Below are 54,666 nucleotides of genomic sequence, written 5' to 3' on the forward strand. Positions count from 1 at the left end.
TGGCGCAGGTAGCTTTATCGGATGAATCAAGTATTGGAAGTAGTTGAGACCTTAGGTTGCTTAATGATCGAAGAAAAAATTTTATTTTAAGTTATTTATGTTTTGAATATTTAATTGTAACGGTTTATCATTTGAAACGATGTTTGTGCTTTTGAACTTGATATATGAATGAATAATTTAGATATTGACACGTGTTTTTCACTTAGTGTCTTCTGAGCTATGATACAATCAATGTCTCGCCCCGGCATGTTCCGCCGTAGGTTGGGGTGTGACAGATTTGTATCAGATCCGAAGGCTATAAGATAGGTGGTTAGACGTAACGACCTAGTAGCATGCTTAGGGTCCCTATACATGTTCCCATACGTGCACCCTACTTGTTTATATTTTTGTACATAGCTTAGCATATTTAAATTGTTTATCATACACAATTATACACAAAAGCACGCACTTAATCTGAGGCTATGCCTCACCCTCCAAAAATTATTTTTTTAAAACTCTAGGACGATTTTTTTTATCAGGAAATTCCTTAAGAAATCCCACCTTTTTGCTCCCCTCTCCTTGAGGATGATTCGTGGGACGGATATGTAGTAACTGGAAGGGGGACACACTTGTTTACCGAACCCATGACACCAAGGCTTGCGAGCCTAAGGAAGTGCAATGTGCATAAATCTCAATTAACCGCGAGACCTGGTTTCCTTCCTGGAGTGTTCGGTAATGGTGTGGAACCTATTAGGCCAAAGCATATCACACCAAACGTACCCGAATCTATTACCCTCATTGTATCAACGTGGTCATGTGACGATCACATCCTTAAATTTATAACCGAATTCACGGTGATTTCGTGGCTAAACTCGGTTTTTCCGTATTGTGTTTTGTTGATTGGATGGATGAAGTATGTTCAATGGGGTGGTTCCCGAACTACTTTAACCATCTACCTCAACACCCCCTCAAATTCGATTTTCGATTGTTTTTGGTTATTTGGTGTTCGATATTTTTCATTTGTTGGAAGGACCCATGGTGGCTCATGAAGCCCTAACCGACAAATGAACCCATGTATTTTAATTCAAGTTATGTTGTTATATATATTTATTTATATTTTTTTTAAAAGATGATAAAATGTTATATAATCAAGTCTCGTAAGTAATGAAATTCTAAACCTCAAACACAATCCCAACCTCAATGCACGATTACTATATTTCGTCAATTAATTATACTTGCAAAATTCACCCGAGTCTTACGAATTTTACACCTTTTACCCCTGCAGTATGTCTTCTCGCCTCATCAATCGTAGTCGTCGCACCGGCAAATCTGGCCGCCACATGTCGTCCCGCATTGCTAAGGGCATCGTGGAAGCCCTCCCAACCATCATCACTCAATTGCAAACAGTGAATGCTTCTTCATCATCCACAACTCCGAACCCAATTTCTTACCCCCTCAAACAATTCAAGAGTGCCAACCCGCCCGAATACCACGGTATCGACGGTGCTACCGTTCTCCTCCAATGGTTCGAAGAAATGGAGAGCATATTCCTCCAACGTGAATGCCCCGAAGATAAAAAAACCAATTACGCCTCGAGTAAGCTTAAGAAGAATGCCCTCAATTGGTGGAATGGTGAGAAGCGCACGCTTGGCGCTGAGGTTGCCATGGCCTTGCCATGGGATGACCTCAAGAAACTCATGCTCAAGAAGTTCTGCCCGAAACATGAGCTTCGGAGGTTGGAAGAAGAGTTCTGGAACTTGAAACAAGAAAGTGGAAATGATGCCATCTACAACAACCGCTTCCATGAACTGAGCCTTCTCATTCCCCACATGGTCACTCCCCTTGAACGTGCAATCGACAAGTACATCTTGGGTTTGCCTATGCAAATCCAAGACTCTGTTCTAAGTTGTGACCCTCAAACCCTCCATGATGCCATCACCCTAGCCGGTACTCTCACCGAGAACCACGTTAAGGCCGGGACCTTGACGCGGAAGAATTCTAAGAAGCCCAATGATAAGTCCACACCTGAGCCCACTAAAGAGTCTAAGCCCGAATCCTATAAGTCCGAGTCCTCCAAGAATAACAACCACAACAGCTCATCTCACTACCGCAACAACAAGAGAAAACCCAACTCCCAAAATTATGTCTTAGCCCAACCACAAGCCCAACAAGCCCCTGCTAACAAGAAACCCAATACTGGCCCACACCCGTTTTGCAACACTTGCCAGCGCCACCACCTGACCCAAGCCACTTGTCGGGTGTGCACCAATTGCCACCAATTCGGCCACCTCACCCAATATTGTCGAGAAGCACCTCGTGTGCAAGCCGCTACACTGCGGTTCGCACCATCAAACCAACCCAACCGAGCCATCCCTTGTGCTCCAACCATTAACACCGTTAGGGCTTGCTACAATTGTGGTGACTCAAATCACCTTCGCAACGCGTGTCCTCGACTCGCCCAAGTTCACCAAGCCTATGTTGCACCACAACCTTACTACACCTCCCAAGCCTATCAAGTGCAAGATTACCAGCCTCAAGTACCCCAACTCATGGCTCCTCCACCTCTTCAAGCTCAACCCATGGTCATGCAAGCCTATCAAGCTCCAACCCCTCAAGCTTCAACTTCTCAAACCCAAGCACCTCGAGGAACTCAAGGCCAAGCTTTCACCATCAATGCTCATCAAGCCAGAAACTCGAATGATGTGGTGAACGGTACGTTCCTAATTAATAAGAACCATGCTTCGGTACTATTTGATTCAGGAGCCGATAGAAGCTTTATTTCCTTTGATTTTGAATACATACTTGATGTGCCCGTAGTAAATTAACTAAGCCCTTCACGGTAGAGATAGCAAACGGTGATTCGATCACTATTGACTCCGTCATTCGAAATTGCACGATTAAACTTAATGGACAAAAGTTCTCTATCGACCTTATCCCTATGCAAATGGGTAGCTTCGACGTTATCATCGGTATGGATTGGCTCTCTCTTCACCGTGTCGAAATTTTGTGTTTCGAGAAACTCATTCGAATCCCTATCGATGGAGGTGTGATTCTAAACGTTCACGGTGAAGGACCCTTCTCAAAGCTAAACCTCATGTCATGCTTTGAAGCCCAACGTTACTTACGCAAGAAGTATGTCACCTTCCTAGCCCACGTCACCACAAAATCCGATGAAGAAAATAAACTTTCTGACATCCCGATTGTCCGCGACTTCCCCGAAGTCTTTCCTGATGACGTTTCCGGACTCCCTCCAATTCGTCAAGTGGAGTTCCGTATTGATCTTGTACCCGGAGCAAATCCCGTAGCCAAAGCACCGTACCGTCTTGCACCTTCCGAGATGAAAGAACTCTCTAACCAAATCCAAGAACTCACGGAAAAGGGTTTTATTTGCCCGAGTTCGTCTCCATGGGACGCACCCGTCTTGTTTGTTAAGAAGAAAGACGGTACTCTTCGTATGTGTACTGATTATCGTGAGCTCAACAAGCTTACTATCAATAATCGTTATCCCCTTCCGCGTATTGATGATCTTTTCGATCAACTCCAAGGAGCCGCATGTTTCTCTAAGATTGATCTTCGTTCGGGTTATCACCAACTCCGTGTCCACGAAGATGACATACCCAAGACCGCCTTCCGTACTCGTTATGGCCACTTTGAATTCCGAGTTATGCCTTTTGGTTTGACTAATGCTCCTGCAGTTTTCATGGATCTTATGAATCGTGTTTGTAAACCCTACCTCGACAAGTTTGTGATTTTTTTCATCGACGATATCTTGATATACTCTAAATCTGAGACCGAGCACAAAGACTATTTGCGCGCCATTCTCGACTTATTACGAAAAGAACAACTTTATGCTAAGTTCTCCAAATGCGAATTTTGGTTGAAGCAAGTTCAATTCTTGGGCCACATCGTTAACGATAAGGGTATTCACGTTGATCCCGCTAAAATTGAGGCCGTTAAAAATTGGGCGACCCCGTCCTCTCCAACGAAGGTTCGTTCATTTCTTGGTTTAGCGGGGTATTACCGTCGTTTTATCCGCAACTTTTCGAAGATTGCTTCACCCCTTACCGCACTAACCCACAAAGGGAAAGTTTACGAATGGGGTTCCGATCAAGAGGAAGCGTTTCAAACTCTTAAGGACATGCTTTGCAATGCTCCAATCCTTGATCTTCCCAAGGGCAACGACGATTTTGTTGTCTTTTGTGACGCTTCTATTCAAGGTCTTGGTTGTGTTCTTATGCAACGAGACAATCTCATTGCATACGCTTCACGTCAACTCAAGGTACACGAGAAAAATTACACGATGCACGACCTCGAAATTGGGGCGGTCGTGTTTGCCTTGAAAATTTGGAGACACTACCTTTACGGCACGAAATGTTTGGTCTTCACCGACCATAAAAGTTTACAACACATTTTTGACCAAAAGGACCTCAATATGAGACAAAGACGATGGGCCGAATTGTAAAGCGATTATGATTGCGAAATTCGCTACCACCCCGGGAAAGCGAATGTCGTGGCCGATGCTCCTAGTCGAAAGAGTCATGTTAAAGCCGTCTTGCTCCATTGTGTCACCATCCAATCTGACCTTCAATCCCGCATCTTCGACGCACAACACGTCTCCGTCACCGAGGGTAACTTACATGACGAGATGTCGTGTGGCGCCTAACTCCAACTTGAAACCAAACGTAATGGCTTACTCTATTATTTGGACCGTTTATGGGTCCCCGATCGGGATGGTCTTCGCATGTTCATCCTCGATGAAGCTCATAAGTCACAATACTCTATTCATCCCGGTGCGGATAAAATGTATGCCGATCTTCGTACCATGTTTTGGTGGCCGGGAATGAAGAAAGATATTGAGGTGTATGTATCTAAATGCCTCAATTGCTCAAAGGTTAAAGCCGAGCCTCAAAAACCATTTGGTTTGCTCGAGCAACCTCCGATCTCCGTTTGGAAATGGGAAGACATAGCCATGGATTTCGTTACCAAACTCCCCACTACTCAAAGTCGCAATGATAGTATTTGGGTGATTGTTGATCGTTTGACCAAGTCAGCTCATTTCATACCGTTCCGTGAAAAGTCCTCCGTAAGAGAATTAGCCCGACTCTATGTCAAGAATATCATTTGCCACCATGGAACGCCGTTGACCATTATCTCCGATCGTGATGGTCGGTTTACCTCTCATTTTTGGAGATCATTGCAAACCGCGTTGGGTACCCGTATTGATCTAAGCACCGCTTATCACCCGCAAACCGATGGTCAATCCGAGAGAACGATCCAAACTCTCGAAGATATGCTCCGCTCTTGCATACTAGACTTTGGTGGAAATTGGGATACTCACTTACCACTTGTAGAGTTTCCTACAATAATAGTTTTCACACTAGTATTGGCATGGCACCATTTGAAGCTCTCTATGGCCGAAAATGTCATTCCCTGATTTTTTGGAACAAGGTTGGTGAATCGCAAATCACCGGTCCTGAGCTTGTTCAAGAAACTTCCGATCGAACCGCTCTCATTCGTCAAAATCTTCTTGCCGCTCGTAGCCGTCAAAAGAGCTACGTTGATAAGCACTGTAAACCCCTCGAGTTCAATGTTGGATATCGTGTTCTCCTTAAAGTATCTCCTTGGAAAGGGGTAGTTCGTTTTGGCAAAAGAAACAAATTATCTCCTCGTTTTGTTGGCCCGTTTGAGATCGTTGAAAGGGTTGGTAAAGTTGCGTATCGTCTCAATCTCCCTGAAGAGCTCTCCAATGTTCATCCAACTTTTTATGTTTCCAATCTCAAGAAGTGCTTAGCCGAGGGGAATCTCCACATACCCCTCAATGAAGTACAAGTTGATGAATCTATGCGTTTTGTTGGCCCGTTTTGGCAAAAGAAACAAATTATCTCCTCGTTTTGTTGGCCCGTTTGAGATCGTTGAAAGGGTTGGTAAAGTTGCGTATCGTCTCAATCTCCCTGAAGAGCTCTCCAATGTTCATCCAACTTTTCATGTTTCCAATCTCAAGAAGTGCTTAGCCGAGGGGAATCTCCACATACCCCTCAATGAAGTACAAGTTGATGAATCTATGCGTGCTATCGAGAAACCCGTTGAAATCATGGATAATATGGACAAAGAGACCAAGCGTAGTCGTATTCCGCTTGTCAAAGTTTGTTGGGAATCTAAACGTGGTCCCGAGTTCACTAGGGAACGTAAAGACCAAATGGAGTCCAAGTAACCGCACCTCTTCGTTACGGCTTAATTCCTAATTTCGGGACGAAATTTCCTAAAGTAGTGAATGCTGTAACATTTTGGGTTTACGTTTTTATATTCTTGTATTTATACCTGACCCGTTTAAGGGTTCGGGTCACTCATTTAATAAAAATTGACGCATTTACTGAGTATTTTATTTGTTTTAGTTTTATTTTATAGTTTAAATATTTAAAGTTTCAAGAATTTGCAATTCTCACCCAAACTCTAACTTTAATTCATTCTCGTTTCCATCTACATACTTCAGGGACTGGTTATGTGAATTCTGATTTTATAATATAATATATTATACTTAAAAATCACCCTAACCCACCCTTGGATCCAACCAGACCCCACGGCACCCACAACCCTTCAAAATCTTCAATTCCCGCTCGTTTTGACCGATTATGTTAGGAAAATAGCATATTCCACCGAATAAACGTGTCTACCGACAATCTATACATGGTAATCGTTTACCTAAGACAGCTAATTGATTTCATAATCGCACTATAACGGACCGCGACCCATATGGTTTCTAAAACATTATATAAACACCATCAAAACGCAATTAAACGCACCCACATCACCTCTACACCATCGCGAACCCAAACCCTAACTCAATTATAACTTTCGAAGCCGTCAAGAACCTGTTTGATATCCAGTTTGAGCCGATAACCCTAATTAGTCATTCTCCCTCAATTCGTTAACAATCGAGGTAACATGATTATGCATAATGTTCGTTTGTGTGCGATTAAAAGAAACCCCAAATCAATTTCAACAATCAAACACCAAATGAACCAATTAAAGATCTAGGGTTTATTTGTTGAATAAGGGTTAATCTGGTTAACTGGTGATATATTAACAAACTGATCTTTATAACAAACCAACACACCAACCCAATGGCTGGTGCATAACTGTTAACATGCTGGAACCGGTCCAGACGCGGGTTCGAGCCCCCCTGCACCCGGTTTTTGTATTTTATTTTTATTACTTCTTTTCCTTTATTATACTTGACATAACTTACAAATATCAAGTAGTAAATGTTATTTTTTTTATAAAACCGAACCTCTAAGTCTCACGAAACCCAGTTTTTGTTATTTTTTTAAACAAGTTTCTTTTATATTAATATACGTTTATAACTTTTAATAAACATAAATTGGACAAACCGAACCCCTAGACTTGTCGTTTTTCTTCATAAATCCTTTATATATGTATTTATTTTAACGATTCATGTACGTATTAATTTTCCAACTTTGATGTCACCTTATAAACTTTTATTTTTATTAACGTAAAGAAAGCAAATAATATAATAATATTAATAATAATAATAATAATAATAGTTATAATAATTATAGTAATAACATTTATAAATATAACAATAACCTTTATATTTAACGTTAATGTAACTTACAATATTTCTAACCTCATCGAGACCCAAGATCCGTCATATTAAGTTGTCATTTATAGTTAACTCCCTTTTATTATTATTAACAACTAGGATTAATTGTCGACAAATCTCGAGGAGCTTGATCGTTTCCGTCCAAGCCTTTCTTTTTATTATCTCATTCTCGTTTATCCACTTGATAAGGTAAGTAAATTCGCATCCCCCTTTTTACCGCTTTACAATATTGGGGGCATTATGCGTTCACAATTAAATTATTGTTTTCACTACGATTCCACTATATGCGTAATTGAAATTGCTCGATTAGTTGATATGTGCAAATGTGACTATGTGTTTACTTTATGTTAGTTGGTATCCTCATCCTCATCCTCATCCTCATTAGTATGATCATACGCCGTCGAATTAGCTCGTTATCAAAATGATTCGAGTGAAAAGACAACTTTTATTTATTGTTATACTAGTTGTAGTGATTTACAATTATCGCACGGAATTGTCATTTTATTATTATATATACTCAAAAATCGTGGTTTACTTGCTCAGCTTTATGTTGACAAAATATATATTTTCACGCATGGCGCAGGTAGCTTTATTGGATGAATCAAGTATTTGAAGTAGTTGAGACCTAGGTTGCTTGATGATCGAAGAAAAAATTTTATTTTAATTTATTTATGTTTTGAATATTTAATTGTAACGGTTTATTATTTGAAACGATGTTGTGCTTTTGAACTTGATATATGAATGAATAATTTAGATATTGACACGTGTTTTTCACTTAGTGTCTTCTGAGCTATGATACAATCAATGTCTCGCCCCGGCATGTTCCGCCGTAGGTTGGGGTGTGACAATAAAATAGACCCTTGACAGAAAACCCGAACAGGACCCTTGAACTTCAAGAAGACGCCTATGGATTTCTAACAAGTTTAAGACTCACCAGTTTTATATTAAACTTCCTTACGGTTATTTAATCGCTTATGTCTAAATATCTTTTATGACGAAAACCTACCTTACAGCGCGGAATTCAAAGATAGCCAAGCAGACTTAATTAACTTAATAGACTAAGCTGACAATCAAACCTAGACGGACTCCTTACGAAGAACTAAATCTAGCAATCCCGACAAGCAAAGATCTATTAATAGCCTATCACCTTACAGCTTTTTAGACTAGCAGCTCACTTTTAGCTGTTTAATTGATTTTATTGTTTCTATGATCTTATTCGAATTCAATCACAAACTAGTCAAGAACACACAGTAAATGACCTAACAAACCCCTATCTTATGAAACAATCAACAAGGGCAGTGTGAAACAATAAATTTAAGTAAACAAAACCAAGCAATCAAACACATCAATTAAATAACTCAACCGTTTACTTAGAACATAAAATCCATAACGAAACGAAATCCAAATAAAATCAAACCGAGCTAAGGTTCATCACGACCTAGGTAGTTTATGGAATTTAGCCTAGCATCTTAAAGTCTAAATCAAACAAATCGAATAATAATAAAAACATGGTGAAATAATAAAAAACGGGGAATCGAAGATGATAAAACCCGTAAACTCGAACGTGAACGTGTAGCTCATCACCGGATGTTCTCTCGCCTTCAAAATCACCAACCAACACGAAAGATGCTCCAAGAACTCTCTAAAATCGGACAAGGGTTTTCAAGTTCTGTCAAGTTTAAGTTAAAGGTGTTTAAATACCCAAAACAAGGCCCGACAAGAAACAAAAACGAAATAACTCTAGCCCAGTATCCCGTAGGCGCCGCGCGGCCGGGTCTGGCCTCCCCCTCCGCGCGGCCCGGCGTGCTTTTCCATGGGGGCCGGTCGGTCTGACCGGTTCTCTGTTCTGACTCTTCCTGACGCGTTCCGGATCTCCGTTTCGGCTCGTTTTTGCTCGTTTTTCGCCTTTTTTAATCACGATCAACTCCCGAAACCTACGACACATAAAAATGATAGTAGTATACAAATCTTGGCTAAAAACGAACAAAAACAATTAAAATACTAATTAAAATATACACGGGAAACATAAATATTTAGCATTATATTATTATTATTATTATTATTATTATTATTATTATTATTATTATTATTATTATTATTATTATTATTATAACATGTGTAACAAGTTACTTTTGTTTAAGTCACCAACGACACTACCAACTCAAATGTATGCATACATGACACTACATGCATAAGAGTTCATTAACGTAGTTAACAGAACTAACTAGGTTTACTGACATAGTCAACAGGATTTAACCGAGTTTAGTTAACGGAGTTTACCTGAAAATGCCGGGTGTCACATCAGGGATTAGAAATGTTAATATATATTTTACTATGGAGTTGGATATTGTAATATGTTTTTATACATATACTTATAAATAAAAACCAATAATTTAAAACGGGTCGGATTTTCCGGGTTTGAAAAGTAACGAATGTTGCAGACTGCCAGAAGGTCCGCCGGCAATAACGGGACAACACCTCAGCTTCTCTCTCTACAAAATGACGAAGAACGGTGGGTGTGTCGTACCCGAGACGGAACGTCACCGGTGACTAAAGGTAGATTTGTGAGAAGCCACCGAGTTAGAATCACCATCCGCCGCCACCACAGACAGCTGAAAGGGCCGCCGGCAACAACGTGACAATATCTCAGTTCCTCTCTCTACAAAACGAACTATCAAACTCAGAGTGAGTTAAGGCCATGTTTGGGATTACTTATGTACACCTCCTTTTGACTTATACAAGGAGTTTTTGATAAGCTACTCTCTTCTAACTTATCAAAACTCATTTTTCCTTCTTTAAAACCTTAAAAAAGTCACATTACCCAAACACCCTTTTAACATACAAAAGTTAATAAGTTATAAGAAGGTAAAAATAAGGAATCTCAAACACCCTCTAAGGGCTGAAGGAAGAGAGAGAGAGTTTTCACCTACTTTTGAACTTGGTTATGGTGATCAAAAACAAATCGACGGTCACATAAGATCACCATTCCCATTGGTAACCCAACTCAACCCAATCTTTTAATTAAAACTAATTTCTCTCTCATCAACAAACACAATCCAATCTAATTTAAATTTTCACTCTCATTCACAACCCAACCTCAACCAAAATTTTTGTTATATAAATATAATTTATGATTATTTAAAATACATAAAAAATAAAACTTTGAATGATAAGTTTACGAAACTATAATATTATATTGGAACGCTAATAAGAAAAAAATACATTTTTTTGAATAACCTCGTTTTTAATAAAATTTATATTGAAGTGTTTAGGAAAAAAAATAAACATGGTTGTGTTTTTAGGTTTTTTTTAAGCCAACAATTTAAGTTATTAAACAAAAATAATTTGTATATTATATTAATTGTTAACAAAAAAAAGGATGAAAAAACATTAGCTAGTAAAATTGCATGAAATAGTTGTATATAATTATTTGCAAACTAGTTTGTTTTAGTGAACTAGTTTGTGATAAATCAAGTATAAAAAAATAATTTTTTATTTTATTTAATGCCATGTGGCAACCCAAACCACCATTGGGTTGCCAATGGGAGTGGTCTAACATGTGTTACCAAACAACTGCATAGATTGTTGAGTGATAAGTAACACGTGTACGGTTGTAATTCAAAAGTTTCATGAAAAGCAGTTTATGTGAGTGATCAAAATGTTACCTTTTAATATATATATATATATATAATAAGCATAAAAGAGGTCTCATCTTGAATGTTATCGTAAGTTGTAAAGAGTTGGGTCTGTCTATTAATGAATCTATTTCTAACACGTCTAGCACATTTATAATATATAATGTCTCTTTTAGTATGCATATGTATTCGAAACTAATTCAAGTATTTTGTTGTAATAAATTTAAAATTTGTACTAAGCTTGCATAATTGAACAAACCATATGTATAAAAATGACACTTAGCTCTATACAAAAAGCAAATAAGAAGGTAAAACAAGAACATGTTTTTTGAAGTGTTAGTGCACGGTTTTGCGTCTAGAGTCTTTGTATTTATCGTTAATGTTTTATTCATTAATTAATGTAATATTTTATGTTTATTATTGACTAGTTCGTTAAGGGTAAGTCTAGTTCGCTAGGGATGTTAGCGAACTAAGATATTATAATGTATTCCCTCCTGATTCATTAGGGGATGTTAACGAATCAGGGGGTGGTTCGCTATGATAATTTATGTAACGAAGGGGAAGCTGTTTCGCTAGGGGATGTTAGCGAACTAGGTCGCCTTCTATATATAGTGAACTACTGTTCATTTTGTAAAAGAGGTTTTTGAGAGAGAAAAGTTTTCAGTAATTGCTCTCTCTCAAGCTTCACCTTAACATTATTCGTTTAATCTATTGATAATATATACACATACATAACAATAAATCAAGGTAAACTATGAACTAGATCTTTAATAGTGGTAATCGGATAGTTTCAGATCTGAGATCTGTTTATTGTTATCGATTGACTGTTAATCCGGGATCCAACAAGTGGTATCAGAGCTGTTGGTGCTCTTTACACTTGATTTGATGTGTTAATTGTTATTGTTATCAAGTTTTTCGGTTTTTGTTTGATTTTGAATCAATTTGTGTTTAGTTTGGTTGAATTATGGACGAATTGAATGGAATTTATGTGGGTTAAGGTATTGGATAGGTGTGGATTAAGAGAGATTGAGATTTGATTTGGATTTGTGTGGTTTGGTTTTGGTTTTGGTTAAGTTCGAAACAGGGGTTTGTTTTTGATCAAATTGATTTGGTTTAAGGTGTTAATCGGTTACGAGGTTATGTGTATTGGATTCGGATTTGGTTTACGAGTAGATTGGTAGGTTATTTGTGCATTTTGGTTGAGTAACGAGGTTGTATTACGAATTTGGTATTGTTGAGTTTCTGGGTTTGATCTTCAAAATTTCTGGAAATTCGTTTGAAGTTTTGAAGTTTTGAAGATTTGAAGATGAATGTAATTCGTTATCAACAATGTTAATTCGCTACCCAGTTCGTTAATCAATTCGTGTGAGTTATTGGTTCGTGTTATCTAGTTCGTTAACTAGATTAACCGATTCGTGTGACACGTGTTCTTCTTGGGATTTGTGTCATAACAACCTTTGCCACGTGGCATAAGGTGTCAGAGTTTGTTACAAATGGTTGTAACAACCTGATTCGCTATAGTGTGATTCGTTAATCAACTATAGCAGATTCGTTATATTAATTCGCTAAGTATTTCTTAGTGATTCGTTACTGATTATCATTTGACTCTCTAAACTAATCCTTTGTGATTCGTTTAGTCAATTCGTTAAGTTGACTTGTGATTCGCTAAGTTGACTTGTGATTCGCTAAACCATCATCTTATTCGCCATTTGGATGATTCGTTAACCTTATTCATGATTCGTTAAGTTGACTCGTTAAGTTGACTTTTGATTCGTTAAAACACTCACCTCATTCATTAAGGTGCTTCGTTACTGATTAGTCTTAACTTCGTTAAGGATTGATTCGCTATAACTATTCACAGTTCGCTATAACTGTTCACTGATTCGTTAATCTATTTCACTCTTTGATTCGTTAAACACTTAAATTTTCAAAAATGGCTGGTATGTATGCATTAGCGTCTCAAGATATGTTAATGCAACAGATGTTGCAACTTGATACCGAGATAGGTTCACATTCTAAATGTCCACGTTTGATGAAGTTCAGTGACTTTGCCAAGTGGGAACCTCGGTTTCGTGCACATTTGGGATATGTTCATCCTGACTGCTCATATTGTCTTGATGAAGTTTATGTTGCACCAATGATTGGTGATAATACTATTGGGTATACTCCTAAATCCATTTCTCAATACTCACAAGAAGAGAAGAAAGCTTTAGAAATCGAGATAAAAGCATATTCTACTTTGACTATGGCATTACCAGAAAATATTTTTCATCTAGTTGGTAGTATCAAGAGATGTGCGTCTTTATTTCAACATCTGCGTATGAGAAGCATGGGAAACACAGCTGAGAGTAAGAAAGTGATGCTCAAGTTTCAGTTTCGAAACTTTAACTTATTGAAAGGAGAAACAGTTGAAGAGATGACTACAAATAGTCATTTAATTGCTGAAATGGACAAGATGAAAATTCTGAAAGAGATAAAATTGACACTATTAAAAGTGTGCTTCCAAGTTCCTACTCAACATTTCTAATGGTTTTGAAAGAAAATGATTATTTTCTGAATGAAGACTTGACGGCACTTGAATTTCTACAAAAGATCAAAGCCAGAGAATATGATCTTAAGTGTCAAAAATCCTCCAAAGAAAATCAAGATCCAGCTTTCTATGGTGCAAGTATGCCTCTTAGTTCAACGATCTCTCCAATCACTGCTTTTCTTACTCATGCTGCAAGTGAAAAAGAATCAGCTATGTTTAATGATCCAAAAGTTTATTTCTACTCTGCTGGTAATTCGGGTGGTTCTGGAAGTTCAACTAATACCAATCCATTTGCTACACCACCTAGTGTTAATATGAAGGAAGCTGAGCAAAACTTTGTTTTTTTGACGGCTTTTATGTCTTCATATGAAAACTTAGTGAGTAGTAAAATTGCTACAAGTGATTTAACAGATGAGGACTATGATCAGATAGATCCAGATGATCTACAAATCATGGATTTAAAATGGAACATGGCTATGATCGTTCGTAAAGTTAAAAGATTCATGCAGAGAACCGGAAAAGATCTTCTAGCTTTAAATAAGAAGTTGGGTTTTGACAAATTAAAAGTAAAGTGTTATAATTGTCAAGAATTTGGGCATTTTGCAAAGGAATGTGACAAACCAAGGAAAGAATACACTGGACCTCGTGGTCAAAGTCAAAATGCTTCTTCACCACGAGGAAGCGATGCTGAAAAGAAACCGTCTTCTTCTACAACACAAGCAATATTAGCAGATGGAACTGATTGGTCACAACGGTTATTATGCAATGATGTTCAAGCAAATTTGGCTATGTTTGGGTTACATAAATATTGTCAAGATGCTACTGGTAGTGAGATGTCTTCTGATAACGATTCTGGATATGATTCTGACGACTCTTGCAACAAGCCTTCTGAATCAATGTTTGCTTGTATGGCCAAGATCAATGAGGTTAGTAACTCTATTTCTGCTACTTCAGTTGTTAAAACATCATGTGTTAACTGTGAATCTAACAAAACTAAGTTAGAAGCATTGGAAAATCAAAATGATAATCTTATAAGAGAAATAGCTTCTCTTAAGGATACTTATCGACAATCTCTTGAATCTCAAAGGAGATCTCGAGAAAAGATTGAAGCATTATCGACAAGTAGCCACGATCTCAAAGCCGAGTTATCTGTGAAAATGACCATTAATGACCAAAAGTTTCAGGAAATTTTGAAACATCATTCTAAGATAACTGAGCTTGAGAATGAGGTTCTTGAGTTGAAGAACAAATTGGGGAAATTTAGAAATTCATCTTTTCTGTTGAATGAAATTATTGAGGTATATGGAAAACAAAAAGATTCCAAGAAAGGTATTGGTTTTGTTGAAATTCCACCACCTTTTCATAATGATTATAAAATTAATCCTTTTGCAAGAAAAGAAGAGGATTTGAGTCAAAAAGAATCTGTGATTTCTGAAAAACCTAAATTGGTTAAATCTGAAATTGTCAAACCCCAAGTTGCTCCTCAAAAACCTCATGTGGAAAGTAAAAAGGTCTTTGTTGAAAATTTTGACAAAGTGATTATTGAGGATGTGTTTGAACCTGAGATTATACACAAGAATAAGAACATTCCTAGTTCTAATCATATTCTTTGCGAACCTCAAGAGTTTGAGGAAGCTGTGTATGGTTCATTCAAATCTCAAATGAACAAGGAAGAAACTGTGAAAACCAAACCAGTGAGGGCAAAGAAGTCAGTTAAACCAAAGATTTCTGACGAGGACTTAATGCGTTTTATTAATCCTCCAGGTTCTAAGTCTTCATCGGCTAGAGTTTTTAAGTTAAAGGGAATGGATACGATGTTCACTGAAAATGATATTCCAATAAGTATTATCAAAACTGAACTTATTGAGAGTGTTTTTGTCAATGAAACTTCAAAAATTCAAGAACTTGAACGTGTGTATGCTCAAACAAAAACATCAGTTCAATCTGACCCATTGACTAAGGCAAAACAATTTGTAAAACAAGCTAAGAAAGTTAACTTTGTGAAGTCAACAGGAACAGATACACTCAAAAGTTTTTCGAACTGTTCAAATTTAGATTTTTATTTAAAGAAAAAAACTGAATTATCTGATGAGTTTGCTAAGAGCATGACTAAAAATGTGAGTCATCTTCAACCGTCTGCATCATTTATCCCAATTACTTCACAACATCATCATGTAGACATGCGAACTTGTTTCTTATGCGGTCAACAAGGTCATGTTGTAAGGAATTGTAGTCAGCGGAAATATCAGAATCTTCATCCTTTTATCAAGGACAAATCTAAGTCAATTCCATTGGTCAAGGAGATCCTGAGACGACCTGTGTCGTATGCTGATGATACTCATATTTTGTTCTCTAATGTGAATCCTCGGAAGGTTCTTCATGTCAATGAGACACACGGTCAAGTGAAACCAAAATTCATTCCAACTGAGCCCATATGTCAAAACAAGAATTTAAACATTGTTCAGGCAGCTTATTTAAGACGAAAGTCTAGGAAGCCGGTAACTTATTCACAAGTGGCTGAACAACAGTTGAAATCTGTTAAAGTTAATGATCAAAGAGAAAACCACAAGGAGCCCAAGACTGAGGCCTGGGCTGCCTTTTTAAACTAATCACTTTTGTTTGTGTGTAGGGTTCATCCAAGACCATTTCTGGTGAAAACTGGATCATGGATAGCGGATGTTCTCGTCATATCACTGGGAATCTCGACCTATTAACCAACGTAAGAAATATTCAAGGGTTATGTAGCATTTGCAGGGAATTCTGGAGGCATGATCACACAAGAGGGTGAAGTTTCAAATGGCCACATTACGTTCAATAAAGTAAATTATTGCGACAAAGTTGATCATAACTTATTGAGTGTATCGCAGATTTGTGATAAAAAGTACACTACGATATTTACTGACAAAGAATGTCTTATCTTGAAACCGGGTTATGTTATTCCCGAGGACATGGTTGTCATGCGATCACCACGATCAAATGATATTTTTGTCTTAAATATGAGTTCTAAAGTATCCGCATCGATCGAAACATGTTTTGTCTCGAAAGCAACCGAGAAAAACTCGATTCTATGGCATCGTAGAATGGGTCACATACATGTCAGAAAGATGAATTATTTAATGGCAAATGACTTAGTTGAGGGTGTCTCGTTAAAGAATTTTAAGTTATCCGATCAATGCGTTGCATGCAAAAAGGGCAAGCAGAAGAAGCAGACACATCCCTCTAAGTTATTGAATTCCATTGATACTCCTCTTGAACGACTTCATATGGATTTGTTTGGTCCAGTGAATCGTGCGAGTATTTCTGGAGACTGGTATTGTCTTGTAGTGACTGATGATTATTCAAGATACTCTTGGGTATTATTTATGAGTTTAAAATATCAAACACCGGTTTTGGTGCAAAATCTTATTACTAAGATCGAATCACTGTATAAACAAAAGGTGAGGAGAATCCGGAGTGATAACGGTACTGAATTCAAAAACACTATATTGGATTTCTTTTGTATTCAAAAGGGAATTCACAGAGAATATAGTGCACCTTATGTACCTCAACAAAACGGTGTTGCTGAATGGAAAAATAGAACTCTGATTGAAGCTGCACGTACTATGCTTGCTGATTCAAAGCTTCTTGTCCAATTCTGGAATGAGGCAGTGAATACAGCTTGTTATACGCTTAATCGAGTTCTAACTGTGAAACGACTCAAGAAGACAAGCTATGAGATCTTAAATAATAGAAAACCTAATTTAAAGTACCTGGAACCATTTGGGTGTCCGTGTACAATGTTGAAGAAGGATTCGGGTAAATTTGAAGAAAAAGCTATCGAAGGTTATTTCTTGGGATATGCATCTCCAAAGAAAAGGGTTTTTAATTTCACATCTGGTTGTGTTGAAGAATGGTACCATGTGGACTGTCAAAAGTACACAACTCCTCCTCCTCACGGGAGAGGTCCAGACTGGATGTTTGATTACGATAGTTTATTTAATTCATTCACTCCTTCGACTGAACACATCGATGAAGATCTGGTTCAAGCATACTTTGAAGATCATTTGACCATTCCAAGATCTTCAAGTTTTAATGATGTTGAAACTCAACCAGATGCTCCAACTGAAGAACCTCAATTAGTTTCTCCAGTTGCTATTGATAATGTTTCTACTTCTTCTGATGATGATCAAGCTGAAGTTCAAGTTATTGATCTTGACAGTAATAATGTTTCGTCTCCCAAGTTGGGTGAACATTACACTAACTTATTTGATAATGTTGTTGTTCCTGAGAATCCCACTCTTCGGATTCATGGATATCATCCACAGGAAAATATCATTGGAGAACTTGATGTGGGCGTTCGTACACGTCATCAAGTTGCTTCGTCAAGTGATAATAACGTATTGTGTGCTTATACTAAATTACATTCTTCGGGAATTGTGAATATTGCTAAATTATATTGCTTTCTATCTCAAGTTGAGCCACTGACAGCTCGTAAGGCACTTGAAGATCCTTCTTGGGTAGAAGCTACGCAAGAAGAATTACAGCAATTTGCACGTTTGGGTGTTTGGGATTTAATAGACAAACCTGCTAGAGTCAAGAAATCCATTCCAACTAAGTGGGCATTTATGTGTAAAAAGGACGATCGAGGGGTGATTGTCAGAAACAAAGCACGTCTAGTGGTGCAAGGTTTTCATCAGCAAGATGGTATTGATTACACAGAGTTATATGCTCCAGTTGCAAGATTGGAGTCGATTCGAATCTTCCTGGCTTATGCAGCTTATAAGAATATTAAGGTCTATCAAATGGATGTTAAAAGTGCTTTTCTCAATGGTGAAGTACAAGAGGAAGTGTTTGTCCAACAACCACCTGGTTTTGAAGATCCTGATTATCCAGACCGTGTTTACCGACTAAACAAGGCTCTGTATGGTCTCCATCAAGCCCCGAGAGCTTGGTATGGCACGCTCGCCGACCATCTGACAGATAATGGCTTCAAACGAGGAACTGTTGACTGCACTTTATTTCATAAAACTGTTGGTGATGATCTTCTTCTAGTCAAGATTTATGTTGACGATATTATTTTTGGGTCTACAAACGACACATTGTGTAAGGAGTTCGAGAAGTCCATGCAAACAAAGTTCGAGATGAGCTCGATGGGAGAGATGAATTTCTTTTTAGGGTTGCAGGTTCACCAGTCTGCTCACGGAATTTTTATTCACCAGACTAAGTATGTGAATGACGTCTTGAGTCGATTCAAGATTTCTGTCGGAAAAATCCCTTCTACTCCTCTTCCAGTTTCAAGCAAGTCCACGAGTGACTCACCTAGCTGCAGTCAAGAGAATTCTTCAGTATTTGAGGGGAAATCCAGACATCGGGTTGTGGTACCCCAAGGATGATACTTTCGACTTTACTGCCTACTCAGACTCAGATTAAGGAGGATGCAAGATCAATTTCAAATCAACGACTGAGGGATGTCAGTTTTTAGGAAACCGGCTTGTTTCCTGGCAGGGTAAGAAGCAGACAACGGTCTCCACTTCAACCGCCGAAGCTGAGTATGTTGCAGCCTCGAGTTGCTGTTCCCAGGTTTTGTGGATACAACAACATCTTCGCGACTATGGTTTGAAGTTTCTTACTACTCCTATTTTGATTGATAATTCTGCTGCTATTTGTATCACCAAGAATCCCGTACAACATTCTAAAACGAAACATATCGAAATTCGATATCATTTTATACGGGATTGCTATGAAAAGAAATTAATCGATCTTGAGAAAGTACATACTGATTTTCAGAAAGCCAATCTGTTTACTAAAGCTTTTGACAAAACACGTTTTAAATTTTTGCTTGATTTAAACGGATTGAAGACTCTCGCTGATATCCTTAAACAAGGATGATTATCTTTATTTTCTGTCATATTTTTTTTAAAGTTATTTTGGTTTTAGGGGGTGAAAATCTAGAAAATACAAAAAGAGTGTGTTTTTCGTTTGTATAGATAAAATCCAAAAACATTAAAAAAAATTCAAAATTCAAAAATATTATGATTTCTGTCTTTAATGTTTTTCTTTTAAATATTTAGAAAAACCAAAAACATTTTAAAATTTTTTGAAAAATCAAAAAGAATGTGATTTATGTTTTGTACAGAAAAATCCGAAAATCAAAAAAGATTGTGAAAGTTATTTTGTTTATAAGAAATTTGAAAAAGACAAAAATATTGTGTTTTTAAAGTTTGTATAGAGAAAAACCAAAAAGATTTTTAGATTATTTTCTCGCTGAAAATTATGTCGGTTATTTAAGTTTGTGAAGCATGCTTGCATGTCTTGGTCCTATTATTCACTTGTGAATTGATGGTTAGCCATTTATTTATAAATTTAAGTTAACTGGGGCGATTAAATTTATCTTTTCTTTATTTTATGCTCCTCAAAATTTTGAGTTTTTGAAGCAAAAAGAGAACATGATAGTACATTGATTATCTTGACCCCAAATTCAGCAAAAAGTAAGCTTAAAAGACTGTGTGCTTAATAGCATTGGTGCATTGGTAGATCTTAAAACAACCCAGTAGAGTAAAGTATGTGATATAAACATAAAGAAACGCCAAATTGAAAGGGGTGTTAGTCTCTATAAAAAGTCTTGGTGAAGATGGCAGAAATGTAATAACCAGTCATACTCAAGCCTTATATTTGTTGATCACCCAAAAATAAAATAAAGCAAATAACAAGCGTTAAGATTCTGGACATTGTGAGTCTTTATGCGGCTTAACCGTCTGGGTATTCATAAGCATGAATATTTCACTCGCTTTCTAGAGCAAACCCAAAGTCATTAAACTTGATCACCGCTGTACTTCGTACAATTTAAATTACTGACTTGATCAAAATCCGCTGTTAATCATACAATTGTTCTTCCCTTGCGTGCGTCTTAATACCAATAAGAAACGGACCCCAGGGGATACAATGTATGTAAGCCGACAGATGGACTCGTGCATACTCACTCACAGTAAAGGAAACTTGATGCATTGCTTAAAATTTCGAAATCGGTATCAAAATTTTGATCAACAATATAATGGTTTAAGTCAAGTTGGGGTGATTTGGCAAAAATCAAATTAAGCTTGAACCGAGATTAGAGGTTGATAGTTTCTGATATTCTGTGCTTTAATTGAACAAATTAATCATATCACAAAAATACTTGAATGTGTATTATTAGATTTATGTGGATAACAATACCAATGACCGACTTATCGCTAGTCATAATATCGCTGAAATATAAAACTGTGATGGAAGGGCAATTTAGTCAATATGATTCTCTGCTCAAACTCAACAAAAATACAAAAATATGTACTGCTTTTGATAAAATCATTGAAAAACACAAAAAGATTGTCTATTTTTTTTGACCGGATATTCTTTTGTAAATACATTCTTTAAATATTTTTACAAAAATTCCAAAAAAATATTTTCGTCTTCTTTGTACAAAATACTTAAATATTTTTAAGTTATGTTTCGGAAAACTGAAACTTTTTTTTTAAGTATTTGGTTGTCAGGATAAAAGGTCTCTTGATAACCTAACTTATTTAATTAATTCATTTAATTAATTCATTTAATTATTTCTTTAAAATTAAATAACAGTTTTTGTTTCGTTAAAAACCAATTCGTTATTTATGGATAACGAACTAGGTGATTCTTTAGCGAACTAGCTTCTGGTTCGCTAACCTAATTCGCTTCCGCACTCTGTAACGAATCGTCCCTTCGTTATACATATTTAACGAACCGTGTAACGAATCGTGTCACGAATCATGTCTTGATTTACTACTTTAATTTAACGAATCAATTAGCGATTCGACAACATAAGGTAACGAATTGAGTTAGCGAATGGGCTAATTCATTAACTTTAATATAAACGAATCGTCTGATTCGTACAAGCTGTACCTCGGGTTGCGTGCAATGTTATATAAGACAAGAAAACGAACAGTCTTCCACTGTTCACCTTCTTCCTTCATCTTTAAGAAACCCTGTTCAAATTTTCTCTGAAATCTCGACTTTCTTGTTTGGATATTTCAAGGATATATTTGAGTGTCTAAGGTATAGCCGATCATGGCGATATAATTTTCGTCAAAAATGGCTCCGAGTTGTTAGTTAAATTATGAAATTTTAGGAGTTTAAGGGTTTCTGATGTTTTGAAATCCATTTGTGTATAATTTATGTTCAGAACTATATGAATTTGATGTAATTATGATCGGAATCATATTCCGATACCCTTGGTGAGCTTCATTCATGATTTGATTGTTGTTTGCCGGGTTAATTATTGTTTTGTGTTATTGGGTTTACAGTAGGTTCGTCTAACCTATGTACTTAGAGATTTTGAGTCTTAATCTCATTCATCTTCGATTACGAATGTAATTCCGAGTACACCAAGCTCATTATTACGATGATTCGACGATAGTTATGGCCTAATCGTTCCCGGGTTCATCTGGTTGACTATCTGTGTTCATCCTAATTTTGACCTTGACTTTGTGAAGTCAAAGAACAAGTCTTAATTATGACCATTCGTTAGTCTTAGTGAATTAGAACTGTTTCGTGTCCAATTCGTTAAGATTTTACACGAACTAGCTAAACGAATAAGATGTTACACGAATCATATTTGGATTCGCTTAAAATATAACGAACTAGAGTTTAGTTCGTTAAAATTAAATAGTAATTCGCTATTTCAGTTCGTTAAGATATTTACTTGATAGCAAATTGCCTGATTCGTTATCTTATTGTAACGAATCAGAGTGATTCCTAACGAATGACATTAATTAAAATTTAAAAAAAAATATTTAATAAAGGATTTAAATAATTAAAGGATTTAATTAAAGAATTTAAATCGTCTAATATGTAAATAGATTAATTACACTTATCTTTTCTCACATTCGATTTTATTTATACAGTAAACCATGTCTGATCAAGAACAACAAAATCAACCACCACAAGAACAACCTCCACAAGGACAACCACAACAACAAGATCAACAAGCTGAAGTGATCTTACTGTCATTCGATAAGAAGCACAACATCTGTGCTTATGTTGATCACGAGGTAACTGATTTGAGAACGTTTGGAGCTATGTTAACTTTCTTGCGATGTTCAAAGATATACTATGCAATCACTGCTAAACCTAAAGTGTATCTTAGTATAATCAGACAATTTTGGAACACGGCGGAATATGTTGAGGCAGATAACTGGGTTCGAGCTACAATTAATCAGACTCCAATTACGATTGATGTTGAGGTCATTCATCGAGTACTTCAATTTGACGATAATGATGATAACCCGAGTGAATTTGACAGGACATTGGTTAGGGGTTTATTCACACGCTTGAATTATGGAGGTGATATTCGTAAATCTATGTTGAACAAGAATGGATTGTGTCCACCATACAAGTATTTGTTGCATGTTTTACTTCATTGTATGAGTGGACGTCGCGGTGGTTTTGATGAATGTAGACTAAGTTTGCAGTCGGCATTTGTTGCTCTAATCCTGAACAATCCCTTCAACTACTCAGAACTCATCTTTGATCATCTGAAAGAGCAAGTTCAGCAAACTCTACCGTCAAAGAAGTTCTTGATGTACCCTCGCTTTTTACAGCTAATTATTCAGGATTTGATTCCGAATTTGGTGATTGATCGATCGTTGGTGAACGATGTTCTTGATATGGAAAATCTGAAAGCTGAAACGGTGCATCATATGTTAATTTATAGAAAAGACAAGCCACAGGATAAACGGATGATTGGTCATATAATCAATCCGGATTACGTATGTCCTCCTAACGAGCGCTGGATCCACGATGATTCGGATTCCGAGCATGAAGGGGGAGAAGGTGGGAACAATGATGGTGGAGATGATGATGGTGATGGTGATGGTGAAGCTGGTGAACGTGCTCTTAAAGAACAACAGGATGTAGTCGATGTTGCTCTAGCTGCCACCATGAAAGCTCAGCTGGAAAGAAAAAAGAAAGGGTAAAGCTGTAGCTACTGGTGAACCATCAAAGAAGTCCCGCATGTCTGCTGGGGCTGGGGTAATTATTGGAACTCCACCACCACGTCAATCAACTCCTCAAAGCTCGGCGGTGCTGCTAACTACTAGCACTCCGATGCTCACCTTGACGACGACGATGGTGTCACATGAGAGGCTCGGTCTTATTCCTCAAATGGCGTTAACCGAAATACCGAGGCCTCCTGCTGTGTTGTCTACAGTATCTTCTACCACATCAATGAGACCTCCTCCTCCGCCAACAACTACTCTTCCTCCACCTCCGCCTAGTGATGTCTCTTTCATGAGAATTACTCAGCCTCAAGGACCTGTTCAACCTGTTCATCCATCCGTATACAACTTACCACCAGGTCGTCAAACTGAAATGCTATTAAATCTGCTACATCTATATGAAAATCAAATGGCAGCTGCTCGTCAAACTCAAGAACGACTCATGGAAAATCAACGACGAATGATGAGTTATATTTCTTTTTGTCAAAAAGAGACTAAGTCGTTACGTACGATTGTTGAGTCTCAGGGGGTGAAATTAAAAGAACAAGAAGAGTTGATTTTACAATTAACTTGTAAAGAAGATGCCCTCAAGAAACTTAAGAATAACGATGATGATCCTGACGAGTCTGATGCAGGAGGTGAGCCTAAACAATCGCATGGTTCATCCTCTGGTGCAGATGTTAGTGGCGGTGATGATTCGAGCAAGCAGATAATTATTTATCAAGATCCAACAGCTGCCAAGCCAATTGAAATGATTGCAGCTAACACAGTGGTATTTGTTGATGGATCACGGGTAGTTTGTAGTGTGGTAAACAGAGATGAGATAGAGGCTGGTGAGTTTGTTATTAGATCCTTGACACGGGAGCAGATTTCGATTTTGGTTGGGCTGAATGATGATCAGTTGACTGCTTTAGAGACTGAGCCCGATGTCGAAGTGATAACTGAGGAAGAATTGAAAGTTGATCCGTTATTTATGAACACGAACTTTATTTATGAGGATGAAGAGATTGAGATGGAGGATGTTACAGCTGAAGAGTACCCGGACTTGTACCAACATGCAAACGTTGATCAAGGTGCTCTGGTATTTCATGAAGAAGTAATTAAAGAGACTGAGGATGACCTGGAAAAGGTTGTGCAGCGAACAGTTCCTTCACTCAAAGAAGTGACTGATGAGGACATAGAAAGATGGTTCAAACGTCAGAAAGTGGGTAAAATTATCAGTGCTTATCGTTATGTAGATCAAGAAAGAAAAGATACTGCTGCTGCTTGGATTGAGGCTAATCAGGTGACTACCTTCAAGACTGTTTCAAAGGTACACGGTGATATTGTTTCATGGGCTTATGATTCTGACCTTAAGGTATGCATAGTAAAGTGGGAAAAGGGTGTCCAGTATTACGAGAGGATAATGGATGTTTTAACTCTACTGCGTTGGGATGTACGTACCCTCGCGAGACGTCCATTTATCAATCGTGGGGATCATCGAATGGCTGAGTGGTTTCATCAACACTTACTGTTCGAGGTCAATCATGTCTTCAAATTCTTCAAACCCCAGGTCCCAAGACGTAAGCGCATTGATAAGATTGATCCAAGGACCGGCTGGAAGAAACTTGTCTTGAAAGTGAAGCCGCCAAAGACGATGAAAAAGGTTCCTGTGAAGAAAATGCCTCAAGATATTTATCTGTCTTTCAACCGTTGGTACTATGACAATCGTACTGGCGAGGCCATTATTGTTCGTGGTCGAGGACTGCAGACTAAGCTCCTCAAGATAATCGACCCAATGTGGTTGGTTAATTTATCAGAGACAGACAACGACGTGCTACACAGGAAGCAGATTTTGTTTGAACGCCAAGAAGATTACGACCTGGCTATGCAATTCCAACGATTCGTTCGTGTGTGTCATGAACATGGAATTCATAGTTGCAGAGATTGGCAGTCCAAGCGCTTCAAATAAGTTAAAGAAAAAGAGCTCAAGACGAGGGAGTGTCTGTTAGTGCACGGTTTTGCGTCTAGAGTCTTTGTATTTATCGTTAATGTTTTATTCATTAATTAATGTAATATTTTATGTTTATTATTGACTAGTTCGTTAAGGGTAAGTCTAGTTCGCTAGGGATGTTAGCGAACTAAGATATTATAATGTATTCCCTCCTTATTCGTTAGGGGATGTTAACGAATCAGGGGGTGGTTCGCTATGATAATTTATGTAACGATGGGGAAGCTGGTTCGCTAGGGGATGTTAGCGAACCAGGTCGCCTTCTATATATAGTGAACTACTGTTCATTTTGTAAAAGAGGTTTTTGAGAGAGAAAAGTTTTCAGTAATTGATCTCTCTCAAGCTTCACCTTAACATTATTCGTTTAATCTATTGATAATATATACACATACATAACATTAAATCAAGGTAAACTATGAACTAGATCTTTAATAGTGGTAATCGGATAGTTACATATCTGAGATCTGTTTATTGTTATCGATTGACTATTAATCCGGGATCCAACATGAAGTAAGAAAGAATGTAAATATCAAGAACACGTTTTCTTGAGAGAATGTAGAAAGTAATCAAGAATTGGTTTATTGAAAGGTGGAAGGTAATTAATAACTCGTTTATTGAAATACGAACGTAAGAAGGTCAAAGGAAAATAAGATAGATGGAAAAGAAAGAAATAATGCAGTCAAAAGTCTAGAGAAAGAAATTTTGATCACAAATTTTGAAGATGGAAGATGAAATAATATGATATTTTGATCAAAAGCAAAAGTAAGAAATCATAAGCCGTTTTGGTTATGTTTAGCAAGAGAAAGAGTAAGAAACCTAGTTCGGGTTATAATGAGAGTAACAAAGAATTTGCTAGAATTCAAGAAAGAGTCGGAAACTCTTAGGTCGCGTTCATTTCACGGAATGAAATAGAATTAGAATCGGAATTTGCATAGAAATTGGAATTTAAACATTCCCATAGGATTTGAATTTGCTGGAATTGGAATCCCAATTCCATCTAACGTGTTTGGTTGGCCAATGAGTTGGGGCAATCACTTTGACCCACTCTACCGACGACCCACAACATTTTTGGACAATCCAGCCCGCTGATGATCCGAACCGCTTCCACCCGACCCGGCCCGGCCCGCTTTCGTTTTTTTTGTTTCGTTTTTTTTGTTTCGTTATTTCCAGTTTCATTTCGGTTCGTTTTTTTTTTTTTTTGCTTTAGTTGGTTAGTTTATTAGGTTTTGTTCCGGCTCGATTTTGATTTTTTTGGTTCATTTAGGTTGGTTTTTCATTTTCTGTTTTCTTCAAGTTCGTTTTTTTCTGTTTTTTGGATTTCAGCCCGTTTCGGTTTTTTTGGTTCACTTAAGTCGTTTTTTCTATTTCTGTTTGGTTCAAGTTCTTTTATTAGGCTTATTTTGTTCAGTTTTTTTGTTTTGTGTTTGGTTCAAGTTCGTTTTTTGCTTATCTTGTTCAGTTTCTTGGGTTTTGGCTCGTTTCGGTTTTTTTGGTTCGTTTATGTTGTTTTTTTCGGTTTTTGTTTGTTTCAAGTTCTTTTTTTGCTTATTTGTTCGATTTTTGGGTTTCGGCCCGTTTAATTTTTTGGTTTGTTTTTTTCAGTTTCTGTTTGGTTCAAGTTCGTTTTTTGCTTATTTTGTTCATTTTTATAGGTTTCGGCCCGTTTTGGTTTTTTTGATTCGTTTATGTTGTCTTTTCGGTTTCTATTTGGTTGAAATTCGTTTTTTGCTTATTTTGTTCAGTTATTTGGTTTTCGGCCAGTGTAGGTTTTTTTGTTCGTTTTTATCGGTTTCTGTTTGGTTTAAGTTCGTTTTTTTGCTTATTTTGTTCATTTTCTTGGGTTTCGGCCCGTTTTGGTTTTTTTTTGGTTCTTTTATGATGTTTTTTTGTTTATGTTTGGTTCAAGTTCATTTTTTGCTTGTTTTATTAAGTTTTTTTGGTTTCGGCCCGTTTAGGTTTTTTTGGTTCGTTTATGCTGTTTTTTTTGTTTCGTTTCCGTTCGGGTTTAATTTTTTGTTTGTTTCCTTTTTTTTGTTTCACTTTAGTCGGTTTACTCGGCTCGATTTAACTTCTATTTGGTTAGTTTTTTGTGTTCGGTTTAGGTTTTTTTTATATTTCATTTTGGTTAGTTCGGTTTCGTTTCATTTCGGTTTCTATTATTTGTTTCGTTTTGGTCCATGAAATGGCCTAGCCGTCGGCGGACCGGGTCGGGTTGAGCCGAACTGACCCTGATGTCAAACCGAACACAAACTGACGCGGGCGCAGAACTGAATGCGAGCTGACCCGGGGCATTGACCCAAACGCGACCCGACCCGGAGCACTGAAAGCGCTAAGACTCAGAGCGTCTATATGAATGTGAACACACCCGAAATGTCGACCCGAGCGCGACCATGTTAGTCGACCAGTTTTAGATTCCGTAAAATTTACTTGAATTCCTTCACATGATGGAAGGATTTAGAATCCCGTTGTTTAAAGGAATTTGAAGAAATTGAATTCCAATTCCAATTCCAATTCATTGTCAACCGAACACACCAAAATGGAATTAAGATTTCAATTCCAACGAAACGAACACGCCATGTCATGAGATTTTAATTCCAATTCCTTTGAATTTCCACGAATTCTGTAAAACGAACGCGCCCTTAGTTTTAAAGCAAGAACAATTCAAAAGAAGGAAAGAAAGAATAAAGAAATCAAGAAGAAGTATGAAAAAATGTAGAGTGAGCAAAAAGAATGAAGAACGGGCAAGAAGAAAGAACGATAAAACCCGTGTGGTTTAATAAAACGATAAAACCCGTGTGGTTTAATCAGAGAATTAGGAAGGGAACAAGTTGGTTTCAAGATTAAGAGAAATATTGAAAGTCAATCCCGAAATGCATTTAAAAGAAAATTTGAGGGCCAAAGTGGAAAGTTTAATTAAGTTGTTGATAGAATTACAAATTTTGTCCTTTAAAAAAGCCAAATTACGGTTCGTGTCCTTTTTTTAGTTTCTTTGCAGGAGGTGTAATTTAAACATTTTTTTTCCTACACGTTATGTCCTTTACGCTAACTGGGTTAGAAAAACTCAGTTAAGTATGACATGTGCCAGACATGTGATGGGCATAATTGTAATTCTAATGTATCCTTAATTTAAAAAAAGAAAAGAAAATATATATATAATAACTAACTTAAAACAAAAAAAAAACAAAAAAAAAAAACATTTTCAATTTCTCTTTCTGTCTGCAACTTCACCCTCCCTTTCTTCTTTTTAGTTCTAAACCACCACCACAACAACCACCACACCATTACCATCGCACCACCAACGCAGCACCACACCACCACAAAAAAAAACCCTTTAATTACTAACCCCTTAACCCGAGGATGGTTGGAGGAGCTCTGTGGCGAGGATGGTGGTGTTGGCGGAGTGTGGTGGCGACGGCTGTGGGTTACGGTAGTGGTGGTGGATTTGGGTGGATTTAATGTTGGTGGGTGGCTGGAGGGGGTTATGATGCAGCGACTAGGGTTACGAATTTGGGTGGGCGATGGTTACAGCCAGTTACGCTAGGGTTTTGATGGAGGTTTTAAACGGTAGGATTACGGCCAGATGGTTTAGGTGGTCGGAAACGGAAGTGGTGGTTCACGTGGCCGAAAAAGGAGGTGGTAGTTCAGGTGGCCAGAATTTCGGAGGTGATGGTTCAGGTAGCCGGAAACGGAGGTGGTGGTTCACGTGGCCAAAAAGGAGGTGGTGGTTCACGTGGCCAGAATTTCGGAGGTTATTGTAGCATCCTAAATTTTCATATTTAATAAAGAAAGTTACATTTAGTGATTTCGCGTTAATAATTAAAAGATCATGGGCTTAGATTAATCAAGATGGGATTATGGATATGATGGGCTTAGGGTCCATGGGTCTTAGGAGTATAAATACTCCCTTAAACCACCCTTAAACCCTAAACCCTCATTTCTTTCCATCTTATTCTCTACACACTAAAAAACACACACATCCAACACCATTATACACGGCCGAGAGATTTGAGCGAAGTTAGAGATCGAGTGGACGGTAGTTCAAATAGATCTTTATCACACAAGCTACATAAAAGATCTAGAGTTGTTAACCAAGTTTAACGAAATCCAAACGAGCACTAAAGGTACGTCTTTTACCTTAAAGATTACGTTTTTATTAACGTTTAACCTTGAAACTTAGAACGAGAATGGATCTGGTGTAAATGAAACGTAAAGTTGTAAACTTGAGGCTAAAAAGAACTTACAGGACCTGCAATAGGTGCGGCTCGTTTAAAGATAAACCTTAGACCTAGTATTAAACGTTTTTAATCATAAAGGTCCAAACTTTATATGTTTTAGAGCCGAGTCTTATCCGAAAATGACCTTAGGAGTGTTTACGGGATTGATTAACGACCCCTCAAGGTTCGCATGATTGAATCAGAAATGATTACGGGTCGAAAATGAAATCACGTCGATGCTGCGGATAACTTCGCTAGACAAGTTCGCCCGTGGATAAGTTCGCACCATGTGTATGTTCGCTGGACTCTAAGTTCGCCGAACCCTATGTTCGCTGGACTCTAAGTTCGCTGAACCTTAAGTTCGCCGAGCCATAAGTTCGCTGAACCTTAAGTTCGCTGAACCCTAAGTTCGCTTAAGTTAAGTTCGGTAACGAATCGGATTACGAATCAGACTTAAATCGTTATGAGGAATGAGTTAATGAATTAGAAAATAAATTAAAATCCTAGTGGAAAATGTGTTAAGACAGTTAATGAAAATAAATTTTTTCCGAGATGACCTGGCAGCTTAACCCCAGCCAGGGGCTCTGCCCCTTGGACCCCGCTAGGGGCTGCCGCCCCTAGAACCCCGCTGCCAGGGGCGCTGCCCCCGGAACCCTGTTCGCTGAGGGTTATGATTAGACTAGAAACGCAAGATAAGTAATGATAGTTAATTGATGCATGTAATTATTATACAGTTAGTCGTGCCCAACTGAAGAAAGGAATAACTATTAACGGTGAACGTAGCCGACTTCAGGTGAGTTTCTAGCCCCACTTCCTTGTTATGTTTTCGGGGCTATGTGCATACTCGATGTGATAGTTAATACACTTACCTTAAGTGGTAAGTGTATGCCTTGTATGATTTAGGTATGATGATTTCTTGACGGTGCGTGAACGATCTTCGGATATTGCATGTAACGTTAGGTGGTAGTTAAAGATATGATTGATATGTATGATGTAAGATATGATGTATGTATGAATATATATGATGTATGCATACTGTATGTATGATATGTTGATGATACCTGAATGCTCTTAGGAGATTGCACGTATTGTCAAGGAAAGTATGCAAGAGCAGGTATAGTACGGTTGCATGAAACAAAGGGACCAGACCCTAATAATATCTGTGATGGTAGGGACCAGACCCTAATAATATCTGTGATGGTAGGGATCAGACCCTAATAATATCTGTGATGTTGGGGACCAGACCCTTATAATATCTGTGATGTTATGGACCAGACCCTTATAATATCTGTGAGGTTATAGGGCGAAGGCTCTTTAAATAGGATGGATAGTTATATATGAAGAGTAAGTAAGATTAATGTACATCCCCTTCGGGCACGTGTGCAAGTATGAGAACAGATTGTATGTTGTATGATTAACTAGAACTCACTCAGTGTAACTGACTTTTAGTATGCACGCAGGTGAGTAGATTGAGGCAGCTTGCATAAGAGGAAGCACATGGCATGAACTTGAAGAAGCTGGCATCTCAAGAAATGTTATGTTATTCTAAATACAATGTTTTATGTTTTAAATAATTTGAATGCCCGTTAAGACAACAAAGTATGGTTTTGTAATATGATGGTTTGAATGTTTTAATATTCCGCGAATGTTTTTTATTTTATTTATTAACTCTGATATTATGAACTGTGTTTATGAGTAAATCCAACGTCCAAAGTAGGGCACCGGTAACGGGGCTTTACAGTGATGGTTCAGGTGGCCGGAAACGGAGGTGGTGGTTCAGGTGGCCGGAAACCGGAGGTATGGGAGTGGTGATAAACTTTTTGCAGGTGTAGACGAAAAGACCAATATGCCCCCACATGTGCCTCACGTGAGGGTATTTAACTGAATTTTTCTAACCCAGTTAGCGTAAAGGATATAACATGTAGGAAAAAAATGTTTAAAGTACACCGCCTGCAAAGAAACTAAAAAAAAGACACGAACCGTAATTTGGCCTTTTTTAAAGGGCAAAATTTGTAATTCTGTTTAAGTTGTTTGGATTAGTTTGAAAGTGTTCAATGTTTATCTACTTAGTAAGTACTAAGCATTCCTCACCCGTCCCTCTTCTCCATCTATAAAATTACACTACAAATCACTATATTTCTCTATCTTGTTCAATTAAATATATTTTTTAACCTTTATCATTATAGTTTTCTTTCTTCCCTACTCACAACCAATTTAACAAATATTAAAAAATAAATATGGACAAACAAAGATTCCCCAAATTTACAAAAAATCACTATTTTTTCTCTTTTCACCTTATAATTTACACTTACAAACATTTAAAACTTTACTCTATAATTTACAGCCTCTTCTCACATAAATTTAAGGGATGGCTATGAATGCTCTAACTACTAAGTACAGTTCCAGTATATTTGGGTTTTGTCGTTTAAATAAGATGTTTTGAGTTTTTTATTTAGTATGCAATTTCGGTTTTTAATAAAGCTTTGGTTGATCAATTGTTTGTTTCACAAAATAAAGTTGTGTTCATCTTTTTGTTTATGGTTTTTGGGTTAATTATTGTGTTGGGGCTAACATATTAAGTTAAACCTTTTCTTTAAAAGTTGAGATCAATACACTTGCACGCTTAATCATTTAATTCATGTCATGAAGAGAAATGCAGCTGACATATATAAATATCAACTCATTTGTTTTGATTTAAGTTATATAATCACTACAAAACTCTTTCATTATTAATTTATTATTTTCATGATATTAACGTAATACTTATGCAAACAATATTAAGATCGATAGTATCTTTTTAACGGCTTTTAATTAAAGAAAAATTGGATTTTAATAACTCAAACTATATACTATTAGCCAATATTAATCTCAAAATAATATGACTACCACCGATCTCAACTTTCAATTTTGTTATCAGTAACCATCCCGGTCTAACGGACTTTTAACTTTATCAGTTAAGTAGGTGTAAAAGACATGATATGATGATCTCGTTTGAAACCTTGACTGTGAATGAACGATTGATTGATTGATTAATAATAAAATAGGTATATAAATATCCGAATCGTCTTTTGATCCGGCTATAGACCTTTAGTCTAGTTTTGATAGCTTTAAACCTTAATTGATCATTTGTTTAAATAAAATATTTAGACATGTAGTCTTTTTGTTTATTGACTAATCATATGCTGAGTTTCCTCTTCATGAAAAAACATCTATAATCTGTTTCTTCTTCAAGAAGAAATATCCATTGATTGCTACCTTTGTATGTAAAATATTATATTTCTTAATCACGAAGAAACAATATATTAACTATATTCCTTGTATATAAAATGTTATGTTTCTTAATCGCGAAGAAACTATATATCCTTATGAATGTAAAATTTGTGTTTCTTAATTGTGAAGAAACATTACTATAATCCTTTGCATGTTTAAAGCTTATGTAAACATAATTATGATCAATGTTTATGCTATACCCCTGACTATGGTCTAAGCCATGTAATATAATAAAATAATGATTTAGGCAGAACCCCTACCTTATACGGGTATTCGGAGTTTATATACCTACGCTTGTATGAGCAGCACTTTTACTCTGTGTTGCATACTAATGCTTAAATTGTCAGAACTTCGGGTCTTAGCACGAACTTCGAGGTTGGCACACAAACCGAGGCGACGTATGGTGGCTGTCGTGACGTGCACGTACTTCGAGGTAGAATGCCGGGTTATTTTCGGGTGGCACGCACTTCGAGGAAATGTCGGTTATTTGACACAGATTACGAGGTTCGACGCGCCAAACGATGCTCAGTACGCAAAACGAGGTAGAGAAAGAGTGATTCTAGAGAGAGAAAGGATTTTGGGTGTGAGAAGTGAATGTCGTGACCCTCCCTTTTATAGCTTTCTCAGCCCATCGCGATACGTGATGGGTCTTGGTAATCCCGTCACGTATCGCGGAGCCGTATATTATCCGCCGCTATACCACAAGCTGACACGTGTCCGCTGACTCATCAAGGTCCATTGCGATACGCGATGACCTGTGTTCTGGGCTCATCGCGTAGCGCGATGGGTTCCCGAATTCAATCTTTCACTTTTGGTCCCTTATCTTTTGGTAGCTTGTTACTTATGGGTTTAACTCTCATTGTCCAAAAATATTAAGGCGGCTCACGGCTATGCAAGCGTGCGAAGTGCAAAGTGCGCCATCAAAGCGCCACATTGCGCCCATCGCCCGTGCCCGAGCCTGTGCTCGTGCGCGTCGGGTGCTTCGCACCATCCGCTAGTACCACTTGGTGCATACTAGGCATAAAAGAACATTAATATTGAATTTTATCTCTTTGTAAAGAGCTTTCAAATCTTTACCACTTTTCATGTGGGATGGATTCTTAACTTCCTTATTTATATCCATGTAGAATGTTTTCACTTTCTTTCATATTTCCATGTGGGATGGAATTTTCTTAGCATGAGATGACTTTATTTATGGGATATTTTTATTTCCTTATAGAATGATCTTATTTTCTTTATTTAATTTTTCTTCATTATTTATTTTAAAGAATACCTTTAACTTTAATAAATTGTCAAATTTGGACCAAAATTTATGGGTATGAGTCTTACCAAACCAAGATATACCTTAAACGGGTTATAACATCTTATTAAATTAAAAATTATTCGCACCAAATTATTGATGTAAAAATCATATAAAATAAGATATACTAAAAATTAATATCTTATTTATTTTAAAAAAAGATATATATATATATATATATATATATATATATATATATATATATATTATTTAAATTGAAAAACCAATTTTATAGTAAAAAAAATAAACGGGTCTTGGGTCATCAAACCATAAGTATATTATTAAATTTCACAAATATTAATTATTATTAATTATAATTAATAAACAAATTTTATAGTAAAGAAAATAAACGGGTCTTGGGTCTCATCAAAACCATATAGCTTTTAAACCGGGTTATAACATCTCATTTATTTGTAAAACAATTTATTATTAAACCATAAGTATATTATTAACTTTCATACAATAAAAAAATATAAATTTCAAAAAATAAATAAATATTATAACAAACATTATAAAACAATCCCCGTAATACGGGGATAAAAACTAGTATTTCATAAATCTTGACTGCTATTATGTGGAGATTGTATCTAATAGAATCATTCTAAATCCTTACATTTACAACAAACACCACAAATTTTATAAAACAACCGAGTTTAATGTTTGTTTCTGTTTTACCCTTTTTACATCAAGTCAGCTTAGATTATGTCATAAAGTTATCAAATCAGTTTAAACAACTATATTCAAACAAACCACAACCCTCTAGATTGACCCAAAGTTGAATTCATTATAGCTTAAACCAAAGCACAATAATTCTACATTTCTATGTGGCTAGGTGCTATTGTCATGTAGTGTTAATTTATTTATGTTTTTTTAATTTTGAAATTGATGTAGTTGCATTAATTTAATAGTTTCAAATCAAGTTGGTTGTGGCTCAATGGTAGAGCACTCACTTTACAAGTGAGAGGTAGGGGGATCAAACCTCACTACCACCAACTTATATGGGAGATATGAGGGATGACCCTAGCTTGCCAGGGTTCGAGTCCTGATCTCACCCGGTTTTACCGGCTCCTCGCAGTCGTGCCGTTTGGAGGGCGTGGGGGTCGGGTTTTATCCGTGAATCCCTCAATAGGTGGACCGCTAGGGGCTCCGTCCGTCCGGACTAATGGCCAGCTCGCGCTACCTTTAGCCAATGAGGGCCGAGTACGGGGTACCCGGCGTTACTTAGTTGGCCGTCCAAAAAAAAATAGTTTCAAATCATGGCAACCACTCTCTGATCCAAGATTCTCTCATTTGTCAACGCAACTGCACGCCATCCACTTTTTTTTTACCTCTAAAATTATTAACTATTATCACACACAAACTGCCTCCTATAAAAGCTTCATCTCAATGACCAATTGCTGAACAAGAAGCTTCTGAAAATGTCTTCTCGCAAAGCATTCGCCATCATAGCTCTTCTGTTTATGTTATCATCAACCGGTATGAATTGTTTCATTTAGAATGATTTGTCTGTAATCCTCCCCAAATTATTTCCGTTGTCCGCAAAGCTTGCTTAGCAGCTTGCGAGCTACTTGAGCTATAATCGATTAAGGTGGTGTTTGGGATTCCTTATTGAAACCTCCTTTTGGCAATTTTAACTTTTGGTAGAAGTTAAGGGGGTGTTTGGTACAGAGAATAGAATTGTAGAGAAATGGAATTGCAGAGAAAGGGAATTGGTCTGGAGAATGAGAATTGACTGTTCTGTTTGGTAGTACAAAGATTTCAGTAGAGAAATATAGCTGAGAATCATTTCTCTTGTTTGGTACATAGAAAATAAACAGAGAATTATATCAACTTTATCATTAGCACAAGTATTTTTTTCATAACAAATATTTATTAAAAAATAAAAAACATATAAAAAGATGCATAAATTCCAACCAAAATATGCATTGATCAAAACAATTCACATACAAAACATAGTTTTTAAGCAAAAAACATCAACCATAGTTAAAACCAATTCACATACAAAACATACTTCAACCATACACAACTATCCCATTGAACCATCGGTATACAACTCGACCATCTCAATTTTCTCTTCTATTGTCAACGCAAGAAAAGAACGTCCTAGATCCACATCTTTACCAATCAAATGAGCTGCTTTGAACCGTTTTTTCGTAGTGATACCTGGTAAAGCTTTCAACTCATCACTAACCTTTTCATAGATTTCACGAGCCTCCATACCTTCTTTGCTAAGTTGTTCACCCACCATCTCCCCAAATCGAAGCAAAACTTCCTTGATATCTTTGCAAGACTCTCGATATATCTCATCTGCATCCGTGCTTCTACCTCTTTTGCGCTTGCTTGTTACACTTCCTGTTTGTCCTTCAGATCTATCAACATTTGGAACGGCTTCATCAACAAAATCAAAGTCTTCAATATCAACAGGTGAGGTTTTTTGCGTCTCTTGAACAACATCTTCTTCTCCAAGGTCAACTGCTTTACTACCAGTAGCTCTATCCTTACCGAATATGGTACACAATTTGTCATAGAAAGGAAATGACTTGTCACGAAAATTCACAGCACCTTTGTGAGACTACAAGACAATTACAAATAAATTAGACTAAAATTTTAAAATCTAAAAAATATATTTTTTAGAATATACCTTCACGTATTCATTCCAAACACTATCATCGGCAATAATACAACATTTTTGTCCATCCCAACCAAACCCATTTGTATGCACCATATCATATATAATGCTAAAGTGTGTCTTCCATGTCTTCATCCTAGACTTTATATGTGGTTCTGCTTTGAGGCCAGAGTTAGGAAGACTTACATCTAGCAATTGTTGAACACCATTTAAATAACCTGGTTTGAATCCATTGTCAGCACCAGCATACTTTCCGGATGCATGTATCTCCATTAATGCATCAATTAGCTTTGCATCTTCATCATTTGTCCAGGTATGCTTGCTCCGAGTAACACCTCTCACTATATTTGAATCTGCCATGTCTACGTACAAATGCATAATTATACAATTAAAAATCATAATTCATGTAACTACAAATACAAATATAACAAGAAACATTAATAAGAAACAAATAAAGTGCATAAATAAATATTAATAAGAAACATCCTTGGTTCTACAAATAAAAAATACATAATTGTCAAACATAATTAAGAAACATTATTGGCACGCTGCGCACGCATCGCAGTCCAACTATTAAACATTTCATTAGCAAGAAGGTCTCTACGATCGGTCCATTCTTGTGAGGGCTCGATCATAGAAATAACATTGTCATGGTCATTTGCAGGTTGTGTGTGATTTACTGAGATTTCGTTATCAAGAGGGTCTTCACTCATTGTTGTTCGTATGAAATTGTGCAATAAACAACAAGCAATGATGATATGTGGCATGGACTCTATGGGATGATATGAGTTATCACGCAAAATAGCCCATCTATCTTTAATCATTCCGAAACATCTTTCTATAACATTCCTGGCCGATGAATGTCTCATATTAAAGAACTCCTTAGCATTCGTAGGAGGACGAGACCAATCGTTAAGATGATAACGTTGACCTCGATATGGAGTTAAAAATCCTTCACCATTTGTATAACCGGCATCACAAAGGTAGTATGTTCCTACAATTAACCATAAACTCTATGTTAATTATCATACTTAAATCTATGTATATTCTTTGAAAATTGTCTATCACATACCCGGAGTTATTTTAAGACCATTGGGTCTACTGATTGCATCACTCAAAACTCTACTATCAGCTGCAGAACCCTCCCATCCCGCTAAGACATACGTAAATAAAAGGTCTCTCGTACATACTCCGAGTACGTTAGTACAAATCTGCCCTTTTCTTGTCCTATAAGGTTTTCTATCAATAGCAGGGACTTTAACTTTAATGTATGTTCCATCTAATGCTCCTAAGCAACCCTGAGTTAAAAGAAATCATTACTTACTAATGTATGTTAGCAAAAAATATATTTAATAAAAAATGTGTTTGACTAACCTTAAACCATTTCCATCTTTCATCAGTTTCATTATCTGGCACTGGCACGGGTGACTTGTAGAGTTCTTTGTGTAATCGACATATAGCATTTAAGACTAACTTGAAATACCGACTTACAGTTTCCCCGGACCGATGAAATCTGTTGACTAGTATCCTATTCTTTGCATTATGAGCAAGGGTATGTAAAAACATAGCAACTTGCTCATCGACTAACATGTTTTTACTATTCTTTAGTCCCCCTCTAGTTTCTAGCATATCACAAAGTGTTGTAAATGCATGTATATTCATTCTTATGTTAACAACACTCGTAACATCACTTTCATAAACCATCCTCACCATGTTTTCACGCCTATTATGGTAACTCATTAAATATTTTGTACGTAAAGTCATTGACTCAATCGACCGACGCAAATGATAAGTACACAACATCCACCAACGAATCGTAACATAAATGACATAAAATGCACCTATGGCAACTATTCTTTGTCTGGAAGGTGATCTTGCCATCTACACATAAAAATATAAGAAAATTCAAGAAAAACAAATAACTCCAAAATATAATCCAAATATTAGTTTGCTTTGTGTCTGTTAAATCTAAACTTCATTTAGCTAAGACTATTTCGAAGAGCCATCAATGAAAATAGTCGAAACCCAATAGACTACATCACCAGCTAATCGATTAGCAATTATAAAGGTTATTGAAGGAATAGGTGAATGTTGCAACCGATTGGTGAGTGACTGTCGAGATAACGATTAACAGGAGGCAATTGGGTTGCGGTGCTATGAGTTAACAGATTATAAGATGCATCAAAAGACAATATCACAGATCTACCTTACAAAGCAAAACCAGCAAAAAACAATGACTGCACTGCACAAAAGCAAAACCAGCAAAAAACAATGAGTTAACAGATTATAAGATGCATCAAAAGATGTCCAATATCACAGATCTACCTTACAACTGACTTACAAAACAAAGATTTACATGAAGGGTGTCATACTAATAAATATAAATTAGTATGCACAACGGAGATAAGCAAATGCATGTGTGTGAAGTATGAGTGAAACATATACATGTATGAATAACATAAGATACAATCATCTATATTCAGTTCATTCTTCCATTCCACAAGCTATAAAAGACCTTTAATAAAAAGACTAAAAAAAGCAGCAGTGAAGCAGAGCATAATCATACCCTGAGCTTATAGAGCCAAGATCCAAATCCTCAGGCATAAACAAAACTTCAAACAATTATATTCAAAGTACAAAAAGATAAACTTTTTTTTAATTAAGTTTACATGCCTTAGTTATTCTGAAGGTGTTGAGTAGTCCTAACAAAACAAAGTCTTTGTTTATTCGTTAACTTAATAATAATAATAACTCATTCATCATCATCAAGTACTATGAATCGAATAATAAACATCTATTCATTCTTTAAAGTTTAAACATCTAGATGAGAAGTCGATTCCAATACAGATTAAAAGTTAGGTTGCTTGAATCAATCAGTAAAAGCAGAACATAGAGATAGAAAGAAACAAACAAAGCAGCATACATCATCCGTACATCTAAGCTAAATCATCAACACCGATCTATTATATATAAATATAAATATATGAAGATCGAATATGCATAAATAAATAAAGAGAAAATCAGAGTGATAAAATTAAGGATCTGCTGCACCTGAATCGAAGGTTGATTGGAAGCAAAAGTTGGAGGCTTTTTTAGGGTTTTCTAAAACTCCTCGGAGTGGCCGTGGAGGAGTTGAGACTGAATGAAAGATGGGAGAAATGAAGGAGGAAAATGGGAGAAATGAAAGCAGAGAAATCCAATTCTCCGCTTTTTTTAGAGAAACAAAATCAGAGAAATGGAAATGGTTTATTTCCATTTCTCACATCTTTCTTTCATAAACAAACAAGAGAATTCTTTCCAATTCCATTTCTCACCCCTCAATTCCCTCTACCAAACACCCCATAATAGTTTAAAAGGTGTTTGGTAACCCATAAGTTCTTTTAGATTTTAACTTCTTAGATAGTGTAAAAATAAGGTTTTTGAAAAGTTAAGGAATTCCAACTTTATGAACTTTTGAGTTTGGTGAGGATGAATATTACCCATTACACCCTTCTCAACTGCAATCCTAAACATTTTTATTAAAAAAAAAACAACTTAAAAAATGTCATTTTTTTTGTCATTTTACATTAATAAGGTAATTCAACATTTTTTTTAAAACAACTGTAAGGCCAACATTTATACCGCACCCGTCTCGATCATTTATCAGGACCTACAACAACTTATTGACTTATTGCTTAAAAGTTAATCCAAACACTTTTTTTGAAAACTCCTTTTTTCAAAAAGTCATATGTTAAAAGTCCTTTTTACAAGAAGTCCTTTTGGACTTGAATAAGGAATCCCAAACACACCCGAGACTTAAATGTTAAAAGTCCTTTTTTACAAGAAGTCATTTTGTTAAAAGTCCTTTTTACAAAAAGCTTGAAATGAGCCGAGTCTTTTCGCGTCCGAGACTTAAATAAAGCTCGTTTAGTCATTAACTCGAGCCTTGAATGAGAAGCTCGTTTAGGCTCGTCGGCCTTAAAAAGCCTTATGTAGTGGCGGACCCATGAGATTTTTTTGTAAAGGCCCTTATGTACTTTGAGTTTTAGCACTTTTGAACTTCTATTTATTACTTTCACACTGCAACCAAGCTCGAGCCGAGTTTAGACGTGTTTAAGATTTTTTCCAAAAAATATAAAAATATTTGTAATAAATAATGAACAATCCGAGCTTGAAAGAAATTTTCCTCTCAAAAGTCTCTTTAACAAAGTGACATAACAAAATACCCAAAGGAGGTCCTGGGTTCGGGCTCCAGAATGTAAAAGAAATTTGTTTTTTTTGGCTCCTCTCTTTTACACCTCTATCACACACGTCATTTAATTTTATCCAAGTATGTTTAAATATCCTATTGTATTTCAGAAATTAGTAGAAAACTGATGACCGAAGATGGTTTTGCACCTCCCCCGTCTCTGTTTGAGGTGATGATTTCAATCAAATTTTAATCTAATCATGCCTTTTTTTTTAAACTAATTTTTCTGTTCATTAACCACAAATAATTACATTACAATAAAGTGAGGGGTAAACAAGCAACATGATGCATTGCAACCTCCCTTTTGAATAGCAAATTAAATCCTACTAAAAATGAAGCTTTGGGATTAATCTGATTAGTAATGTCCTTACATAAAAGTTTATTGGAATGACAAATGTTTATTTGCAGGAAAGTCGGGGTGAATCGAGGGAGATGACGGAGTTCGATTACGAAGAGGCAGCCGCCAACACCGACAACACATCTAGTTATAATCTGCCTACTCCTGATCCTGAAGCACCAGCACCTCAACCATAATCATTGTCCATGTAATAATTAATGAACAAAACTTTTGAGTTCATTCATTGCTCTTTATAATTCAACTTGAGGTTCAAATTGTTAACGCATTTGGCTTGTTCGTCATAGCACATTTCGTGTATATAAGTCGTGCTCTAATCAATGTTATACATCGTTTAGTTAAAGTCAAAAATTTAGAACACTCGTCTATATTTTTTTGATTACCATGTAGTTTATTTTGATTTTACCTCGTTACATTCAGGTTGCAAACACACACAATTAAACTAAAAAACAAAGGACCACATGATTTACATGGTTCGATCTACACCGACCCGCGTTCTTAGCTGTTACCATGATATATTATTATTACTCTCACGTTCGTGATGAGAAATTACATAAACAAGATGACATATAAATAAATAGAGATTAAGTTTTAAGCTTTGTTGAATAAGAAATGATAAACGGGTCATTATAAGACATACATGGCTGGTTCAATAAACCTGTCATGCCTTCAATCTTCATTAGACCTAATAAAAACATGCATTATATACGCTACCTTTAAAATGCATTATCTTTATATAATTAAATATTGCCCAATGGCTGATCATGAGACTTCCCGTAAGGGTGTTTGGGGGCACCTGTCGGGTTTGCCTCATGTTGGCACCGGTTCCCTCAGCAAAACGTCACTAATACGACAAAACATCGGGTTGGGGTATCGGGTTTGTGAAGTTGAGGTTAGAGGAAGAGAGAGACCAAAAACACCTCAACCAATCGTACATTTTCTTTTGACTTTTATTTTTTTAATTAATCTCCGTACACTCCTAATAAAAAATTCACGAACTACTTACTTTTTACATGAAAGTATTTATTTAATTTACATACACCTATAATATATATCTTCATAAACTTCTTATTTTTGACATGACATTCTTTCGTTAGTCCAATATTCTTGATTTATTCATAAATCTTCATACACCCTTTTTGATGATGTTGCTTTATTACTATAACAAAAATTTAAACCATATGCTATGATGTCATATTAATGTCACGTAGAAAGTAGAGCAGTACCTAATTAACTCATCAACAAGTGTCATATAGAAGTTGATTGAAATGAGGTGGGCACCTGTAACATCCTACTTTTGGTTATTATAATGAAAAAATAAATTTCGTTATTTCATAGTGGGTTGTTATCGGTTTAGATAAATAGAATACGAGTTGGGCTAGTGTTGGGTAAATGAATATGGGTTATGAACTTGGGTTAGGAAATAAAGAAGGAAAGACCATGGGCTTAAGCCCATGATCCATAAATATATAAACCCTTAATATCCATTTAATCCTCATTCACACATATTCCATACACCACCCAAAACACACACTTAAGATTTCTCTCTAGTTCTTCCTTATCTCTAGCCGAAATCAAGAAGGAAACCGAGCACCGAACCAAGGTAATGATAGTTTAATATTGTACGAGCCTAAAACGTTAGTTATAGTCGCGTAACGACGAGCTGACACTGTTAAACCGTTTAAATCACAAGATCCGGGTGGAATCGAGTATAAACCGGACCTAAGATGAGTTTAGGGATCACCCTAGCTCAAATCTGGATCAAACGGGGCGAAAAACGATGAAAACGGTGGAAGAACGAGTGAGATCTCGTTTTTCCGGCGAAAACGCGGTTTTCCGGGGATGACGGCGCCGGAAAAGATAAAGGTGTCAGGGAATGTTCCCTGACCTAACCCTAGTTCGCTAAGGAAACTTAGAGAACTAGAGGGTGATTCTTTAGCTGATTCGCTAAGGGAACTTCGAGAACCAGAGGGTGATTCTTTAGCTGATTCGCTAAGGGAACTTAGAGAACCAGAGGGTGATTCTTTAGCTGATTCGCATAAGGAAGCCTAACGAACTAGGCTTGATTCTTTATCTGATTCGTTAAGGAAAAGGGTAACGAATTACCCTTGATTCTTTAAAACCATTCGTTTACAAAGATAACGAATTAGAAGGTCTAATTTGCTAAGACCAGAGTAACGAATTGAAGTTTAACAGAAGGACAGAATGGTCCTTGAACTTTGAAAGGAGTGAATTAATTACAAATAAGCTAGTGATATGGCTAGTAATAGATAATTAATACGAGTAATTGTTATACAGTTAGCCGCGCCCAACTGAAGAAAGGAATAACAATTAACGGTGAACGTAACCGACTTCAGGTGAGTTTCTAGCCCCACTTCTGTGTTATGTTTTCGGGGTTGTGTGCATACTCGATATGTTTGTTAATACACTTATCCTGAGTGATAAGTGTATGCCTTATATGTATGATGTGAAATGTATGAATGATTGCTTGTTAGTACGTGAACGATCTTCGGATATTGCACGTACTGTCAGGTTGTGGTGTTACGTATAATGTAAGTATAATGTATTTGCTTATATGTATGAATGCGATAAAGTTAACAAACGAAGGAAAGGCATGGTTGTATGGTAACGAAGAGGGACCGGACCCTAATAATATCTGTGATGTTAAGGACCAGACCCTAATAATATATGTGATGTTAGGGACCAGACCCTAATAATATCTGTGATGTTAGGGACCAGACCCTTATAATATCTGTGATGTTAGGGACCAGACCCTTATAATATATGTGAGGTTATAGGGCGAAAGGCTCTTTAAAACGTATGATTATGTATGTAAAGAAAGTATGAAGGTAAGAATGAAAGTATATGCACTTATGTGTGTATGAAAGAAAGTTAAGAGGTTAAGTATGAAATGTAAGAAGGTATTGTATGATTATGTGATTAACTAGAACTCACTCAGCGTAGCTGACTTTTAGTATGCACGCAGGTGAGTAGAACGAGACAGGTAGCTTGAGGAGGACACATGGCAGAGTTGGACGAAGCTGGCATCTAAAGATTTTGCTATGATGTTTTATTTTAAAAGACTATGTTTTATTTTTAAATGACTATGAATGCTCGATAAGACAAGAATTATGGTTATGGAATGTAATGGTTTGAATGTTTTTAACGTTCCGCGAATGTTTTAATTAACTATGATATTTAGAACTGCGTTTATGAGTAAATCCAACACGAAAGTAGGGCTACCGATAACGGGGCCTTACAGCACCACCTTTTATGGCCTCTGAACGTTACCTAATTGAGGAGAGAGAATAAAAAATGACATCACGAATATTTTTGGACATTTTAGGGTTGAAGGTTGGGTGGGTTGGGTGAGGTACGTCTAGCCCCTCACCAACATCACACTCGGGATGAGATCGGGACCGTACCGGTACCGGGATTGAAGGTAAAAATTCGGAAAATACCGTACCGATACCAAAACTTAAAACTACACCGATTCGGTACCGACGTTATCAAATCAATACCAGTACCAACCGGTACTAGTATCGATTTTGCTCATCACTACACCACACAACACTTTTGGTCTAAAAGTGTTTTTTTTATTGATTGACTCTCTTTAATAATTTTTTATATTTATCTTTTAAAATGATTTTTTTTAAATAAAATGTCTTTCCCTTGTATAATATTAAAAATAAAAGAATCCAACTATAATAAAGAGGCAGGTAAGCGGGCAACAAGTTGCGCCGCCACCCCCTTTTAAAAGAAAATGAAAATGAAAATTAATTATGATATATTTTATACGCTGAAGAAGTTATTCATGGTGTCTAATAAGTTGGGAGGACTTGGTAGTCTCTTCTATATTTTGTTGTTATTCATTCATTCATAACATTAATCTAAATTGTTAAATTGGATCCAAAGTCAGAAACCCTAAATTCGCCTCTCTCACTTGCAATTCGCACAATTCTCTGTAAGAGCAGGTATCAATTCCTAATCTTCTGAATTGAATTGATTTTTTTAGCCATTTTATTATCCAGATTGTATGTAACATGCATGAATCTACGTCAGTTTACCAAATCCATACAGATATTTTGCATCCAGATGTTGTTTTTAATTATAATTATCAGATTTACTGTATATTTTGCACTTATTAGTTTGCTAGTATTGAAATTGATTAGTCGATAATTTACTCTTCTAAGCCCTAGATCTTGACCCGTAATATTTTGAATTCGGTTTTGGTTTTGCTAATCGGGCTAATATTTTTCAAGCCAAAGAAATTTAATCGGTGATTATTTGAAGAAATTGTGCCTAATGTTTTTTTTAAATAACTAATAGAATAATGTACATTTGGGCTACAATATTAAGAGCTAATACATTGAAAAAGATTTAAACGCGTCCAAATCGACAAAATGTAACAGATTAACTTTAAAATAAAACAGGTATCCAAGTTTATAACACATAAACGATTCAACGAAAAAGTAACTTAACATTTTTTTTCGGTTCTGTTAGGTTTTTTTGTTTTTTCACAAAACTGAATGTTTCCAATTCAGTTTGGTTTATTCGGTTTCGTGCACACCCCAACTTTTCAATAATGTATGGTTTTCAGTTTTCTGGACACACTTGATTAGACTTTATTGTGAAGATTGATTCATGTTTTTGTAAATGATTGCTTAAGGTAATATGATCACCAAAATGTTTGTATTTATGATTAAGTTTTACTCTGTGATGAACACTTTACGTGTGAACAGGAACAGCTGTGCACAACATGGCTGGATCAAGAAACAGTCATGGAAAACGTTCACATTCTCAGTCAGACTACAAGGATCATGGGAGAAGCAAGAGACGTAACAACGGTGATGACAGAGGACTCAACTCTATAGGTCCAGATGACACAGTGTACCGCTATTTATGCCCTAGTAAGAAGATAGGAAGCATAATGGGACGGGGCGGGGATATCGTCAAACAGCTGCGCTCCGAGACAAAGGCCAAGATTAGAATTGGTGATTCGGTTCCTGGGTGTGATGAACGTGTGGTCACTATCCACAGCACAAGTGATGAAACAAATGATTTTGATGATGATGATCGCGTGTGTCCTGCAACAGATGCTCTGTTCAAAGTGCATGACAGAGTTGTTGTTGATGACCAAGCTGCTGATGTGGAAATGGAACATGATGAAATAGAAACGCCACAAGTTACGGTTCGGCTCCTTGTGCCATCGGATCAGATTGGGTGTATCATTGGGAAAGGTGGACAGGTGGTTCAAGGTATACAGTCTGATACTGGTTCTCAGATTCGGATTGTGAAGGATAATCATCTTCCCGCTTGTGCATTAAACATTGATGAACTTGTGCAGGTAAATCAGAATACATGTTACAGTTGTTTTTTAGGGCTGTAAATGAACCGAATGAGAGCTTGTTCATGTTTGTTCGTTAAGCATTTATCAGACAAATGGTTCAAGGACACGTATCGAGCAAGACTTTTTGTTCGTGTTCGTTCATCAAGGAAATGATTTTGCTTGTGTTCGTTCGTCAAGCTCATAAACGAAGACAAATGAAAATATATTAATTTGAAAAATAAAATCATTATCTAAACTCAAGCATTAGACATAATCGCCCAAAATAAAAAGAAAGCTAATTATACTTGACATAATTATTGGAAATTACTTGACATAATGATCTAAAAGCTAAAAACACATAGTTATTAAAAGACCTCGCTTCTTGTGCCTAGGCCCAATTTTCAGGCGAGGCTCAATAAATGTGCTTCTAGATCCTAGGTGAGCGCTTCGGCATTGTCTATGCCAAGAACATGGGAACATAAAGCCCGAGCAAAAGAAACGTAAGAGTTGCTATTGAAACTTAGTTCTAGGAGAAGTCAAAGGCATTATATTGATACATTTTGTTATTCAAGTTTTGGAATCACATTTGATTCTGATTTGAATATTGACTATTTTAGAACTTTTGGTACTAATTAGATAATACTAAATGTTATATAATAGCTTTTGTTTATTTTATTGAAGAATAGTATTATTTTTCATATACATAATATGTTTTAAATGCTTTATTTAAGTGCGCTTATTTTTCCTCAGGCTCTCGCCTTTTTTGCGCCTTGCGCCTAGGCCCTAGGCGAGGCCTATGCACCTTGAGTGCGCCTAACACATTTTATAACTATGTAAAAACATTAAAAAAATATTAAAAAACCCATACAAGTATAAAGCGAACAGGAAAGAACTTAAACGAAAGCACGTTAACCTATGTAAAAGAACTAACAATAACAAACATAAAATGAACGAACATAAACAAACACATTACCGAGCCTTCGTGAACGCAAGTGAACGAACACGATCTCTGTTTATGTTCATTCATTTGGTTAATCGAACGGAACTCGTTGTTTGTGCTCGTGTTAGTTCATTTATTAAATGTAAACAAACTTCCCACCAAACAGTTTACGAATCGTTAGCTGAACGCCTGGTTCATTTACAACCCTACTTTTTTTTTGTTGCTTGAATTGTTTTGTTAAACTGTGAAATTTACTTTCACGATACAGATATCTGGCGAGTCCTCTAATGTGAGGAAAGCACTCTTCCAAATAGCAGGTCGCCTTCATGATAACCCGTCACGATCGCAACACTTGCTTTCTTCTGCAACACCTAATGTGTATCCGTCGGGTGGTTCACTTATGGGTGCACCTCAAATCATGGGTTTGACTCCAGTGGCTGGCGGTTATGGTGGGTATAAGGGTGAAGGCGGTTTTTACCCGGGCCCACGGGGTGAATCACCTCCAAGGGAGTTTTGTCTTCGTTTGATCTGTCCTACTGCAAACATTGGTGGTGTAATTGGCAAGGGTGGTGCTGCAATTAATCAAATTAGGCAGGAAACTGGTGCAACAATCAATGTTGATAGTTCAAAGGCGGAAGCAGATGATTGCATAATATCTATTTCTGCAAGAGAGGTAAGGTTACATTAAATGATTAAACTCATGAAGGTCAACTATAAGGAGATTTAAAAACGGGCCTAGTCAGCTGCCTTATCACAAAGACACTCATTCTTCAAAAACACCCAACCCATCAAATAAGGAAAACCCAAAAATGCCAAAAACGTGGCGACATCATTTTTCCGTCTTTAAGTTTTTTTCCGTCTATTTATAATCTACTCTTCTTTATCACAAGCTTTTGGATTAACATTTATAAAAAAATATGGGTGACGATCAAAATGAAAAACAAATGGCAAAGTTTTTTTTGAAAGTTTTTTCTTTTTCAATCTGAAAGGTTATTTTTGTCATTACGTGAAATTTCAACAAGGGAGGTGTAGTTTTGGGTTGGCAAATATGATATTAGTGATGTTTACAAGGGGTTACATGCAATTCTCTCTATATTTTATTTATATAGAGGACAATGAGCCCCACCCCAAATCGGATTTTTAGTTCTTGGCCAAGAACTACACTCTGAAACTGGGTGCTAAAAATGAGAGCTACAATGGTAAAACCACATGATGTGGCGTTTTGGGGGGCTAAAACTGGCTTATCGGCCATGTTCTGTTGTGACTAATTTATATATGTATAGGTATTTGAAGATGCATTTTCTCCAGCTATTGAGGCTGCGTTACGGTTGCAACCAAGGTGCAGTGAGAGAGTTGAAAGAGATTCAGGTATTATATCATACACTACTCGATTGCTCGTGCCAAGCTCTCGGATTGGATGTCTTATCGGGAAAGGAGGAGCAATAATCACAGAAATTAGGAGAAACAGCAAAGCTAATATACGAATTCTTTCAAAAGAACACCTTCCAAAAGTTGCTGAGGATGATGATGAGATGGTACAGGTAAGCATGCAAATATGCACATTTCCATAATTCCATTATTGCTTTAGTTAAAATGTGTTTTTCATTATCATCACAGTAATAACTCTTTGCTTTAGATTTCTGCAGAGCTTGATCTTTCTAAGGATGCACTTATACAAGTTACTGCACGTTTGAGGGCAAATCTGTTTGATAGAGAAGATGCAATGTCGACATTTGTTCCCGTTCTTCCTTATCTTCCTGTGGCCCCTGATGTGCATGATGTTCCAAAGTATGACCATAGAGATTCTAGAAGTCATGGACGCGGTCATAATGATTTGCCAGCTAATGATGGATATGGAAGCTATGGTGGCTTGCAGGTGAACGGAAATTTTGTTTACTTGTAATGATCAAAGTAATAACTAACAGTCTAACATGTCACACTTTGTTGTCAACATGAACAGAATTTGTTGTTCATTTGGTTAAACGAACGAACATGGACACATGTCTTGTTCGTTCATTTATTTTCGTTAACGTTCTTATTCATGCTATTATATCCGTTCTTTCATGTTTGTTATTTGTTAATATATTCATATAATTTTGTACGCTCGTTACAGTTTAGTCTAGTTTTAATGACCTTTAGCCTTTTAGGCCCAACCCATTGTTTTGCACATTTGCTTTTAATTGTTTTTTATTTAAGTCTGTACGTTCATCTATGTTCATTTTTATTCATTCATATACGTTCGTGAATGAACAAGAAAGCCCGTTTGTTCAATTGTACGTGTTTGATCCTTTCGTTTGTTTGGTTAAAGTTAAATGAATGACACCAACATGCTCTTTTCGTGTTTGTTTGGTTCATTTACAGGCCTTAGTCTTTGTCTCTTAAGAGTCTATTTTTGTAATTTTTTTCTCAGGGGCATAGTGGTGGTGATGCTTATGGAGCTTATGGTAGTTACTCTGCAGGACGCAGCGGTAGTTCTGGGTAAGTATATTATTGCAATAGAGATTGTTATTACATACTACTTATGCAAGTTAATAATACATTTGTGTATTTTATTGCTGGCAGGGGTTCAAAGCATAACCCTGGTTCTAGGCGCAGGGATTATAACTACTAAAGTGTTGGGACTCTATGCGTGCAGGTCGGTTATAGTTTTTTGTTTATTTAGGTTTTGAATCGGCTGATGTTTATGTTTAGTTGTTAACGTAGTAGCAAGTTTACGCCGATGTGTGCAGTAAACCGAGCCTTTTTTTGGTTAACCCTGTTTCCTTTCCATTCCCTATAAAACAGCTGAAGCCTGAAGCCAGCCAGCCTCCAACTGCCTAAACCAGAAGAATGGCCCACCTTACATGCTTTTCTTAAGAGGACTACTACCGAACCAGAAGACCATGTCCCGACTATTTTACCAAGCTTTCGTTTTCTTGATTTCCAAAGAACCTGTGCCTTGATCAAATTCCAAACCTGACACTTTGTAATGTTCTCTGTTTTATTGAATTGTGAAGATTTTCTGGTACTTTTAACCACCCCATAAGAGGCCCTTTTGAAAGACTAACCTGCTTAGTTCTTTTGGGATTGATATTTAGGTCTTAGTGTGTTGGCACTACTTTGCAATCAGGTGATTTTGGTTCTTAGCTTGCCAATAGTTTTTACCCCGATGTTAACCGTTAACTCATGCTTACTTACCCTCTCCATAATTCCTTGATCCACCTCTTTTAAAGCTGTCTATTAGCATAGACCTGCACTTATTTTTGCTCAAGTTAACCATTTCTTAATTCATACGCACTTATATAGTGTATGAGTAGATATAATTACACATATGCACACACACTCAGAGACATGTATGTATGGGTGAGTTCAAATCAGAACCGTAAATAATTAGGTACTAAAGGAACCACTTTTGGCCGTTGGATTATAAAGTGGACAAAATGAGCGGTCACAATATATGGAGTAGAAGAGTGGGAGTCTAAAGCCTTAATTGAAATATGATCAAGGGGTTAAATGGTGGTTCATTTGGTTCCTAATTATTAATGGATCTTAATTTCTTATTTTGAGCTCCCTCTAAGAACGTATCTTTGAATGCATGTATACACATCTTTGAATGCATGTATACACATAGGTCTGTATGTATGCACGACACACATTTGTGAATGCATTTATATGTGGCACGTGTATCTTAGGAGAGAACAACAATCTAAGGTTAATTCAAGGTAGAACTCCCACGAATATTAGATGTCTAGTCATTTATATAAGTTGCAAAGCATACGCTTCATTCATAGGTGGTGGAGGAAAGCTAGTTTGAATTGCATATCATGTTTACTGTATGTATGTACTATTTTCTCCTAATAGTATGTGCAATAATTTGGGTGAATCGAGTACGGGCTCTTTGTTTAATAATTTGGGTGAAGGGGAATGACAATATGAAGGAAATAGAAATGGAGGATGATTGAAGGTTTGTCCAGATGATTGAGTAGTGCCATTTTGGGATTATGCTGTGGATGTGAAGTTATATCTTTTGATATATTGTTTACTATTTTTGTTCTGTGTTTTGTGATCAATTAAAGGGATTTAGAAATAAATGGTGATGGTGATGTATTGTTTTCAGCAAATTATATTATTGTGGTTTGTCTATGTTAGTCATGTGGCGTTTTTGTAGCCGGAAATTTTGTGGTTGTCGGCAGACTGATGGCGATTGTTTCGTATGACAAAGTTGAAATGTAGGTAGTTGGCTCAGTTTGCCCGGTCATTAACATCTTAAATGGTCATGATTAGATGGTAGTTTAGAACAAAACTCAGGGCACCGAGATTATGCTTACTAGTTAAAGAATTGTGATAACCAGATGATTTATAAGTTGTGGCTAGTTAAAACCAAATCATTACACAAATCAAGATCCCTTATAAGAGTAATCGCTTGCTTAAGTGCCACACGAGTACTTGGATGTAGGCATTTCGATAAGATTTTGGGCTTGTGGCTGTTTAGATGGAAAAGATGGATAATATGACATGCATATATAATACATTGATGTGTAACAAATTAAAGATATAATTATTAAGGGGGGAGGAGTAGGGGTGTGCACGGTTCGGTTCAGTTATTAGCATTAACCCAATCTAACCGATCGGTTATCGGTTTGGTTAATTTTGGTTAATAACCGGTATCAAATTTGGGCTAAAATTTTGCTTAAATTTACATGAAATGAATATTTAAATACATGAAATTAATGCATAACTACATGAAATTAAGGTATAAATATATAAAATTGAGATATTAGAACATGAAATAGAGATATAAATACATGAAAATGATAGTGTTAAACTATTAATATATATAATACATGAAATAGAGGAAAAAATACTTGAAAATATTAAAAAATGAAGAGTTCGGTTCGGTTCGGTTAATTTCGGTTAATTCGGTTTTCGGTTATATCGGTTCGGTTTCGTCGGTTTTCGGTTCGGTTTCGGTTACCGATTCGGTTATTGCTCACCCCTAGGGAGGGGATAGGGGGTGTTGCAAAGCTCATCACACACCACCTCCAATGGTGGTGTGCCACATCACCAACCCCAAATCCATCACATGTGATGGATTTTACTAGGGGTGGTGGTGTGGTGTGATAGGAATATTTTTGACAACCGACAAACTCCGGCAACATCCCACCTGAATAATCCCAACAAACTCACAGGAATATCCCGGAATAATCCCACCTGATTAAACTCCAACAAACTCACCGGAATAATCCCGCCGGAGATCGGAAGCTGCCGGAGATTAACCAATCTTCACTTATTCGACAACCAACTCTCCGGCAACATCCCACCTGAACTGGGTCTGTTACAAAACCTTGAAGTCATCCGTGCCGGAGGTAACAAAGACCTCACCGGAATAATCCCACCTTGAAGTTATCCGTGCCGGAGGTTACAAAACCTTGAAGTTATCCTTGGTCTTACTGACACACAAATATATCTGGTTCTCTTCCTGCATCAAATTATCTCGATAAACACACATCACTTGCGTGATGGCTATCACGCAACCAACCCCGTCACGCGTGAGCGATGACCGGCGGCGGTGTGCGGTGACCCATCACGCGTGATGGGGAGCTCATCACGCAGTGCCCCGCCCGGCTTAAGAAGGATTTAATTACTATTTTATAATCGTGTTTCAACTTGTTAGTTTTTGAAGCTACCGTTGGCAAATGATGAAAGTTGAAAGGAAAAGGAAACACAAAGGATGAAATACGTAACTTTTAAACGTTAAGTATGCTACATGAAAGTAATAAATAACGTAAAGGATGAATTATGTAATTTTGTTTATGGTCAAAAAGATCATACCTAACATTTTCAACTGAAACTTATGAACTGAAACACTTTACAGAACTATAAATCACCATAACCGCTTCATTTGAACTAGAACACTATGCATGGAAAATACGAAATTATAAAACTAGTAAAAACGAGATAAACATAATGTATGTGCATTTTTCTTAAAACTAGCAAAAAGTCATAGCAACATAAATTGAACTACCTAATAGAAAGATATAAGTCTATTTAAAAAATGTCATGTAACATGTTGTCTTGATAGCCGTTCTAGGATTTTGTGTCTTTTTACTCGAACCATTTTCTGCAAGGATAAGATCGTGTACAAATAAGTTTAACATGCAACATGAGTAAAGTAAAAAGTATGAAGTGGGTATGGTGGCAACATCGTGGTTGTATCAACTTACACTCCATATAAAACAAGATAATTACACTAGTCTTAAAATTAATTAATTATGCTACAGATAAAACAAGCAACGATAGCAATTCTTTTGTTTAGCTAGCACGATTGTTTAGTTGAATTCAACCTGCTCTCTTATTTATAACTTTGCCACCGTGCGACTTCTTTTCCTTTGATTCAAACACGAACACTTTGTATGTGTTAACCCTAATTGTATTCGATACACTGCATGTGCATATAAACCATACCTGATTCTTTTGTACTTTTTGTTGAGAGGCATGGCCCCTCTCTACTCGCGGCAAGGAACAGTAAAAAGAAAATAAATGGTACAAAAGATGATTGGTTTTCATAAGTAAAAGTCTTGTATACGTGCTACCCTTTTGGGTTTTAATATATAAATATAAATAAATAAATGCCATTGAAACTTTTAAAGTAATTAAGTGTCACATGACCTTTAAAATCTTATA

General features: G+C 36.6%; 1 protein-coding gene and 1 long non-coding RNA gene across 4 annotated transcripts; both read left to right on the forward strand.

Moving 5' to 3' along the window:
• The first annotated feature begins 35,809 nt into the window (after positions 1–35,809).
• On the forward strand, positions 35,810–41,932 carry LOC143575087 (uncharacterized). Its single transcript, XR_013142712.1, has 3 exons — positions 35,810–35,998; positions 41,490–41,548; positions 41,788–41,932. It is a non-coding gene; the product is annotated as an uncharacterized LOC143575087 (long non-coding RNA).
• A 4,532-nt stretch (positions 41,933–46,464) lies between these two features.
• On the forward strand, positions 46,465–51,446 carry LOC143575084 (KH domain-containing protein At4g18375-like). 3 transcript variants are annotated; one of them, XM_077059538.1, is made up of 7 exons: positions 46,466–47,081; positions 48,272–48,676; positions 49,287–49,544; positions 49,640–49,879; positions 50,414–50,481; positions 50,566–50,638; positions 50,788–51,445. In XM_077059538.1, exons 1-6 carry the CDS (start codon positions 46,494–46,496, stop codon positions 50,612–50,614), a joined length of 1,608 nt encoding a protein of 535 aa, XP_076915653.1. In that variant the 5' UTR covers positions 46,466–46,493; the 3' UTR covers positions 50,615–50,638; positions 50,788–51,445. The 3 variants fall into 3 exon arrangements, with proteins under 3 accessions (XP_076915654.1, XP_076915653.1, XP_076915652.1); XM_077059537.1 differs by having other exon boundaries at positions 50,566–51,446; XM_077059539.1 differs by lacking the exons at positions 50,414–50,481; positions 50,566–50,638; positions 50,788–51,445 and having other exon boundaries at positions 46,465–47,081; positions 49,650–49,874.
• The last annotated feature ends 3,220 nt before the right edge of the window (positions 51,447–54,666 follow it).

The sequence above is a fragment of the Bidens hawaiensis genome, unplaced genomic scaffold (assembly GCF_021521415.1).
Source record: "Bidens hawaiensis isolate Kalapana, Puna unplaced genomic scaffold, B.hawaiensis_p1.1 tig00027296_1, whole genome shotgun sequence".
NCBI classification, from domain to species: Eukaryota; Viridiplantae; Streptophyta; class Magnoliopsida; order Asterales; family Asteraceae; genus Bidens; species Bidens hawaiensis.

Excerpts from the sequence above, each read along its gene's own strand:
- LOC143575084 (XM_077059537.1), top strand. The coding sequence starts at position 46,494 with ATGGCTGGATCAAGAAACAGTCATGGAAAACGTTCACATTCTCAGTCA. Across the intron at positions 48,677-49,286 it reads TATCTATTTCTGCAAGAGAG|GTATTTGAAGATGCATTTTC; the intron begins GTAAGGTTACAT and ends ATATATGTATAG. Across the intron at positions 49,880-50,413 it reads GAAGCTATGGTGGCTTGCAG|GGGCATAGTGGTGGTGATGC; the intron begins GTGAACGGAAAT and ends TTTTTTTCTCAG.